Below are 60948 nucleotides of genomic sequence, written 5' to 3' on the forward strand. Positions count from 1 at the left end.
AATGGAGTTTTGAATGGAGCTTCTTCCTTTTTCTAGCTTAGCAATGGGTAACTAACTCTTTCTCTAGGGAGGTGATGAAGTCCCTCCCTTGTAAGCATGTCCTAGGATAGTCTATTTTGGGGATTTACCATGTATATTTTATGGTCTTTCCATAACCAAGAGCACCTCATTTGTTGTAATGAATGTTGATACATGTATGGATGATTCCTTTAAGTTGATTATCTTATTTTAGATGATGTCTTAGAGTAATCATATTGCTTGAGTTTTCATGGTGAGAGTGGAAGCAAGGTTATGAAATGGTTTCATGGCATGTTGATAGGTGACTTTGATAGACCATTGCTTAGGAAATCCTTTGATGGTGTAGGCTTAATCTCTTACTCCATGTGCTTTATCATTTTGTCAAGAACTTGATAGTCTCTCATTTAAGTAAATGTGTATAAGCTACACCTTAGTTAGGTAGTCGAAGCATGTTTGTCTTTTGATGGATTATACTTGTTTGAGACCTAATGTACCTCTTGATTACTTACATGGAAACCATGTATTGCTATGTAAGTCTTGACCATCATATGTTGTTTTTCCCCCAATTTAGGTCTATTCTAGCATATGTATAGGGATGGAGGCGGATTCACTGCCCTAGTCTCCTCTTCTTAATCTTTTCATCCTAAATTCCTTGCAAATTATTGTTTTATGCATTCTGAATTTGTAGTTTAGTGACAAATAAAACAAACCCTCTATGAACACCCCTTATCACTCTAAAATGACTTTAGACACTTAGGTTGCCATAGATTAGCGCAGTCCTAGTGGTTCGACTTACCCGACCAATAGCCCTATTTTACAATGATTCGTGCTATTGTGAAAGTTGATGTTTAATTGACCAACCGATCATGTACTCTTGGAATTTCTTCCTAATCGATGTTTTCCAGTTTCAGGGTTTTTGGCCCCGGTTTTTGCCAAACTTGTTTTGGGCATAACTTTCTGCTCGGGACTCAGTTTTTGATGCTGTTTCTTCTATTGTTCATATTTTATCATTTTGAATCTTTTTTGTTCACAAAGTTTTGCCATTTGAGCGCGTCTGCACAAATTTTACTTTTTCGGACCCGGCAGGGCCCGTTCGGGGTACTTTTGAGATTTCTATAAAAGGGGGTTGAGATATTTCATTTTTGATCTTCTCCCCTCTTCATGCACGACTTGGAGCTCCCATGGCAGCCCAAGGGGTGCTGCCATCTTCTCTCTCCTCTTTTGGTTCACTTTTCCTTGATGGAAAGTCTTCGGCTTTAACGTTTGTTGTTCCCCTCGCCGTGCTCTACCTTTCCCTCTTATTAGAATTCAGTTTTGACAATTTCTTGATTTTGGTTTTGAGTTCAAGTTATGATTTTGATGGGGCTTTCATGGGGGTTATGTTCACGGCGTTGTCCCCGACAAAACCTTTCGGTATCGTCGAATTCGGAGCACTTTTATTTTGGTGGGCCTTTGGGATTTTCATCTCAAATTGAGGTAGGAGATGTTTTAGGTTTAAATTCTTGTTATATAGCATGCTTGTGATGCTTATACTACTTGTTTGCATGATTAAATATAAAATCTAGAGATTTTATTATTTATTTTTCTTGTACGGGATCTAATTTTCCCGGTTGCTCATGACTTGGTTTAAACATGTAGCATGATTTCATACACATATTTATATCATGATTCTTGTTGCATAGACTCTAAGGTAGCTTAGGATGCTCCCCGAGTCTCACTTGGACATAGATGTTAGGTAGCATGAGCCCCTTTAACATGTTTCACCTTAAGGTGATAAATTTGTAAAATGCTAGGTCGATGCACGCTCATCTCCTATGAGTAACTTTATGTTACTCACCCCTACGATACTGGGGCATATTTCAGGTACGAAGACTTGGTTCGTGAAGCCTAGTATTCCTTGGATGTCGTGTAGCTTTCAAGTTTCCATTTCATGCAAATGTTAGCATGAAATGTCATTTTGTAGACTTTTATGTCAAAATATGTATATTTGATTCCATGTATGTAATGTGTACTTAAGTACACTCCTTTTAATGTATTTGATATGTATGAGATGAGGCTGGAGGCCAATGACATGTGTATTGTATTTTATACAACTTTTTAACTTCATGAAATATTAAGAAAACCTTGAAAAATCGTAAGTCATTGCTTCACCATGGTTGCATCGGGTGTGGGAATTCCATTTTCATTCTTTTATAGGGTCTTATTAATCTTGTATGAAGTGTGGCCAAGGGCCAAACGGTCATTTGGTCCCGTTTTGCATTTTTGGATTCCATGTTTTTCATTCCAAGTCCATTTTTGCCTTTTTGCCCGTTGGGAGGTCGGATTTTGCATCAGCTATATTTTTAAGCCATGGACCATTGTAGCACGTCTAAATAGGTAAGTTACGTTTGTGTGCATAGTCGTTTCTGGGCAAAACCTCATCGTTTGTGTTTTGAGCCTCTTGTGAATTCATTTCGCATTTTTTTTGCATATTTTGATCTAGGGGCATTATGGACCTTTCACCTCAGTTTTATTTTCTTCTTTCGATATGGTCGCTTAGAAAACATAATTTTAGGGGGGGTTTCTTCTTTGTGTTTTTCCAGAAAATGTCATCTTAGAACTGGAAATCTCTCGTGAAGTTTCAGCTTCCAGTTTTCATTTAGCAGCTTTATGACCCTCTTATTCAGTTCTGATCTAGGGGCATTTTTGGGATTTCACAGTGAGTTTTTTTCGATTCCGTTCACCATATCGGGTAGAAAACTCAATTTTAGGGGGGGTTTCTTCTTCGTATTTTTCCAAAAAAACTCATTTTGACCTCCGTTTCAAGCCTCAGTTCTGGGCAGATCAAAAAATATGTAGCAGCAGCCAAGGGCTGCCACCAGCCATGTCTTTGGGCGCCGGCATGCACGCCAATGGGCTCGCACATGGGCGCCGTGTGCGCCATGACCCCTTGTCGGGCCGCCGCGACGTCAATTCTTCTTTTGGGCTTTTCTCCTTCGTCCGGACTCCAATTCAAGTAAATTTTTTGTTGAACTTGACTAATTTTTCGCTGTCTTTCCAACGGTGTGCTTGGTTGCACCCAGTTCTTCTTGGATAATTACCAGTTTACCCTTTTCGCTTTAAGTGCTCGTTTTTCTTCGTCATGCCGTTTCTCCTTCATTCGGACTCCGAATCATGCGATTCTTGAGTCCATCTTGATTAGTTTTTCGTTGTCCTTCCAGCGGTGTGCTCAGTGGCACCCGAATCTATAATTTTTAAAAGTAACTATTTTGCCCCTGGGGGCTTATTTGTCATATTTTCAACCTTTTGCTTCCGCATCAGTTCTTGTTGAGTTCCATGACCTCATAGATGGTCACTTTGACTCCTTAGAGTCTTGTTTTCTATTTTTGCTTCCGTATTTGGATCCGTTATCGGATCATCCTTACGGTTCATCACAGGACACGCTGGCCTAAAAACCAGGGTCGTCACAAGTGGTATCAGAGCGTTTGGGTTCGAATACCTTGGACGACGGGTTTTGGGTGCAGATCATGCACATGTTGTTTTGCTTTGATGTGTCATTTATATCTTTATAACATGCTTTGTTTGATAACATGTCTTGTATGATAACATGTTCACATGTTTAGGTGTTTTGAGACATCTATTATTTGTTAAGCATACTTTTTGTGTATATTTACTCTTGATAACATGTTTTGATTTGATAACATGTCTGTTTCCTTATGTGGCACCTTGAGTAGATAGTCCATTGCTATGATGCATGCTAGCTATTTACTTTTATGTCTGGTTTTGACAGTGTCTCTTAGGATCTATCGTATCCCTTGGATGCATTCTTGTTTCACGAGTTTCTTCCTTGGATAGGAGGAATTCATTCCGTAGGGACCCATGTAGGGAATCTTTTTGTCTGTTTTGTCGGTTGATGCGAGTGAGGCTCATGTGAGCGTAGAATTGCAGTCATTTTCTGGTGGGGTGAGACGTGGGCCAGGGAGGTACCGTTTCATTCCCTTTTATCGTGGCTTCTAGATCTAAGGCCTTAAGCGTAATGGTGTCAGTGTCATTGTTGTCAGAGTTTTGGGATTAGCTACCCCAACTCTCGCAGATGCCTGGTTCCCGCGGTGCTTTTGGTAATGATAATTTTCGACATTGATATCATCCGTATCAATAGGTTTCTCAGAGTTGACCTGGTTTGGGGTATGTTACGGACTAGTGCCTTATACCGTCATGCTACCTTGCTGACGAGTAAGTGTGGGTGGGTTCTGGTTGCTGTTCGTACTTCGTTTATCATGTTTCAACGTTTCGTTGTCTTGGGATTCTCTCGATAGTTGACGTTGAGTTAACGTGCCGATTCGTATGAGGTGTTGCCTCAGTTCTTGGTTTCGCGTTCCTTCAATTAATCTGTAGAATTCGGGATTTGTCCTTCAGTGCGTTGTGAGCTGTCCTTTGATTTGACCTTTTGTTCGGTCATTATTCTATTCTCTCTGGTATGTTCCTAATTTCGGGGACAAAATTCTTTTAAAGATGGTAGGTTGTAACGACCCAATCATTTGTCTCCCTTTCATTTTTCTTGAAATTTTATGAATGAATTTTTTTCGTTTAATTTTCTTTTCTGAGCTTTGTTTCGTGTCGCTTAGTGTCATCTCGAGTGCTCAGAATTGGTTTCTGAGACTCTTTCATGTGAATTGACAACTTCCTTTGAGGACCGAGTCATTTTCGCATTTTTCATTTTTCAGACTCTATGCGCTATTTCGTCTTTTCCCTATTCTGTCATTTTTCCTATTTCGTCTTATCTCCGTTTGTCAGTTTTTGGCACAACCTCACTTCGCATGCTCGGAGTTAGTTTTTGACTTCATGTGCCTTCATCTTGAGTGATTTTCTTGAAATACGCGTATTTAATTTTGCAAGAAAGTACTTTGGTTGCTCCCGGTGTCCATAGGGGCATGGATGCAAAGTTCTTTGAAATTATTTTCTATTCTTGGGGTGTTTTTCATAAATATCTTTTGAAGATATTTTATTTCAGGGGTTTTTAAGAAAATATTTTTGAAAGATATTTTCATTCTGGGCCATAAGTGCAGTTTTCACTTTTTGGAGGGGCCATTATGCAATTAATGAAAGTTATTGCAAAATGTCTTGTTTTGAGCCTGGATCCTCGTACGGGATTCATTTTCACATTTCGTCGAGTTGTGTACTCTTGGAATTTCCTCCTAGTCGATATTTTCCAGTTTCAGGGTTTTTGGCCCCAGTTTTTGCCAAACTTGTTTTGGGCATAACTTTCTGCTCAGGACTCAGTTTTTGATGTCGTTTCTTCCATTGTTCATATTTTATCATTTTGAATCTTTTTTGTTCACAAAGTTTTGCCATTTGAGTGTGTATGCTCAAATTTTACTTTTTCAGACCCGGCGGGGCCCGTTCGGGGCACTTTTTGAGATTTCTATAAAAGGGGGGTGAGATATTTCATTTTTGATCTTCTACCCTCTTCATGCACGACCTGGAGCTCCCATGGCAGCCCAAGGGGTGCTGCCATCTTCTCTCTCCTCTTTTGGTTCACTTTTTCTTAATGGAAAGTCTTCGGCCTTAACGTTTGTTGTTCCCCTCGCCGTGCTCTACCTTTCCCCTTATTAGAATTCAGTTTTGACCATTTCTTGAGTTTGGTTTTGAGGTCAAGTTATGATTTTGATGGGGCTTTCATGGGGGTTATGTTCACGGCGTTGTCCCCGACAAAACCTTTCGGTATCGTCGAATTCGGAGCATTTTTATTTTGGTGGGCCTTTGGGATTTTCATCTCAAACTGAGATAGGAGATGTTTTAGGTTTAAATTCTTGTTATATAGCATGCTTGTGATGCTTATACTACTTGTTTGCAAGATTAAATATAAAATCAAGAGATTTTATTATTTATTTTTCTTATACGGGACCTAATTTTTCCGGTTGCTCATGACTTGGTTTAAACATGTAGCATGATTTTATATTGCCCCTTGATATGCTCATTGTCGTGTATTAAGATTGGAACATTTGAATAAGTATTAAAGATTTTATTTAATATTTATCGTAGGTGAAAGATTAATTCACATGGCCTTAACTAGCTTAAAATTAATATGTGTTAGCATATTATATTAGGCCTTAGCATGCTCTTCAACATAGTTGAATTTGAAAGTAATTGGAGGTGTTTTGCAAATTAGTTATTATTAATTAATTTGATTAATTAATTTGCCCCGAGTGCATTATTCACTCCATTCGAATTCCGACTTGATATTCTTGATCTACATGCCATATAGCTTCACATATATTTGATTTAGAATATTCGGTGAGGTTTTGAAACCTTTCATTTAATTAATTTCCTTGTTTAAAATTTAATCCTCATGGTGATATACAACTTGGAATTGAATTGTGGCATGCTAGAAAATTAAGCTTTGGTGTGGTTGTTCACATGTATTAAATTAGGATTAATTGCATGAAAATTGCAACCTTTATTTTATATTTAACTTTAGTGAAAGTTTAATTTACATAGGTGTAACTTGCACGAAATAAGCTTATAATGTGATATTACATTAGTCCTTGGCATATTCTCTAAGATATGTTCAATTGAGAGCATCTGGTTAAGTTTAAAAATCTAGAGATTTTAATTAAAAGAATTAATTAAAATCTATTTTGTGGTTCCATTAGCTTAATTAAGGTTTTAACTTGATATTTGTATTGGCCATGACTTGTTTACAAGTATATATTAATTTGGGACTATTAGAAGTTGTTTTAGAACCTTGGTAATTAAATTAGCATGATTTAATTAAAGTTCTACTTTGTTGTTCTAATAACCTAATTGAGTTTTAGAATGGATATAGGTAATGACCATGCCATGTTCTTTAATATGTATTAATTTGAGGTTATTTGGAATTGAATTAGAATCTAGGGAATTTAATTATTTTTATTTAATTAAATTCTATCGAATTGAGCCATGAATTTAATTGTGTTTGAAAGTCGTTTCTATATTAAAATCCTGGACATGGACTTGTTGTATATTCATTTGGTTATGTTTTGAGCATTGGATAACATAGTTCCTATGTTTATACTCATGAGAATATGTTTTCCTTATTGAATATACTGTTACCTTGTGTAATGATTTGCACATTTTGTATTTAACATCATTCTTGCATAGCGTGTAACGAATCGCACACTGAAGATTCGACATTCATCATATCATATTAGTTGTGGACTTAGAGTATGTATTGTATAGGTTTCCAAATTTGGTTGTGCTTAGTAAATAGTTGATTATCTTGCATATTCCTGTTGATATATGCGTTGTTGCACAACTTGTTGATTTTGGAAACTTGGGGATGTCGTTGTTTGACTATGGCTAGGACGTGGTTCTAGTACGGGGGATAGTCCCTCTATATATAGTCTAGTGCGCACATAGGGAGGTTACCCATGGGCTAGTAATCCTAAAGTAACTATGTTGTCGGTCTGATCCGGCGTGACGTCCGAGTATCCACTTTGTTTGATTTCACATTTCATTTTCAAGTTGATAACTAGATGATGTTGTAACTTGTTGTTTCTTATTGGTCGTTCCATTTTAAGTTACAGGATGGTAACTTTGTGAAATTGGGCTTTATGCGTTGTATTGGAAGTTCCAATGTTGGTTAAATTACATTGATATTGAAAATCGTGTTTTGACGTTCTAATAAAGCTTAGGATTGATCCTATTGATTCATTTATAACATAGACGTTAGGTGGCATGAACCACTACTGTTATTTTGTGCTTTAGATTCTAAGTTGATGGCTTTGAGAACTTAAACCTTGTTGTATTGTAAAACATGCTCTTTTGTTGTTGAATTGCATGGATAATGTGATTCTTGTTAACTTGTATTCAAATATGCTTTTGTTATGTTGTATGGATTACTCTAGACATAGTTCAATTGTATTGAAAATGCAATTCATGTTAATATATGCTCAAACATTCTTCTTGTCGTGTTATTTAGATTATTCCAACCATGATTCGTTTCATACACGTATGTATGTCATGATTCTTGTTGCTTAGACTCTAAGGTAGCTTAGGATGCTTCCCGAGTCTCACTTGGACATAGACGTTAAGTGGCATGAGACCCTTTAACATGTTTCACCTTAAGGTGACAAACTTGTAAAATGCTAGGTCGATGCATACTCATCTCCTACGAGTAGCTTTATGTTACTCACCCCTACGATACTGGGGCATATTTCAGGTACGAAGACTTGGTTCGTGAAGCCTAGCATTCCTTGGATGTCGTGTAGCTTTCAAGTTTCCATTTCATGCAAATGTTAGCATGAAATGTCATTTTGTAGACTTATATGTCAAAATATGTATATTTGATTCCATATATGTAATGTGTACTTAAGTATACTCCTTTCAATGTATTTGATATGTATGAGATGAGGCCGGAGGCCAATGACATGTGTCTTGTATTTTATACAACTTTTTAACTTCATGGAATATTATGAAAACCTTGAAAAATCGCAAGTCATTGCTTCACCATGGTTGCATCGGGTGTGGAAATTCCATTTTCATTCTTTTATAGGGTCTTATTAATCTTGTATTAAGTGTGGCCAAGGTCCAAATGGTCATTTAGTCCCGTTTTGCATTTTTGGATTCCATATTTTCCATTCCAAGTCCATTTTTGCCTTTTTGCCCGCTGGGGGGTCGAATTTTGCATCGGCTATATTTTTAAATCATGGACCATTATAGCGCGTCTAAATAGGTAAGTTACGTTTGCGTGTATAGTCGTTTCCGGGCAAAACCTCATCGTTTGTGTTTTGAGCCTCTTGTGAATTCATTTCGCATTTTTTTTGCATATTTTGATCTAGGGGCATTATGGACCTTTCACCTCAGTTTTATTTTCTTCTTTCAATATGGTCACTTAGAAAACATGATTTTAGGAGGGGTTTCTGCTTCGCGTTTTTCCAGAAAATGTCGTCTTGGTACCGGAAATCCCTCGTGAAGTTTCAGCTTCCAGTTTTCATTTAGCAGCTTTATGACCCTCTTGTTCAGTTCTGATCTAGGGGCATTTTCGGGATTTCACAGTGAGTTTTTTTCGATTCCGTTCGTGATGTCGGGTAGAAAACTCGATTTTAGGGGGGATTTCTTCTTCGTGTTTTTCCAGAAAAACTCGTCTTGACCTCCGTTTCAAGCCTCCGTTCTGGGCAGATCAAAAAAAATGTAGCAGCAGCCAAGGGCTGCCACCAGCCATGTCTTTGGGCGCCGGCATGCACGCCGGTGGGCTCGCGCATGGGCGCCGTGTGCGCCATGGCCCCTTGTCGGGCCGCCGCGACGTCAATTCTTCTTTTGGGCTTTTCTCCTTCTTCCGGACTCCGATTTAAGTGAATTTTTTTTTGAACTTGACTAATTTTTCACTGTCTTTCCAATAGTGTGCTCGGTTGCACTCGGTTCTTCCTAGATAATTACCAGTTTACCCTTTTTGCTTTAAGTGCTCTTTTTTCTTCGTCATGCCGTTTCTCCTTCGTTCGGACTCCGAATCATGCGATTCTTGAGTCCATATTGATTAGTTTTTCGTTGTCCTTCTAGCGGTGTGCTCGGTGGCGCCCAAATTTATAGTTTTCAAAAATGACTATTTTGCCCCTGGGGGCTTATTTGTCATATTTTCGACCTTTTGCTTCCGTATTAGTTCTTGTTGAGTTCCACGACCTCATGGAAGGTCACTTTGACTCCTTAGAGTCTTGTTTTCTGTTTTCGCTTCCACATTCGGATCTGTTATCGGATCATCCTTACGGTTCATCAGAGGACACGCTGGCCTGAAAACCAGGGTCGTCACATTGAGGGTGTTGGTGCTTTTATTTGATTGGTTTCGGTTAGCATAGTGTTGCGAAAAAGTGTGTGTGAGGTTTCTATGTTGATTGTGTAGGACGGTCCGTTAGTGGTGAGGTCGCTTAGATTGGTGTCCGTGATCTCGTATATGTTTTCAAGTTGGTTCTTCTCCTTATGAACAAGGAGTTCAATTCATCTCAGGAGAGACTGGGTGTCTATTGTTGGACGAATGATAAGTAGCGTGTGATAGGTTGTCCGGGTGCATTAAGGTGTGAGTCGTCGAACTCTTGTGAAGGTAGGGTTTGTTACCCTTTTCGTTTGTTCTGGTCCTTGCGAGGACGTCGTTTGTCATGTGCCTTGTCCTCCATCTGGAAGTTGTGTGCAACCACGGATTGACGGACCTATATGTGGGTTGTTAGGCTATTGGAGTTCATTGGTAAAGGTTTAGTTGTATGGGTAAACTCACTCCCACGAAGGGAGGTGTAGTCTTTGGTTTTTGTAATGCCTGTTTTGAGAGTGGTTTTGATGGCACAAGATGCCAAATAGGAATTGTGTTTCAGGTGTCTGGTACAACCGGTGATGGCTAGAGATATGCCGTGAATTTTAAGTTTAAGGATGGTTAGGTAATGTGTTGTGAATCATGTCTCGGGTGTTTTTATAGATATTTGATTTAACCACTATCTTGATGACAAGTGTTAGTATTGTTTGGGTGTTATGCAGTTAAAAAGTGATTATGGGGTTTCATTGAAGAATAATAGGAATAGTTGACTGTGGTTTTGAGATTCCAGGCATGAGACAGTCGTATTGAGTGTTCTGAAGAGATTAGAATTGAACCGAATGATGACATAGAGTCGTTTACCTGGCATGGGTGTTATGAGGAGATTAAAGATCTTTTATGCTGGTTAATGTTTGTGACGTTTGGTGCCTTATTGTTTCTAGCTTGTTAGGGGTTGTGTGATTAATGTGCGACTAGGATTTTTAGAGCTGATATGTGACTGTATAGTTGTTGAGGTTATGTAGAGCGATGGATTGTTTAGAGAGTGGATTTCGTGGTTGTTTTGAGAACTATGTGGGGTTCTGTTTGAGGTTTAGACCTGAGGATAGGAATGATGTACATGTTAAGATCGGATCGATGATGAGAATGGCCTGGCCAACCATTTCTTCTAAGTCAGTCCATCTTTAGTCTATGTCGGGTCAAAGGTCAATGATTGTTCCAACTTGTTAGTGACGGTGAGAGCACGATTTTGCGCGTTATGTCTGGCAGTATGGATTTGGATTATTTGTCTCGGGTGACGAGGTGTATTAGGGAGGATCAAGTGTCCGACAAAGGGGTTGTGATGTAACCATTAACTATTGAAAATTGTGTTTTGAGGATTTGTGACCTGGGTACAGGATAATACATTTTATTATTTTGGTGACTCATGATTATGTAGTCGTTAGGAGATTCATTGTTTAATCATCTTGAGGTTGTTGAGTGTAATGATTGCCGAATGATACGGTTGGTGGTCGCTTGTACTAATATGTGATGGTGTAGTTAAGTATTGGATAGTGAGTGTTTAGTCTGACAAGGATGTATAAGATAGGTTAAACTTGATTGAGAGATGAACGAGGTTCTTTGTCTAAAGTTTAGTGTGTCCATTGAGAATGAATTGGGTTTGGATGTTGTCATGTGTGGTGGTATGATGACTATTCTTTTTCGAGCTTGAGAGCTTTTCGTGGCAGTGTAGAGTGGATTGATGTCCATTTTGAGTCAGGTGTAAAGTCCTATTAGTCTTGTGTTTTGATGAAGAGAGAGATAGGTAACCACATTAGGTTTTGGTGGCAGTGGCGTGTGATCGACTGGTGACGTCCAGTGTCAAAGGCAATAATGCCGGTGAGTTCATAGTCTCGAGGTTTTGTGAGGTGTTCTGGGAGAGTGTGTGGTTGTGGACATCCTTCATAAGGAGGGTAGATTTCGAGGACAAAATCTCTTTAATGAGGGTAGATTGTGATCTTTCCGATTTTCACCATTTTTCTTTTTTTCAGAATTTTTGTAGTCGCAAGGGCATTTTCGTCTTTTACCGTTTTGCGTGCCGGACACTGTGAAGTGTGCCGGTTACATCCTAGAGTTGTTTGGGACATTTCATTGAGTCCAAAAAACTTTAAAATGCAAGGGGGATCATTTTGGCATTTTTCAGTTTTTCAGACCGGACAGTCCCTTATGGGACCCATTACCGGAATTTTTGTATATGGGGATTTTTATCGAGTCCATTAGCATTCCAGGTATTTTATTTAATGTATTTTATGTGATTGTAAATTATTATGTGTGTATGTGTATATATGTTTATGTGTAGTGTAAATTAAAGTAAAAGAAAAAGGGAAAATAAAAAGAAAATGGTGGGGCCCACTCTTCTTTTATTTTTAATGGCAAGAGACCATCTCTAGTCTCATTTCTCTCTTTCTCTCCTGCTGCTCTCCCTCTGTTACTCTCAGCTTTCATTTTTCTTTTCTTTTTCACTTCAAGGCTTCGATCATTGATTCCTCTCTCAATTCTTGGTGTTTTTAAGTGCCATTTGTGGCAAATTGAAGCTCGCGACGAGACCTACAAGTTGATAGGAGCAATTCCATAGTTGGTGCACCACAGGAAATTTGAAATCCTAGGGTTTGAGGTGACAAAATATTGGGGGTTTTGCATAAAATTGAGGTAAGGGTCTCTAATTTGCATTTTCTTGTTCCTTTGTAAGTCAATTCTTGTTATTTGATACCAACATACTTAATTGAAATTAATTACTTCTAGAATGATTTTGGATGTAAAGTTCATGACTATATGTGTAATTGTTGATTTGTATAAAAAGCATGCTTCATTATTAATTTCTTTATGTTATTGTATTGACAAAATTACTAAAAATGATACATAGAAGCTAATGGAAATTTTCTTAGAATTATTGTAATTTCTTTATGTTATTGTGTTGACAAAATTGCTAAAAATGATGCATGGAAGCTTATGGAAAGTTTCTTGGAATTATTGTAAAGTATGTTTAATATGTTAATTTTTCCATGCCTATAATGCTTAATAATTTATTAGAAATTTTATGTGGAAGTATATTAACTATGTGATAATAATTCTCTCTATTTCCGTAGTATTAAAAAGACATGTGATATGCATTCGTAGTATTGGCATGAAAAAGGGTACAATGATTTTATAAGAATGAAAAAGGGAATTTTTGGGGAGAATTTGATGAAACGGTTTTGAGAAAACCCGGTCGCTTTGGAGTCACCAAAGGGCGGTGTGTTAATATAGCCTAGAAGGAATTAGGGAGATTGTCCTAGCGTGGTTGAGCTATTTGGGCCCTAAATGACGCTGCGGGGGTACCAAAGGTCAGGGACAGTAGCCAATCTTTCTCTCGTGTCGCTGCGGAGTCACCAAAGGGCGGGTTATATTAACAGTTTGTGAAGTTATGGAAGTTTTCTGAAAATGGGGAGTGACATGCATGACATTGCATTCATGGCACGACATTCATTTGTTTTGAACTTGCAGATTTACATTGTATTTTCCTCGGTTTAGCATGACCCCTCTCCCTATTGTCTTATTCTTTATTTAGGTTCACGGGGTCACAAAAGGTGCGTTTTAGGCACTACTTACTGAGCTTTATGCTCACCCCATTATTTAACATTTTTCAGGGCCGGGAAAGGAAATAGTGGATGTCGATCCCTCTCAAGCATGAAGAAAACTAAAGATCTATTTTGATACCTGTTGTGTATGGTTAATTTTTTGTAAAGTCTCAAATTATGAAAAAGAGTATTAATTTATTTTATCATGGCTACGTAACATAATTAAAGTACTTGACTATTTTTGGATGTAAATTGAGACTACGTAAATGCTTAAGTTATATGGAATGACGATGATGAGCCAACTCGTGCAGGTTGTTGATGTGGTAGTATTGGGGAATGTATTATATTTTTTTTGTATTGTGTGTTGGACAGGTTGGATAAGTCTTGAAAGGCCAAGAAAGACCATTGCATTTTTTTTAATTAAGCAAGTTGTTGTAGGCCCCTTTTTTGCAGAGGTCATACCGAATTTTTTTATAAATGGTATCAGTTTAGGGTCGTTACATAAAAAAATGTTAGGATAATGGGGTGAGCATAAGCTCAGTAGGAAGTGTCTAAGACACTCTTCTTCTGACCCCGTGAATCCACGCAAAGAATAGGAAAAAGTAGACGGGATCACGCCAATTCCGGGAGAAATACAATCATAATATAAATAGCAATAATTCAAGTCACAAATAAAACATGTCATGCTATAGGATGCAATGTCATGTAATGTCTCTCCCCAATTCCCAAAATAATTTCATTTCACCGTTCCAAACTGTTAATGCAACCCAACCCATAGCACCTCTACGACGTCACGAGAAAAGGGTTGACTAGCAATCCCCGACCACATGGTACCTCCATCGCGTCGTCTGGGCTAGGTAGTTCAACCACACTAGAGTCTCTCCCTAGTTCCCTCTAGATCACATTAACACCACGGACCACTATGCGCCTCCTAGACGTTCGGGTTTTCACAAAATCATTTATCAAAACATTTCCCAAAAAAAAATTATTCTTTTTCCTTTCTTTCCAAAACATCTCTCCCATTTTCTTTGCCAATGCCATGCGTGAATGTCCATATGTTACAATGCTGTGAAATGAGAAAAAAATCATACCTTTCGATGCCATGTCAAATATACATTCTCATGTACCATATTCAAACCTTAATCACACAGCATGCTTAACAAAAAAATAAATAAATAAATTCTAATAAAAATCATATCATGCTTTCTAATAACAAGTATTCGGCACATTAGGCATATAAGACATGGAATAAATTACTTAAGCATGCTTCTTCACATCATATCAACAAAATCCAACACATACATATCACTTACAACATTGAAAATTTATTTTTCATAAAATTGCCACAAATTAAACATGCTATTTAACAAGAATTGAGATGTAATTCACAAAAATCAAAGAATTTTTGCCTTAGAAATCCCCTACCTCAAATGAGAGAAAAAGTCCCAATTTGAGCTCTAAATTCAAAATCCCTAAGCTTGGTTAAACGATGCTTGGCTCCTATCAAATTGACGCGACGAGCTCTCCGACTTTGCTTTACAAGGTTCTACCAAATTCACAAAGACAAGAATGAGATCAAAGCTTGAAGCTTTGTAGAAAAGAAAAAGAAAAAATAAAAGGAGAGGAAAAGTGAGTCTGCCGAGAGAGAGAGAGAGAGAACTGAGGCGTGAAATGGCCTCTTGGCCACTAAAGGCTGGAATGGTGGGTCCCACCACAATTGAAATATCTAACCTCTTTTTAATTTTTTTTTTCTCCACAATATATATATATATATATATATATATATATATATATATATATATATATCAAAATACAAAACATTACATTTATTGGATCTCGTTCTTTGAGAAAAATGTGTTAGCAATCACATCGTTCAAGTAAATAGATTTTTAATATTATTTTTACTCCGTATTTTTTTAAGTGGGGAATGAAAGTAGAATGATTTTGATGGAATGACCATTTTCCGAAAAAGGTGGAGAATGGGCATTTCATTTTTATAATTACTTTCCAAATAAAAGAATAGAATTAAAAGCATTCTATTCCACTTTATTTCATTCCATTCCCACCTACCAAACTAGCCCTTAAATTAACAAAGCATTTTAAAAGCTTAGGAGAAATGTTTTTTTTTTTTTTTTTTTTCCCCTGCTTGCAACATCTTCATTTGCAGGGCATCAAGGTATGTGGTTATCTTATTTATTTAAATTTTTATAAGATAATACTTGCTTACTCATCATTGAGTAGGTGATCTCTATTAATCATTGATGTGCTCCAATCACAATTGCACGCTTTGTTATTTCAAAATAAGGAAATTAATAAATAAGAAAAATAATTTTTTTTTGGAATAAATTCAATCACTCTATGTGTTTTCCTTATTTATTGTTTTCTTAATTACACATAATGTGTGCATTTGTGATTAAATCACATTAATAGTAGTAGAGATCACCTACTCACCGATGTTTAAGTAAGTAGTATTATCTTTTCCTATATTCATAATTTGTGCCATTTCATATAGAATTATTATTTCCGTTGTTCACATATAAGATGTATTCCTCTAATTCTGTGGATTTTATTGATTGGGAATGATCATATAAATATTATTTCACATACACTTCATCAACGAACGTGTTATTGCAAAGATGTATCTATCATAAGATTGTGACATAGATAACGACAAATAATTAAGGAGTTAATTGCAAAATTTGAAAGTTTTTACCTAGAATAAAATTAACCTTCTTGAACTATTAAAATTTTACAAATAAGGCCAACTTCTTAATTTTGTTCGGTGACCGTTAAGTTAAATGTGTAATAATTAAAAATTACTGGATTACTCTTGTGGTTAATTGCAAAAATCGTTTGATGAACTATCAAAAAATTGCATATTGTCCCTAGAACATATATGCAATTGTTGTATTAATTTGGGGGTTGATGCAATTGTACCAAAAGAATAATTTGATTTATAAAATAAACAAACAAACAAGCTTTTTGACTAATTGTAACTTGATGGAAGGGAGTATCTTGCAAAATTATTGGTATTTTGAGTACTTATTGCTAAAAATTTAGTATGAGGTAATATGCAAGTTCTTTGTAGATTAAGGACATTATATGCAATTAATCCTAATTTAAGATGAAAAATGAAATATGTAATCCTTTAAATGCAGTTGTTGAAAAAGTATCCATGCAATTAATACTAGACTGCATTTGACTTGGTTCTTGCATCATAACGAGTATTATTAATTCTTTTCCTGGAAATTATTAATAGAAAATTGATCCTTGCACGTTTTGTTGTAGTAAAAAGTAAGGCCTCCACTTAATTATACTGTGCATAAATAATTAATTAAAAATATTCAATTAGGTTATTCATTGTAATAAAAAGGTCTAAGGGGTTATTTGATAAAAATGAAAATTAAGTACTGAAAATTTCAAGTACTGAATTTTAAGCACTGAAATTTTAAGTGCTAAATAAATTAATTTTAAACTTGTTTGATATTGTATTAATTTTAAGCACTAAATTTATTAAGATTATTTGTTTAATGCAAAAGCTGAAATATGAATGTTGTATATACTATATTTTTGCCTTGAATATCTTCTACATATAATATTATTATAAAAGATATTATATTAAAACATAAACATGTATATAAAATAATGAATTTCACCAAAGAAATATATCAATTTAACAATGAATATTAATGTCAAAACTGATCATAAAAATTTCAAAATCAATATATAAAATGAATAATTTATGAAAATGAAATATTTATGAGAAAGATATTAAAATTCACGCACAAATCATTTGATTTTTATTTATATAGTAGATTTGCATCATAACAATGGTGGGAAGGTTTCATTTCATGATTGTTGATTATAAACTTGAGTGAACCATGCAGTGTGTGTGTGTGTATATATATATATATTTATATTTTGTTGAATATTATTTATATTTACATTATTTCTGAAGAAAAGTACAATGAGTATAGATTGATATTTGAATGAAAGTACCTCAATCAAGGTACCTTTTATGTCACTAGACCTTTTTAATGTATAAAGATTGAATCTTTGAAATCATGATCTGCTCAAAAGTTCTCTTGCGTCCCAAACAAGCAATAAATGGCCCCTTTGGGTTGTCATGTTTGGGTTGGTTTCTCTTTTTGGCTAGATTTTAGCAATATATACCATATACGAGATTATCTTGTTTTCCAACTCGGAAAGAAAATGAGAGTTTTGACTTCAATACCTCTCTCTGAAATAATATATCCTAAGCGTGTTTGTTTTGATTGTTGTGGGGACTTGTTGGACTTTGTAAGTCTAGGATGGCGTAGGTATAGACCGGAGTCATGCCAGCGCAGGGTGTTGTAAGCCAGCGAGGCTATGAGACGGTGAGGATCACCATAGTGGTTTTGGTTATTTTTTAGTCTGTATTACTTCATTACATTGAACCCTAAACATAAAAGGCACAAAATAAGAGAGGCATTTCATTATACTCCAAAGAATGGCATAACTCGCTTTCTACCCTATCTTTTAAGTTTTTAAAAAAATTGTAAAGTGTAATACCCCTAATTTTAAAAGGATAGTTTTGGCATTTATTTATTTTATTTGCGTTTTTAAATTAGTTAATTGATTAATTGATTATTTGTTTATGTGTTTAATTTAATTAAGCGTTTAAATGTAATTTCGTGGTTTGATTGGTTTGAATTTAAATGATTTAACTGCATTATTTGTTATCTGATGATGTATATTATGTGTAATTAATTGTTAGATTTAAATTGTTTAATTTTATTTTTTATTGTTTGTAAGGATGGATTTGGATAGCAGTAATGGACCACCAAATGAGTTGCATGAACTATTTGGATAAGAGTTAAATGGGTACTAATATTACCCATGAATTGTTATGCATATAAATATGGGATTATATGCATATATATAGCTATATATTTATTATTTGTTAAAAGTAGTTAATATTATTTTAAATTTAGTTGGATTTATCTATATATATATATATATATATTTGTATATATTTATACTGTTGGTATACATATTATTATATCACGGTTAGTTTAGGGTGCAGAAATATATATATTTATTTATTTTATTTTATTTTTATTTTCCTTCTCCTTAGGTAATTAGAATTAAGTTTAACCATAATAGCCTATGTATACGTGTGTATAGTTTGCCAAGGGTTTAGAACCCTATTCACATAACAGTGGAGGCACAAAAATGCATAGAGTTTTTGAGAGAAACTGAGAGAGGGAGAATTAGGGTATTGGTCAAGAACAAGGGCTGAACCAAGGAGGGGTTATTGAAGCTTGCTTATGGGTTGAACCAGGAGCAATAGATAGTCTTGACGGCAGGCCGAAGTCGCCGGAAAGTCTAGAAATAAAAGGTTAAGATTTCAATCCGAAACCTAGAGGCAAGTTCTTCTATTACTTCTTCCCTTAGACTTCGTGTTTCTATACAGGCCTAAGTTAATTCCACAAACTAATCAGACTTTAAATTGATCTATTATGCATGCTAATTATGATTTAAAACAATGTTAGATGAATTTATTTGTAATTGTTTGGTCTTGCAATCAATGCCATGAGTATTTGTTTTAATTGATGTTAATGATGCATAATTAATTTATATAAATTACTGGAATGATTCGGTACATAGTTCAGACTCTTAGAGCCATCAACAATGGAGAACAGAGGGATTGGAATTAGTCGAAGACGAGGAAGATGATGCAGAACAGGGTGAGAGCAGGCTCCCAAAAGGGAATTATTTTGACGACTCTCAGGGAGAGAGAGCCGACTCCATGGAGTTGAGAGCTTGCTCCCTGATTTAAGAGCATGCTCCATCGCTGCTACTTTAATATTTTGGGATTTTCAGCTACTATTTTGAGGTTTGGGCTATTCCAGGGTTGTGTAGATTATTATGGGTGATTTAAATAACTACAATGAGTATGCTAAATACCTAGAATGCATAGTTAATAATTATATGCTATGGAATGATGAACAATGTGAAAATTTAATTAAATTTACATGTTGTTAATGGGTGGTTTAACTGCATAGTATTATTCTAGCAATTTAAATTGATGATATATGATTTTAATCGTGCATTGATAGTATAATATGATCATGCACTATGAGAAAAACAAATTTTTACCACGCCCTTTTTACTACGGTTTTAAAATAACTGTGGTAAAATATATACTTTCTACCATGGTTATCTACCACGATTATTTTAAAGTCGTGGTAAAAGATCCTTTTTACCACGGTTAAGGAAAAATCGTAGTAATTATTATATTTTTTACCACAGTTATAAAAGAACCGTGGTAGAAAGTGAATTTATTTCACCTATAACCATGGTAGAAAGTGAATTAAGAAAGTGAATTAATTTGACTCAGATTTAGGCCCGCTCTTTCTACCACGGTTAATGAAAAACCGTGATAGTAAGTTATTCTATCATGGTTCAGGCACCGTGGTAGAGAGTGAATTTGGTTTAAGGGCTATACGCGGGTCATATTCCCACTACTTTCTTAAAATTTTAGGGCAAATCATTTCAGACCACATACATACGCCTCCATCTTTATCCTCGTTCTCAACTCTGAACTTGCCCTCTCTTTGTCTCTGCGACTGCAAACTACAAAATCTACAAGAATCAGATCAGCCTCCCAAATCGTCTCCTTCTCTATTCTCGTTCTCAACTCTGAACTTACCCTCTCTCTGTCTCTGCAACTACAAACTATAAAATCTACAAGAATTAGATCAGCCTCCCAAATCACCTCCATCTCTATTCTTGTTCTCAACACTGAACTTGCCCTCTCTCTCTCTCTGTCTCTGTAACTGCAAACTACAAAATCTACTAGAATCAGAACCCATATCGGCATATCATTTCAGATTGTTCAAAATATCAAAACCCATATCCTTCAGTTTCCATCGCCCGCTGTTCCAGTTCGGGTTCGCCGTTCGCAAGCTTCAGCCGCTAACCCTCTGTCTCTCCACTCTCAAGCCCCTCTCTCTACAACTGCTAACTTGTATGTATGGGTTTTATTTTATTTTATTTTTTCCAGTTAATTAAGGTCCGTAATTCTTGTTTTGCAAACTAAATCCTATTTAGTGAAATGTTTTGCAGGATTTGAAAGACTAATTAGTAAATTTGGGTTAAAACAAGCTTAAGGTTCTTATACAGGTAACTCATTTCTCTAATTATTCAATATAAATATTTTTAGGGCAAATCATTTCAGCCTCCCCAATCACCTCCATATCGATTCTCATTCTTGACTCTGAACTTGCCTTCTTTCTCTCTCTCAGCAACTGCAAACTACAAAATCTACAAGAATCAAAAGTTCAAAATCCATATAATTCAGTTTATCTATCTATCTACAAGAATCAAAATTTCAAAACCTATTACCTATATCAAAACCCATATCAGCATATCATTTCAGATTGTTCAAAAAATCAAAACCCATATCCTTCAATTTCCATCGCCCGCTGTTCCAGCTCAGGTTCGCCGTTCGCAAGCTTCAACCGCTGGCTCTTTGTCTCTCAACTCTCAAGCCCCTCTCCCTGCAACTACTAACTTGTATGTATGGGTTTTGTTTCAATTTTTTTTTTTTTTCCAGTTAATCAAGGTCTGTAATTCTTGTTTTGCAAACTAAATCCTATTTAGTGAAGTTTTTTATAACTTTTTTTATTTTTTTATAAATTTTAGTTATAAATATTTGTGAAGATAATGATTGAATTTATGGAATTCTGAAATTTTAGTACTGGGTAGGGGTCAATTTGATACTGCATACTTGTATCAGAATTGGGTTTTTGGTACTGGGTAGTTTCACAGTTGTAATTTATTTTTTCTTTAGTTTGTCTACTGTTCTTATGAATTAGCTAATTATTGAGGAGTTAATTGATTTTATTTTTGAATTAAAACTTGGATGATTATATGGTTTGATTTGACGTAGTGACTACACCTTCAGCCCCTTTCAATTGTGGGTATAAATTCTTAATACATTTCACAATAAAACTTTCCTTCATACTGTGTGTGTGTGTGTGTGTTTGGTTAGCATTATTTGGGTATTCTAAAAGGAAGTACAATTTTATGCTTCAGGGAAGCGGAGTTGATGTAAAAGAGATCACTCCGCAGTAATGCTAAGAAATTCGAGTTTCAAGCTGAGGTGTCTCGGCTCATGGACATCATTATCAACTCTCTTTACAGCAACAAAGATATTTTCTTGAGGGAGTTAATCTCCAATGCTTCTGATGTGAGCATATTTTACTTGTAATTTTTTTGGGATTTTCAGATTTTTTGATGATTATTTATAAGATATTATTTCAATTTCAGGCGCTCGACAAGATTAGGTTCCTTGCACTCACTGACAAGGAAGTTTTGGGTGAAGGTGATAATATTAAGCTTGAGATCCAGGTTAGTAAGGGATCGTTTTAGTATTGTACTTGTAGTCTGAACTTTCAATTAATATTAAATATGGTGCTTTTAATGGTTTGAAAGAGTATTAACATGTTAAGCGTATAATCTGGTAAATGCAGATCAAATTAGATAAAGAAAAGAAAATTATTTCCATTCGTGATAGAGAGATAGGTATAACGAAGGAGGATTTGATTAAGAACTTGGGAATCATAGCCAAATCTGGAACATCAGGTATCTTTATTTGTTTATTTATTTTTGATAAATTTAGGTATCTTTATTTTGTAAAGGATGAATGTATTCCAATTAAAACATCAACTTTTCTTCTTTCCTTTGTGGGATTGAGGAATGATGGGCATTGATTAAATTTACTTTTCTATATAGCTTTTATTAAGAAAATGTAAACAAGTGGAGACCTTAATCTCATTGGTCAGTTTGGTGTTGGGTTCTACTCAGTATATCTTGTTGTTGACTATGTTGAAGTTGTTAGCAAACATATTGATGACAAACAGTATGTCCCTTTGGGCCATTCCATTTTTAAGCAATTATTACTATCTTATGGTAGAAATATGATGTTTATTTAATTATTTCCTCAGGTATGTATGGGAATCAAAGGCTGATGGAGCATTTGCTATTTCTGAGGATGTTTGGAATGAGCCACTTGGTCGTGGAACTGAAATCAGATTGCATCTTAAAGAAGAAACTGGGGGAGTACTTGGAGGAGAGGAAATTAAAGGTGTGTAAACTAAAAATGTATGATGAATGATAATTTTCAGTTGGTTTTTAGATTAGTACCTTTGTCTTTATAATTTATAATACCTATATTGGAAGCCATGTTCATCATTGGTTTTGTGACCACTTGCTAGGACATAAAATTACTTATAACCATAAGTTCATTCTGATTCTGTACTTGCATATTTTATGTTTCACATGAGGTAAGAAAGCCTCAAAGCCTACTCAAATTTTTATTTTTCCCATTTTTCCAGTGGTATTCCTACCTGAAAAAGAGTATTTGTTTCATGAAAGATGTATGTCAATACACTTTACAGAGAGATTGAACTACTTTATACCACTATCGATGCATCATTGCACTTCCCCCATGTGGAGGGAAAAAAACTCCCTCCAATAAAAAGCGCACACGTCATCACTACACATATCTACATTCCAAGGACATATAAGGCCCATCATGCTCAAGCCCAAATTGAGGGTATTTATAGCCCAAGACCATTGTTATTTGTCCTCTAACCTCCATCAAGGCCGAATTAAGAGGTCATCAGCCCAACTTGTTAATATTTAACATCCGGTCCGTTACTCAAGCCCAGCTGGATCAGAATATGTTCAGCCCAGTTATTCAAGAATGCACAAGTCCTACCAGTTGAAGGATTTACCGTAGAAGGAAAATTCTGAGATAGGAAGTTTTGTACAAGGCAAGTTCTATGTATGGAAAATTAGACAATGGAAAGAACTCTATTAGTAAAGAATGTTTATATAGAAAGAATTGGAGGGCAAGCAATGCGAGTCCTACCATAATTTTACAATCTTTTGTATATAAATAGAGGCTAAGACCTCCAATAAAGGGATCAAGCAATTCTACGCTTCGAGATATATTGTTCTTGTTTATTTTACTATTGATTGAGTGAGTTGTTTTATTTTTCTTAATCATTATTGGTTGAGCAAAATTTTGTTGAGCGAAATTTTGCACCTACACTTTGGCGCCGTCTGTGGGAACCGTATAAAAATATACTCCCACTTGTTCTTCAAATCAAATCCTTAGTCGTATCTGGAATGTCAAACGAAGAGTCAGCAATGAATCAACAGATAGAATTGATGCAAAAGATGCGAGAGGAGTTCTTGCACCAATTTGAGACACTCCGGCAAGCAAACGATACAAGTGTCCCCCAGATAGCTGCGCTTCAGCAGCAGACTCATACGCTGCACACGGCAATGGCCAGGCTAACGCCACAACCACCACCAGGCGATGCTGCAGCACCACCTCTCACCCAGAATTTACCTCCAGTTCACGAGCCTCCGGCCAACGGGACACCACCCAATGGGGCTCGACCTAATGAGGTTCAGCAAAAGCAAGGGACGAGGTCCGAGGCAGTTGCTTCGGATAATCTCCCGTGCCGCACACAGGACGAACAGGCCGAGTCCAGCCATAGGCTTACGGTATGGTCCAATGGCGTTCCAGATGGCGCACGCGTACAAGATGTCTTCGACGAAAAGAAGCTATTAAGAGTTCAGACACCAGCCGAGATGGTTAGAGAGCACAAGAACTCCTTGGTCAAGACCCCCTTTACTGACGATGTGTACCTTGTAGAGAGACCAAAGAAGTTCACTATGCCATCCTTCACCCAGTTCGATGGGGCAGGAGACCCCTCTCGGCATCTCGATCATTATGCGCAAAAGATGGCACTGGACGATCATAACGATCCGTGGATGTGTAAGGTTTTTCCTACCAGTTTAACCGGAGCAGCTTTAGAATGGTTCAGGAATAGGCCACACAAGTCTATCCCTAATTATGAAACCTTGTGCACTATGTTCTTAGCCCAGTATTGCGGAAATAAGAAGCAGAAGAAAAGTATCGCCAGCCTTTTCACCATAAGGTAAAAGAAGGGAGAAACTCTGTAAGATTTCTTATCCAGATTTAACATGGAAGCCTCGGAGATAGTAGATTGCCACCCTGCCATGGCAATCGAAACATTTAAGTTGGCAATGATCCAGGGAACCAAGTTTCACACATCCTTGATCAAATATTCCCCCCCCCCCCCGGATATGCAGACTTTGAACGCTAGGGCACAAATCTACATTCGGTTGGAGGAAAACGTAGCCCACCGTGCACAGCACGCTACCCTCGTCACAGTGGAAAACAAGTCTCGAGAGAAAGCTGCAAGCACAAGGATGCAGAAGGTTCCTCATACCGCCACACAAGTCACCCAAGTGCCTGAGAAGAGGCGAAGGACAGAGGACAGGCTTACCCCTCTCCGTACTACCTTAACGCGCCTATTCCAAGAGAATAAGACGAGGTTCGCAACTCCTCAACCCATGAAACAACCCTTGGAGCAGAGGGACAAAAGCAAACATTGTGCCTACCATAGAGACTATGGGCATACCACCAATGACTGCAGGTCCCTTCAGCGATAGGTAGAAAGCATGATAGCGAGAGGAGAGTTGGTGGAGTATCTCGCCACGAAGGAGTACGTAAAACCTCGGGAGGTTAACCCTCGACGGGTGGAGGGCGGTCAGGTAAAGGTTATCCATGCCATACACGGAAGGTCAGAGGATGATGAAGAGTCTGAAGAATTGTACAGATCCAGGCTGAGAGAGGCTCATAAGTTACAAAGATTGTCTTCAGTAAACACGATTGCACCAGGCAGCATCAACATTGGATTCGGTAACAATGATCTGTCTAGAGTCCAGCGCCCGCATGAGGACCCCTTGGTCATCAGCCTCCTGGTAGCGAATTATATGATCAGGAGGGTGCTGATAGATCCGGGAAGTAGCGCCAACACCATTACAAAAGCAGCCTTCGATCAGCTGGGGGTCTCACCATCGTCCATCAGGCCAACTTCTAGCCCCCTAATAGGGTTTGATGGTACTATGGTGAATCCGCTTGGGGTGATCGATCTATCCGTTACTGCAGCAAAGAGAACTCTGAAGGAGAACTTTATAGTGACGGAAATTCATCCATCTTATAACCTCATTATGGGGAAAGGTTAGATCCATCGTATGAACGGAGTCCCTTCTACTCTTCATCAAGTAATGAGGTGTTTATCCCCAGATGGCAGGGAGGTCATCGACCTCTAGGGAGACCAGGTTGCTGCAAAAGAATGTTACATGCTAACGCTACATGAAGCAAAGAAGGCATCGAAATCACCTCCGTTAGAGGCGAATCCCAAAGACGCAATCAAATAGTAATTACAGTATCCTCTGCCCAAGTATCTCAAGGCAGAGGAAGAAGCCGAGGTTGAAGCACCTACCGAGGAATCCCTCAAAGCTATAGAGGTAGTCCTCGGAGACCCTCAGAAAGTCACCTACATTGGCTCATCTTGCATAGCCGAAGAGAAGGAAGCATTGATCAGGGTCATTCGGTGCAATTCGGATATCTTTGCCTGGGATCACTCGGACATGGTAGGGATCGATCCTATGGTCTTGTGCCATAGTTTGAGGGTTAACCCAGAATTCAGGCCAGTCAAGCAGAGGCACCGACGGTTTGCACCTGAACGGAATCGCATAATAGCTGAGGAAGTAAATAAACTATTACAAGCAGGATTCATTCGAGAGGTGCAATACCCACAATGGCTCTCAAATGTAGTAGTCGTTCAAAAGAAGAATGGGAAATAGAGGGTATGTGTAGATTATACCAACCTTAACAAAGCTTGCCCAAAAGATAGCTTCCCTCTGCCTAAGATTGATCAAATGGTGGATACTACGACAGGTTATGAGAGGCTCACATTCCTCGATGCATACTCCGGCTATAATCAGATTCCCATGAATCCTGAAGATGAGGAGAAAACCGCTTTCATCACAGAGACGGGCACTTACTACTACAGAGTGATACCCTTCGGTCTAAAGAATGCCGGAGCCACCTACCAGCGACTTGTCAATAAAATCTTCAATAATCTACTGGGGAATATAGTTGAAGCCTATATCGATGATATGGTGGTCAAAAGTATACGGAAAGAGGACCACCCGAAGCACCTCCAGGAGGTCTTTGATACTCTCAAGAGGTACAATATGAAGCTGAACCCCACTAAGTGCTCCTTCGCCGTCTCGTCAGGACAGTTCCTCGGACACATTGTAAATAAAAGAGGAATAGAAGTAAGCTCAGCTCAGGCAAAGGCACTCATACAGAACCAAGAGCCAAAAACCCGCAGGGAAGTGCAGGTTTTAACCGGCCGAATTGCGGCTCTCAGCCGGTTCATATCCCGATTATCTGATAAGTATAAACCTTTCTTTGATGCTATTCAATCCAAAAACAAAGATATGTGGGGACCTCAGTAGTAGGAAGCTCTCAATTAATTGAAAAGCTACATGACAAAACCCCTAATCCTTTCTGCTCCAACGCCCGGAGACATTCTCATCCTGTACTTGGCAGTATCAGCTGTAGCAACAAGCGCAGTGTTGATTAAAGAAGGAGGCAAGGTTCAGCACCCAATCTTTTACACAAGCAAAACGATGACGGATGCCGAGACACGGTACAGCAAGACGGAAAAGGTAATCCTGGCGTTAATTTATGCCAAGAGGAAACTTCGACATTACTTCGAATCTCACAGCATAGTGGTACTTACAAATCACCCTATATGGGCTATCCTAGCTAACCAGACTTATCTGGTCGAATTACAAAATGGGCTATTGAACTTAGCTCTTTTGACATCACCTATGCACCGAAGGTATCTCACAAGGGGCAGTCAGTAGCGGATTTCCCACTAGAGTATGAAGATCAACCTGAGGAACCGACACTTCAAGAGCCGTACTGGGAGTTACGGGTTGATGGCTCTTCCAACCAGAAAAGGGCAGGGGCCGGGATTGACATCACAACACCCGAGGGTACCAAGCTGCAGCAGTCAATTTTGCTAGATTTCCCAACTACTCATAACGAGGCCGAGTATGAGGCATTGCTTGCCGGACTTCGGCTAGCTAAACAGCTACAAGTACGGTGTTTAAAAGTTTTTAGTGACTCACAGCTTGTGATCAATCAAGTGACAGGGCACTATTCTCCCAAGGAGGAACGTATGAAGTCATACAAAGATACTGTAGAGAGTGCTATCCGGGAGTTCGATCAAATCGAATTCCATCAGGTACCACGAAATGAAAATGCCGAAGCAGATCGATTGGCCGCAGCCGCATCATCTTCAGACGAAGAGTTGATTCGGCTTGTTCCAATCGATGTTCTCGAAGAACCCAGCATTAATCCCCGGCAAGAGGTGATGGTGATCCCGGAAGTTCCATGCGAGCCATGCTGGATTGATCCAATCGAGGCCTACCTCAAGGAGGGAGTTCTCCCAAATCAAAAAGCTGAGGCAAGGAAGCTTAGGCTTACCGCGGCTAAGTACTCAATCATCAATAACCAATTGTACCGAAGGTCATTCTCCGGTCCTTATCTCAAGTGTTTAACCCCTACTGAGGCTCTCACAATTCTAAAACAAATTCATGAAGGAGATTGTGGAAATCACTCGGGAGGAAGATCCCTTGCACACAAAATTCTAACCCAAGGTTATTTTTGGCCATACTTGGCTCGGAATGCCGAGGAATACTCAAGAAGATGTGACAAGTGTCAGCGCTATGGTCCAATAAAGCATCAACCTGCCGAAGGTTTGCACGCCATGGCTAATCCATGGTCGTTCGCCCAATGGGGGATTGATATAATAGGACCGTTACCCAAAACCATGGAAAAAAAGGAGCATGTGCTTCTACGGATTACTTCACCAAGTGGATGGAAGCTGAAGCCTTCTCTAGCGTCACCCACGAAGAAGTAAAGCATTTCATTTGGAGCAACATTATTTGCCGGTTTGGGGTACCAAAAGTTATCGTAATGGACAATGGTAAGAACCTCGATAACAGAAGTACAAGAAAGTTCTTTAGCGAACATGGAATCCTGCAAAAATTAGCTGCAGTTAGTCATCCACAAGGCAATGGGCAAGCTGAAGTAACTAATCGCACGATATTCGAGTGCTTAATGAAAAAATTGGAGAAATTGAAGACAAAGTGGTACGAGAATCTCCCTCAAGTGCTCTGGGCCTATCGAACCACTCCAAGACGACCCACGGGAGAAAGCCCATTTGCTATGGCATATGGATCCGAAGCTGTCATTCCTACCGAGTCCATAATCCCAACCCTTCGGACATCCTTGGTACTGGAAGGGAACAATGAGCAACAACTCGAACATAGCCTTGATCTTGTGGAAGAAAGGAGAGATGCAGCAGCAATTCGGCTCGCGGCATACCAACAGCAGGTGTGTAACAGTTATAACAAACGCGTCAAATTCAGGAGCGTTGTGGTAGGCGATTGGGTTTTGAAGCAGGAGACAGCTCATGTAAAGAAACTGGAACCTAATTGGACCGGACCCTACAGGGTTACCGAAGTAGTGGGGAAAGGAGCATATCGTTTGGCCGAAGCTGGCGGAAGTCCCATTGCGCGTCCTTGGAACGCAATACACCTGAAAAGGTATTTCCATTAGTTAAGTTTGTCAATTTTGCTACAAATTCTTCACAAATAAGGCTGAGTATGTCCACAGTCAGCCAAACTTTTCTTTATTTTGCTTCTATATTCAGTACAACTCTACTCTATTTTTGTTTCTTTTTATAAAAATGGGGGGCCATACTACTCTATGATTATGCAACTTTTATGCATGCATCGCATTAAGCAATTTTTATGCATGCCAAGTCATACTATGCATTTTTTATGCAATTAGAAGCAAACTGCTAAAAAGCATTCGTCACAATGATTTTTTTTTTTTTTAAAAAAAAAAAAAAAAAACATGAGTTATGGCCTGTGCTTAAAACTTTCTATCCCACATCGACAAAAAAGTATGTGCTACATTCTGTTATATATGGGAATATTCAAATAGTTAATTACGGTGTAAGGAGGGCCCACTGGTATTTAAGGCTGTCAAGCTCGATACCAGAGGCATTCCTTACACCGGCCTTTTTGACAAAATTTAGTCTATATCCCACATCGGATAGAAATAGAAAAGAAATGCGGTTCATATATGCGTGGTTCACAACATTTGGTTGCAAAGAAGGGAGTATCAGTGGAGGAGGAAAGTCTCCAAAGTCAACAAATAGGAAACTTCACAGCCACTATTACTCGCTTTCTTGGCCTCTTATCATTTTTGAATCCTCGGCCTCATGATAAGTTGTTTGAGAAAAAATATAAACAAACTTCCCCTCAGGCTCAACGCCGGGGAGCAGTTCATTCGCTTCGGACCCTAGGTGTCCGGTTCGGCAAAACCTCCCCTCAGGCTCAGCGCCGGGGAGTAATTCATTTAACCTCCCCTCAGGCTCAGCGCCGGGGAGTAATTCATTTAACCTCCCCTCAGGCTCAGCGCCGGGGAGTAGTTCATTCGCCTCGGACCTTGAGTGTCCGGCTTGGCAAAACCTCCTCTCTGGCTCAGTGCCGGGGAATAATTCATTTAAACCTCCCCTCAGGCTCAGCGCCGGGGAATAGATCATTCGCCTCGGACCCTAGGTGTCTGGCTCGGCAAAAATCTCGCCTCGGACCCTAATTGTTCGGCTCGGCAAAAATCTCGCCTCGGACCCTAAGTGTTCGGCTCGGCAAAAATCTCACCTCGGACCCTAAGTGTTCGGCTCGGCAAAAATCTCGCTCCGGACCCTAAGTGTCCGGCTCGACAAAACCTCCCCTCCGGCTCCGCGCCAGGGAGTGTTTAATTCGCCTCGGATCCTAAGTGTCCGAGACAGCTTCAGACCCTAAGTGTCCTATTCAGCACTATTCCTCCATGACTCAGTGCCGAGGAACAATCCTCCTCGAAACCTAAGTATCCGAGACAGCTTCGGACCCTAAGTGTCCTATTCAACAATATTCCTCCACACTCAGTGCCGAGGAATAATTCACTTCAGACCTCTGGTGCCCGGATCAGAACTTTTTCCTCCGGAATCCAAGTGTTTAATACCCTGTGGATGTGGATATATCATAAGTTCATCATGATCCACCCCACATCAGCAACACACGAGAAGGAAAGAGTATGTATACGTCTACTGCAGGCAAGTAAAAGGCACAGTTAAATCATTGTCCATATGAATCATCCTGAGATATCAACTAAACTATTAAAAGGATTTCCTTCTTCCCACCATCCTTGCTTTTTCTCAGATAGCATAAATCCGAAGCATAAAGACAATGTGTTTTGTTTAAACACATTACCAGTCAGAAAAATATAAACAGTATCAAAAGCATACAGCAAAAAAAATCAGGTATTGAAAGCCTAAAACAAAAAATTATATTCATTATCCCAAACATACTGTCCATAAAAACAAAATACATGGTTCTACTTCCTCTTCGGATCGAAGGGAGTAGATTCAAAAGCATCCACTACAGTAGGACTTGGGGTAGGAGGAATTGATGCCGCAGGGGCAGAAGAGCTAGGAGTACCCTTCAGGTGCGCCTTCACCATCTCGGCAAAGCGAATTTCAGCTTCCAAAGCCTCTGGCCCTTCATCATATGGGAAGTGCACTCCCACCTGCTTGTCAAAAGTGTCCGGATCCATCGTCCTAGGGCCTGAGCCCTGATTATAGCCAGACCGGAACGCTTTAGCACTAGCCAGGTGTGCCAGATAGGAGTAGCGCCCCTGCATTTGCTTCCTCGCCTTGAAGCAAGTAGTAAGAACCTCGGTCAGGCGTTGAACTTTGGCCTGAAGAGAATCCACCTTAGCCTCAGAGGCTGCCAACTGCCTCTTATACGCATCCTTGGCTTCAGATGCTATCTTCAGATTGGTAGAGGCAGTGGTGGCTCTTTTCTTTGCATTGTCAAGATCCTTTTCCAGCTTCTTGATGGAGAGGGATTGGGCTTCAGCGGTGGCGCAGAGGGCCATGGTGTGGTATAGACTCTGTATAAAAGAGGAACAAATATGAGCATAAATGGAAACATAAGCAAGCAAGAGTAACATAATTCTAAAGGAGCAATGCGAACCTCTATGGCCCGGACCGGGGCAGAGGGGAGTAGTTGTTCCAACCCCATTTGGCTGATGGCTTCCTCATCCTTTGGGAGCCACATCCCTCGAGCTACCGCCAGTGCAGCTGAAGGGTCTGTAATCACAGAATCCCCTGAGTGCAGGACTGACTTGTCAGCCTTGGTGAAGGAAGGAGTCCAAGGAGCCCCAGTCTCAGCCAGAACAAAGGCCCTGACTTCATCTTCAGGTTCGGCCTCTCCAGCCTTTTTCCCTCTGCTTTTAGAAGGGACCTTGCCCTTGCCAGAGGATGGGGGGTTAAGGCGAGATATCTTCATTGGTGGTTCCTCAGCCTCCACCTCATCCTCAGTAAATCTAGTAACGACCAAGGGTTGGGCATCTTCAGCTTTCTTTTTTAAAGCCTCAGCCCTCCGTATATCCTCATCAGTCATGGGGAAACTGTCAAAGGATGGTAGAGACAGATCCATGAGGTCTACAGCAACAACACTGGAGGCAATATCCTTGAGGTTTGAAGAAGTTAGCAGGTCCTCGATAGGCGAGAGGTCACTCCAGACTCGTTCCTCAAGAAAATAAAATCTGTTCCTTGCTGCGGAGGATGGGAATGTAGCTGAAAAAACACCAAGAAACTCATAAGTACGGCAAAACATTAAGACTTGGCAAGAAAAACAGCCAGAACACTTGGTATGAAGGGAGGTTAAGTATTCTATACCTAATTTCCCGAACTTGCGCGGGATGGGGAGCGTAATTGATTGGGGCACGAACCATTTTCCTTTAACTATAACCATCCTTTCTTTCCACTTCTTTTCGGATGAAGGAAGGTTCATGCATATCCTCTGATGAAAGGGAGAGGTAAAAAAGAAGCGACCAGGCTCGGTCCCATGCTTAGATATATTGTAAGTAAGCAGAAGGTCGGCAAGGGTCAAATCCAGAGCCTCTAATTTCCGGCGCACCAACAATGCTGAAAGGATGCGAAAGAAATTAGGATTTACCTGAAGGGGGGCAAGACCTAATTTGTTGAAAACTAAATGATAGAAGGGATGAAGAGGGAATCGGAGGGCATTAAGATGCCCTACCGAAAGAAGCAATTCACTCTCTTCAATTCCCTCACCGGAGGTAAAATCAGCACCCTCGGGATATTCTGCAATTTCTACTCCCTCAGGAATATCAAATTCTTCCATTACTGAAGCAATAGAGAACTTGATACGGTAAATAGAGATGATTGCTTTCCTCTCTTCATGAGTAAGAACATAATCAGAGCCTGAGGTGGATGTCTCGGCTGGAAGGGGGGAAGTACCTAATGGATTCAACGAAAGACGATCTGTAGAAACCCTAGGAGGGGGAGCCCTAATGCGAACGGGGGAAGATGAAGGTGTGGATTCAGAAGTCCCAATGTCTATACGTTCGGGAGTAGATGAAGTACTCATAATGAAAGATTGAAGAGAAAGATGCGAAAAAAAACTAACCTGACAAAGCGATGGAATGAAGAACGCAGAAGTGCAGCAAGGGCGAATGTAACTCTTGCAAAATCTTGTATGACGGAGTAATAATGAAAGACCTCGAACCGTTTCTAAAGCAAAGTAAAAAACCGGTTTCAATTCCCTCTTTAATAGGAGCCGTCACTCAATTAAAAATGAAATTTGGGGCAAAGTGTGGAGGGAAAAAAACTCCCTCCAATAAAAAGCTCACACGTCATCACTACACATATCTACATTCCAAGGACATATAAGGCCCATCATGCTCAAGCCCAAATTGAGGGTATTTATAGCCCAAGACCATTGTTATTTGTCCTCTAACCTCCATCAAGGCCGAATCAAGAGGTCATCAGCCCAACTTGTTAATATTTAACATCCGGTCCGTTACTCAAGCCCAGCCGGATCAGAATATGTTCAGCCCAGTTATTCAAGAATGTACAAGTCCTACCAGTTGAAGGATTTACCGTAGAAGGAAAATTCTGAGATAGGAAGTTCTGTACAAGGCAAGTTCTATGTATGGAAAATTAGACAATGGAAAGAACTCTATTAGTAAAAAATGTTTATATAGAAAGAATTGGAGGGCAAGTAACGCGAGTCCTACCATAATTTTACAATCTTTTGTATTCCAATAAAGGGATCAAGCAATTCTACGCTTCGAGATATATTGTTCTTGTTTATTTTACTATTGATTGAGTGAGTTATTTTATTTTTCTTAATCATTATTGGTTGAGCGAAATTTTGCACCTACACCCCACACTGCCACAGCTACCCTCTTCAACACTCCTATATTAACTCTGTCATGGTTGTTGAGACCTTGCCACTTTCACTGCACTATCTATATATGTCTACTATATTGTATTCACCTATATGTGTTGGGAACATGCATGGCATGTGTCCTATCCATCTTTTAGTTTGTCATTTAGCAATGGTTATTGTATTTTCTCACGTATTTTTTAGTAACATTATAAGCAATGCGAATGGTCATTGGTCTTCAATCTGAGCATTCATATTCTGCTTTTCCACGAGGTATGAATGGTGGTGCACTTATGTAGACATTTAGTGGTGCTTTTTCTTTTTCTGATTCATTGATGAATTCTTAGCACTCGTTTTGCTTAAACAGTCATCTTGGCACGCGTGAGAGAACTTGGATATTATATTCATATTAGGTGTGGGAAAACTTAAAAAAGGTAGTCCACTATGTGTCTTACAATCCATCTGCCTCTCTTTCCTACCCATGAAGAAAAAAATTAATTGGTGCACTAATATGGGGAAGGATTTCATTTGTTAGATAATGGAAATCAATTCTTCCCTGACTATATTTTTTTCCCAGTATGGAAAGTTGTATTGGTCTATGATTTTGTTTAGGCTGGTTTGGTTATGTATAGAAGAGTTTATAGTTGATCAACTAGCTGTGGGGTGCGGACATAGAGGTGAGTCAGTTGACCTCAAAGAGATACATTGTACCATGAATGAGAAGAAAATCAAAGGACAGATTTTTGCTGCCCCTATGCAAACAGAGGCAGTAGATCAAATATTATATGATTATTTTTCACTACGATATCTTTGATACGTAATTCTTTGAAATTGAATTCTTGAGTTGCCATTTTTTAGTAGTAGAAATATGGTCCTGATTTATGCTACTGAACTTAAGTGTCTCATTTTTTGGTAGTAATTTCACTGATATAGTGAATTATGCTTTATGTGCGTGATTTATATGCTTGCTTTTATTATGAAAATGTTAAGGATTAAAGAATCTTATACCCCTCTATTCTCTGGATGGATTTCCTCAAGATTTATTATTTCCACATGTGCTTGCTTTATTATAGTATGAAGAGTAGATCTTTCAATGTACCTTTATTATAATACTTGCTTTGCTTGGTTTAATTTTGGCAACTTTACAACTTGATTTACATTAATTCTCTTACTTCAACTATTACATCTTTGTAGGTCAAAGCTAGGATTGCGGGTTGCGATTGCCGTTACTTCTTTTGTTGCAGCTATATTTTTTGTATGGCTCATGAAAAAGTTGCAAGAAGATATGAAGAATTTTTGTTTTATTTGGTTAAGTAAATATATAAGGTGTGGATTATGTACTTATTTGAAATTTGTATATGGCTAATTTTTGTATAAAACAATGATTTGGAATTGGTTATATATATATATGATGTTACTGGTCACTTGTAAATTATTTTGGTTATAATGCTATTTTTTATTTATTTAGGGTTTGCTTATGGGGTCCTTCCAAGGCTAGTAGTAGGGGGGGGGGGAAGGCTTCAAATGGGCTACACTATTTTTTTTTTTTAAAAATTATATAATACTTTCTACCACGGTTATGTACTGTGGTAGAAATTCTATTACTCTCTAAGAAAATAGACTTTTTACCACGGTGCAAATAGACTTTCTACCACGGTGCAAAACCATGGTAGAAAGTCTCTACTTTACGACCACGGCTGTTTCTACCACGGTTCAAAACCGTGGTAGAAAGTCTTTTCCACCGTGGTAAAAAGTCATTTTTCTTGCAGTGATGCTATTATCTGATTCTTATTATGCATGTTTCTAGAATAAATTGATGTGTTATTTTAATTATTATATCAATTATTGGACTATATGGATGTAATGCACCGGTATGGGACGGTGGCATTTTGGGGACGGATTAATCATAGATCTTAAATCCTACCTATTTATTTATAAGGGAATGGATTAACCAAAGAGGTTAAGTCCTCCTTATTTATGCCAGGCCATTGTATCAAGTGGATGACATTTTTATCCTATGCTTATACGGACTTTATATATATGATTATGGTGCCATGATATGAGCTTGAGTCTCAGGATCATGGTTAGGGTGCGTATATTGCCTAGGATGGATAATTGGATATAGAAGACATTTGTGTGCCCTAGTAGGTCTAGGTACTCATGCTCACTTTATATGCGATTTGCATGTTGCCTTATATTTAGGTTAAGGCAGACCTATAGTCCAGTGAGCGTCCTATAGTGTGTATATATATGTATGGACTATTTAGCTATTGTTGAGTTGACTAGGATGTATACGTATATCGGGTCTCTGTTTGAATTGTAATAGAGTAGAACTTGTTCGTGGGCCTGACCCACTAGTATTTTTTTAGGTGTTCGATAGTTCCAGTCTTAGAGATTGTTCATGCCGAGCAGAGACAGTTTTTCACTCTTCCAACTACGTAGGACTCTTCTTTATGTTTTAGTTTTGGATTTGATTACAGTTTCATAATTTTTCCAGTTGGGATATTATTAGGGGTCCACTAAATGGATTCCCGAGTTGTAATGATATCGGAAGTTTTGAATTATTATATTTAGAGGATGATTTATTTATTAAGTTATGGATTTATTATTTAGTTTTCTTTTAGCTTAATTATTATTTATTATTTAATTCTTCTTGTATTCTATGCTTATTTATATACTTAATTGTTTGGTATCCCTCACATCTGTGCTCGGACTTGATCACCCGTGGCTCTAAAATCGAGGGGTATCACAGTTGGTATTAGAGCACTCTAGGTTTAAGTGTCTCTAGGATTCTTTCCTATAAGAATTCCGTATAGCGTATTCTTTTATTTAGAGCTTAAGTTTAGGATTCGTTGTACTCCTCTAGGGTCCGCTTAGTTATACTGATGTCTATCTTTCGGTGTTAACAGAATGGTTAACGCTAGAAGAAGACGGGTCAATCAAAGAAACAAGTAGCGAATGGGAGCAGCACGTAGGCAACGGGATTTCCTACGGCGTCAGCAGATTGAGGAAGAAGAACAACAACTGCCTAGGTTTCAGGAGGAGGAGCAAGAGGAAGATGGTCAGTTGCACATCGAGTAGGATGAAGTACAGCAGACTCAAGAGTCTCAGGATCGGGGCTATAATCAGGGCAGGAATCCAGAGTATTCTCCTTAGTTAATTTACATCATTGCTCAGGCTATAGCAGCAGGCGTAGCAACCGTATTTCAGAATTAGCCACACGTTCAGTAAACACTAGAAGCAGTACTAGTGGTGCAGAATATGTTTAAAGATTATTGTTTTGCCTACGGAGATTATGGGTATACAGCTAAACAATGTCCTTAGTTAGCTTAAAGGTAGTAGAATGGGGGACTACAGGCAGGATAGGTTCAGCCACAGGCTAACCAATAGAGGTGGAAATTTGGTACTTTCCAGGGTAGTTACTATACTTGTGGAGAGTTTGGTCACACTTCCAAGCAGTGTCCTAAACGAGGAGATATCGAATCACAAGGAGGAAGGCTCTTTTAAGAGTGATTTTTATTACTAGTAGTAATGGAAGTATTATTAGAAGTGTAGTCCTGTTTAAATCACGTACACTAGTATTATTTTAAAGAATGTATGACGATTATTCTTTTGGAAGTTTATGATTTAAAGAAGTTCTTAATAAAGTGAACTGGTGGTTTTGGTATTTCTACTGTGTTTCATGATAGTATTTTTAGTGACATTTACATAAATAGTTTTATTAAACTATATTGGAAAGTGTATGATACCATAATAAAAGAATATCACAGTGGAACGATTGATATTTGGGCAGGTAAACAAATTTTTTTTTACTTACAACTACGTTGTGTGGGTACCAGACGATTACCAATGAGTTTATAAAAGTACTTGTGTAAATCAATACTGTAAGTTTGATTTCAAAGGAAGAATTCCCAAGAAAGAGCAATATTCTAAATGTGAGTAGATTTCGGAGTATTTTGTATACTTTATGTGTTTTGCTCTACGGAGTATTCAGAAATTTTGATTTTTATAGTTTAGTTGGTGATACAAGTATGTGGTTGACCACATGGTATTTCTACAGTGATAGGTGATACTACCATTTTACATGAGGGTGATGGGCCTGTGACACTAGATATATATTGGTGGACTTAGATTTCTAGCCAATCTATTGATCTTGGACATGCATTCTTATGATGTGTTACCCGGGATAGACTGGTTATCTCACTACCATGCCGAAGTTAATTGTTATGATAGGTCTATTGTATTTACTATACTTGGTCAGGATATGTACGTTGTCGCTATGCCACGTTCTAACGGGTTTCTAGCACCTATTTGTTCTATGTGGAGGAGGAGACCGAGGAGGAGATTTCTATGGCACTGGATAGCATACCAATTATACAGGAATTTTTGGATGTGTTTCAAGAAATTCCAGGGTTGCCACCAAGTCGAGAGATATACTTTGTGATTAACTTAGCTCCAGGCACTACGCCTATTACTAAAGCACTATACAGGATGGCACCAGTGCAGATGCGAGAGCTTAGGGATCAGATTTAGGAATTGCTCACTCAGGGTTTTATTTGTAGGAGTACTTTACCTTGGGGAACACCAGTTTTGTTTGTGAAGAAAAAGGATGGTTCACTTCACCTGTGTATAAATTAGAGGGAGTTGAACAAGGTTACTATTCGTAACATGTACCCTTTGCCCAAGATCGATGATCTTTTTGATCAGTTGAAGGGAGCTACATACTTCTCTAAAATTGATCTGCATTCTGGATATTATCAACTTCAGGTTAGGGAGCAAGATGTTCCTAAGATAGTGTTTCTTACTAGATATGGTTCTTTTGAGTTTCGTGTCATACCTTTCGGATTGACTAACACATCAGCAGTCTTCATAAATTTAATGAACAGAGTCTCCAGGGCTTACTTAGATCAGTTTATCATTGTCTCCATTGATGATATTTTAATCTATTCAAAGACAGAGGATGATCATGCTAGACATCTTCGCATAGTGTTGTAGACGCTTCGTGACCACAAGTTATATGCCAAGTTTTAGAAGTGTGAATTTTGGCAGCAGGAAATGAAGTTTCTGGGTCACGTAGTGTTAGAAAGGGGAATAACGGTAGATCCAGCTAAGGTTTCAGCAGTGGTAAAGTTGGGACAACCTACTTCACCTACCGAGATTCAGAGTTTCCTTGAATTAGCAGCATATTATCATAGGTTCATTCAGGGGTTCTCAAAGATAGTAGGACTACTCACTCATTTAACTAAGAAGGGTATACGGTTTGTGTGGGATGAACACTGTCAAAAAGCTTTTGATGAGCTAAAGAATAAGTTGACTTCTGCATCAGTTTTGTCTACTTTACAGAGCGGGATAGAATATCTGGTTTACATAGATGCTTCTTTGCAAGGTCTTGGGTGTGTTTTGATGTAGGAGGAATAACCAATTTTGTATGAATCTCGTAAACTTAAGCCTCATGAGCTTAATTATCTAACACATAATTTGGAGTTGGCAGATGTGGTCTTTGCCTTACGCATTTGGAGGCATTATCTGTTAGGAGAGTCATTCAGATTATTTAGTGATCACAAAAGTTTGCAGTATTTGTTCACTCAGCAGGAGCTGAATATGAGACAATACTAATGGTTAGAGTTTGTGAAAGACTATCATTTATCTATACAGTACCATCCAGGGAAAGCGAATGTGGTGGTAGATGCACTTAGTCACCGATCCTATGTGAGTCTTTATACTTTATTCACCACTGAGTGGAATGCTTTAAAGACCGTTAATGAGTTGTCTAATGTTTTTATGGATTGCATGTTAGTTACACCTTCTATTATTCATAAGGTCCTGAAGGCATAACTCACGGATCAGCAGTGCATTGACAAAGTTACAGAAATAGCTTCTAGGGAGGTTTCATTTTACTATGTTGGGACTGATGGAGGTTTTAGGTATAAAGGGCATTTAGTAGTACCTTCTGCTGACGATTTGAGAAAGGATGTGATTATTGAGACTCATTATTCTGAGTTTCAGTTCATCCAGGAGGAGACAAAATATATCAGGATATGAAGTGGCAGTTTTTGGTGGGCAAGTATGAAGAAGGACATTGCTATTTTTATCTATCAGTGTAGTACTTGTTAGATGGTCAAGATCGATCATCAGAGGCCGCCAGGATTTTTACAGTTTACCTATACTAGAGTGAAAATGGGAGAGTATTTCTATGGATTTTGTGGAGGAATTGCCTAATTCGTTTAAAGATCACAATTTCATCTGGGTCATCATTGATAGGTTGACTAAATCAGCTCATTTCTTGTCTATTCGCACTGATTTCACTTCGGAACAGCTGGCGAGACTTTACATTACAGAGATTGTGAAGTTGCATGGCATTCCATTATCTATTATATCGGATAGGGATTTGAGTTTTGTATCAGGGTTTTGGAAGAGTTTTCAGCAGACTTTGGGTACAGAGTTACATCTTAGCATTGCTTATCATCCTCAGACAAATGGACAGACCGAGAGGGTTAATCAGATTATGGAGGATATGCTTCATTCTTTGTGTCCTTCGCTTTAAGGGTCATTGGGAGGACTATTTGCCACTTGTGAAGTTTGCATATAACAATAGTTTTCAGAAGACTATTGGTATGACACCGTTTGAAGCATTATATAGCCGACCGTTTCGATCTCCTGATTGTTGGATGGAGGTGGGAGAGAGTAGACTTCTAGGTCCTGAATTCATTAAGGATACCTCGGAAAAGATTGTTTTTATTAGGGATCGCATGCGCACTGCCTAGAGTACTTTGGAGTTTCAGGTGGGAGATCAAGTTTTACTCAAAGCGTCTCCTATGAAAGGAGTAATGCGCTTTGGGAAAAAAAGGAAGTTGTCACCACGTTTTGTCGGTCCTTTTATGATTACGGATTGAATTGGAGTAGTAGCTTATCGCTTAGCATTTCCGAATAATTTGGATCGTGTCCATAATGTGTTTCATGTTTCCATGTTACGAAAAATTTTGCGCGATGCGAATCGTTATCAACATATTGATGTTGGTGAAATTGAGTTAAAGCCAGATGCAACATATGTGGAGCCACCGTATCGTATTATAGACCGTAAAGATCAAATTTTTCGTAACAAAGTCTTACCATTAGTACGTGTCCAGTGGAGTCACCACAATGAGGCTAAGTCCACGTAGGAATGAGAGGATGTCATTCGCTCACACTTTCCAGAAATAATTGTGATACCCCTGAATTTCAGAATGCGGGTTGGCCAGGCCCACGCCCGAATACCCAAAGATATCAAAACAAATCGGCAATAATCGAACACAGATTACAAATATGAAAATAAAAATAACTAAAATGCTGATCAGAAACTAAAATGATAAATAAATCCCAAGAATAATTTTCCATTAATAAATTCTTCTGATACAAGTAAACCTCCAATTTATACAACTCGGGAACCTATAATATGTGGACCCCTGGAAAACCAAAACTGAAAAATCAATAATCTACAACTAGATACTGAAATCATAAAGGGAACTCCTATGTAGACAATCCGGAAGAATGAAGTAGATGATCTCTGCTCAGCACGAACAATCCTTACTCCTAACGAATACCTGAAAAATATAATGATGGGTCAGGCCCACAAACAAGTTCTACTCTACTACAGTCCAAGCAGAGACCCGATACACGTATACATCCAAGTAAATCCAATAATAACTAATAGTCCATAGATATACACACACACACACACACACACACACACATTATAGGATGCTCGTTGGACTATAGGTCTGTCTCAACCTGAATAGAAAACAACATGCAAATCACACATAAAGTGGGTATGTGTACCTAGACCTACCAGGGCACCCAGATGTCTACTATATCCAGTTATTCATCCTAGACAATATACGCACCCTAACCATGATCTTAAGACTCAAGCTCATATCATGGCTCATAACTATATACATATATATACATCTTAATCCAGAACATAAAATAAACATCCAATATGTCTTTCAACTGTTTTTGTTAACTTGACATGAATATAAGTAGGAATTAACATTGTAGTTAATCCATTCCCTTATAAATAAATTCTTTGGTTAATCCGTCCTTAGAATGCCAACATCCCATACCAGTGCATTACATCTATACAGTCCAATAATCGATGAAATAAATAATAAATTAAAACATCAATTAATCCAGAATAAGCATAATAAAAATCTGTAAAATAACACAATCATATTATATCACTGATACATGATTAAAAATTGTATAATCATGCATAGAAAAATTGCTAGAGTAAAAGTAAGCAATTCAAATCATCCATACAATCCAATAATTGATAGAACAAAATAGAGCAACTCATCAATTAAAATCCAGAGAATAATATAATGAAAATCAGATAAATAACTGAGCACATTATATTAAAGTATTCAAGAGTAAATTCATTTTAACCTATTTAACTTGCTAAAACAACGACAAACAATTAAATCTTTCAAAACCATTAACAGCATGAAAATTAATTTTAATTCTCAAAAAGTTCAAGTTTATAGCATAGATTAATCATTCTGGAATTTTAACATGCTCATTTAAAACAATTAAATCCCCCACAACAATTCAGATATACATTGGAGCCTCTGAAAAACCCAAAAAGAATGTCAAAATACACCAAAATACACCTATTGGTGTAATTACAACAAGGGAGCCGGCTCAACTAGAGATGGAGCCGCCTCCATTCCAATGGAGCCACCTCTATTAAAGATGGAGCCGCTTTTGTTCCAATGGAGCCGCCTCCACTCCCACTAATCTCCATCTTTTCGTCTCCGGCAGGTTCCAAATCCCTCTATCCTCCATTACTAAGGTTCCTAGGTGTTTGAACTACGTCCCAAAACATTCTCATCATATATATAAATCCAGTATGCTTTATTAACACAAATTAAAACAAGTTTTCATGCAATACAATTCAAGATCAAGAAAAATATAATTATACACATACTCTCTGTGTTAAACTGATTAAGCATATATTCATGATCAGTTTTGTATCCAATTAATCCTGGAATTAACCTAGGCCTATATAGAACACGAAGCCTAAGGGAAAGAGTTAGAAGAAGAACTTGCCTCTAAGTTTCAGGTTGAAACCTTAACTTCTTCTTCCTAACTTTTCCGGCAATCGTGGCTACCGTCAAGGACTCCTCTACTGCTCCTTGTTCTACCCACGAGCAAGCCCTCTTCCTTCCTTCTTGGTCCGGCCTTCAACCTTCGACCAAACCCTAGCATTTTCTCTCTCAGTTCCTTTCTTTCTTTCTGCCTCCAATAACTAACGTGAATAGGGTTTTTAACCCTATGGCAGACAAATCTTATATATATAGTCTTATATAAAATATAACCTATTCCTAATCCTATGTATACTATAAGTCTAATAATAAGGAAAATAAATAATAAAAATAAAATAAATAATATATATATATATATATATGTAAATCACGTTGGTTCTGTAATTTATATATATATATATATATATATATATATATATATATATATAAATATATTTACTGACTATTAAAATTTTATCATTAATATTAATTATTTAACAATAATGATAATACTAATAAGTTATCCTCCTATACATATATACTCATATATATGTACAACCACCGTTGGGCAATATCCGTACCCACTACACCTTCTATCCAAGTAGCCTATGCGACCTAATTGTTTGGTCTAGTGTTACTATCCATCTCCATACTCCTTTTTAAATTAAAATTAAAATAAACAATTAATCATTTAAAGCTAACAAATAACTTATAAGTAATTTCTCACAATTAGCAAATAATTAAAACACACAATTAAATCACGTATTTCAAATAAACAGTTAATCAAATAAACTCATAACCACATAAACACATAGCCACATAAACACACAGCCACATTACCAATTAAAAATGCACATGAAAAAATAATTAATTTCAATTATATCTCTTTTTAAAATTAGGGATATTACAATAATGGATGAAGTTAGGGGGGAAAAATGTAATACCCCTAATTTTAAAAGGATAGTATCAGCATTTATTTATTTGTTTTATTTGCATTTTTAATTTAGTTAATTGATTAATTGATTATTTCTTTATCTGTTTAATTTAATTAAGTGTTTAAACATAATTTTGTGGGCTTATTTAATTGGTTTGAATTTAAATGATTTAACTACATTATTTGTTATCTAATGATGTGTATTATGTGCAATTAATTGTTAGATTTAAATTGTTTTATTTTAATTTTTATTGTTTATAAGGATGGACTTGGATAGTAGTAATGGACCACCAAATGGGTTGCATGGATTACTTGGATAGGAGTTAAATAGGTACTAATATTACCATTGAATTGTTATGCATATAAATATGGGTTTATGTGCATATATATAGTTGTATATTTATTATTTGTTAAAAGTAGTTAATATTATTTTAACTTTAGTTGGATTTATCTATATATATATATATATATATATATATATATATATATATATATATATATATATATTTATACTGTTGGTATACATATTATTATATCACGGTTAGTTTAGGGTGCAGATATATATATATATATATATATATTTATTTATTTTTCTTTTCTTTCTCCTTAGGTAATTAGAATTAGGTTAAACTATAATAGCATATATACGTGTGTATAGTCTGCCAAGGGTTTAAAACCCTATTCACATAACAGTGGAGGTAGAAAAATATAGAGAGTTTTAGAGAGAAACTAAGAGAGGGAGAATTAGGGTTTTGGCCAAGAACAAGGGCTAAACCAAGGAGGGGGTTATTGAAGCTTGTTCGTGGGCTAAACCAGGAGCAACAGAGAGTCTTGACGGCAGGTGAAAGTCACCAGAAAGTCTAGGAAGAAGAAGTTAAGGTTTCAATCCGAAACCTAGAGGCAAGTTCTTCTCTTACTTCTTCCTTTAGACTTCATGTTTCTATACAGGCCTAAGTTAATTCTAGGAACTAATCAGACTTTAAATTAATCTATTATACATGCTAATTATGATTTAAAACAATGTTAGATGAATTTATTTGTAATTGATTGATCTTGCAATTTATGCTATGAGTATTTGTTTTAATAGATGTTAATGATGCATAATTGGTTTATATAAATTACTGGAATGATTCGGGACATAGTTTAGACTCTTAGAGCCATCAACAATGGAGAACAGAGGGATTGGAATTAGTCAGAGACGAGGAAGATGATGTAGAATAAGGTGAGAACCGGCTCCCAAGGGTGAGAGTCGGCTCTTAAAAAGGAATTATTTTGACGACTTTGAGGGAGAAAGAGCTGGCTCCATGGAGTTGAGAGCCTACTCCCTCAAGACGAGAGCTTGCTCCCACGAGGACAGAGCTTGCTCTTAAGAGGACAGAGCTTGCTCCCTGATTTTAGAGCATGCTCCATCACTGCTACTTTAATATTTTGGGATTTTCAGCTACTATTTTGGGGTTTGGGATGTTCCAAGGCTGTGTAGGTTATTATGGGTGATTTAAATGATTACAATGATCATGTTAAATACCTAGAATGCATAATTAATAATTATATGCTATGGAACGATGAACAATATGAAATTTTAATTAAATTTATATGTTGTTAATGGATAGTTTAATTGCCTAGTATTATTCTAGCAATCTAAATTGATGATATATGATTTTAATCATGCATTGACAGTATAATATGATCATGCTATTATCTAATTCTTATTATGCTTGTTTCTAGAATAAATTGACTTGCTATTTTAATTATTTCATCAATTATTGGACTGTATGGATGTAATGCACCGGTATGAGACAGTGGCATTTTGGAGATGGATTAACCAAAGAATTTAAATCCTACCTATTTATTTATAAGGGAATGGATTAACTAAAGAAGTTAAGTCCTCCATATTTATGCCAGGCCATTGTATCAGATGGATGACATTTTTATCTTATGCTTATACGGACTTTATATATATGATTATGGTGTCATGATATGAGCTTGAGTCTCAGGATCATGGTTAGGATGCGTATATTGCCTAGGATGGATAATTGGATATAGTAGACATCTGTGTGAACATGTAGGTCTAGGTACTCATGCCCACTTTATATGCGATTTGCATGTTACCTTCTATTCAGGTTGAGGCAGACCTATAGTCCATTGAGCGTCCTATAGTATGTATATATATGTATGGACTATTTAGCTATTGCTGAGTTGATTAGGATGTATACGTGTATCGGGTCTCTGTTTGGATTGTAATAGAGTAGAACTTGTTCGTGGGCCTGACCCAATATTATTTTTTCAAGTATTCAACAGTTCCAGTCTTAGAGATTGTTCGTGCCGAGCAGAGACAGTTATTCACACTTCTGACTACGTAGGACTCTTCTTTATGTTTTAGTTTTGGATTTGATTACAGGTTAGTTATTTTTCCTATTAGGATATCATTAGAGGTCCACTAGATGGATTCCCGAGTTGTAATGATATCGGAGGCTTTGAATTATTCTATTTAGAGGATGATTTATTTATTAAGTTATGGATTTATTATTTAGTTTTCTTTTAGCTTATTTATTATTTATTCTTTAATTCTTCTTGTATTTTATGCTTGTTTATATGCTTAATTGTTTGGTATCCTTCGGATCTGTGCTTGGACTTGATCACAATTGACTCTAGAATCGAGGGGTATCACAAAAAGTAATTAACTTTTCAGTAATGCTTCCAGGTTACCAACAGGCACTATGAGCGGAGGGTTAGAGCCAGGGTTGTTCCTCCCTAAGATCCAGTTCAGGATCCTCCCGAGGCTGCAGCTTCATCCTCTTCAGCCATGGTTTCTTCGAAAACATTTTCGGTTTTTAAGGTGCTTTATGTAATTATTTTTCATCTTAGGGAACTGTTCGGTCCGGATTGGTCTGGTTTGGCTTAGAACAAAATAAAAAAAAAAAAAATAAGAATTTTCTTTTTTTTATTTATTTTTATTTTTATTTTTTGTAAATTCCACTCTGAGACGGATTTGGTTTTTCCATTTTTTTTTTCTTTTCGTAAATCCCACTCTGAGAAGATTTGGTTTGAAACCTGATTCATGTTGGAATTTGAAAGGTATTTTAGGAAGGACGTTTCCGAATTGTCAATCAAGATTTCAATGACATACAACGTAAGCTCCTAGGTAGATGGAGCCCATCTACTTGGGAACTTACCTGGTTGTATGTCATTGAAATCGAAACATTTGAGAAATTATAGTAAATTATATATATATATATATATATATATATATATATATATATATATATATCGGAAGGGAATAGAAATGTAAAGTGGAAATAAAAAGTATATCAATACATTTAATAGAGTAGCATCAATACGTTTAATTTCAAGAGTTGAAAAATTGATGGAGAACCTAAAAATATAATATTTAAGGGTTACATTGTTATTAACAAGACATACTCCCTTAAACATGCCATACCAACCAATCCCACAAGACATACTCCCTTAAACATACACTTCTTGCCATTACCCAACCAATCCCACCTACCCACTGGCATAAGCTCACCTGGTTTAAACATGCCATACCAAAACACTCCTTCTACCAGTGGTTAGCAATTCAAGAAAAACTACTTACTCAAGATAAACCTGCACTCCTTTACACAATGCATCCTAATGTGTGTATCCTTTGTCTAAGAGCTGCTGAGAACCATGAGCATCTGTTGCACTCCTCTACACAATGCGACCTAATGTGTGTATTCTTTGTCTAAGAGCTGCTAAGAACTATGAGTATCTATTCCACCACTATGATTATTCAAAAATTGTATAGGCTGGTCTATAACATAAATGTGGGTTTTACACAAATCCTAACTCTTGGAAGGACTCCCTAATTTGGGCATCCTCTAATTGGAAGCAAAAACTTAAGAGAAGCAGAGTCATGGTATGAAAGCTAGCATTGGCTAGCTATGTCTATCACATTTGGAAGGAGCGAAACAATAAAATGTTCAGAAATATTTCATTACCTCCAGTCCAAACAATGAACTCAGTGATCAATGCAATCAGACTAAAGTTATTCTCTGTCAAGAAATTTGAATGCCCATTTGCAGAAGAAATTGCAGCAGATTGGAATCTCACATCATCATTTTATGAGCTTGCCCAATCAAATCCATTCTTCCATTTCACAACCACCCAACACACACAACCTCCAACACCTCCACCTCCACCTCCACCACCACCACCACCTCCACCATCGATCCCATCAACTCAACACACCCAACAATAACCTAGTCATGTTGATACTTTATGGTTTGTTGTTTCATCCCACCCGAGGATATGATTGAAGGTAGTTACATACCTGTGTGCAGAATGATGTATTTGTTAGGACCATTGGTTTAGTCAGGTTTTGGACTTCTTTGTTGGGTTCTTTGGGCCACTATAATGGACATTTTGTTCTTTGTGTCCTTGCCAGTTATGTTTGGGTTGAGGGAAATGACTTCCTCTTTTGTAATTACTCTTTTTATTTATATGAATTACTTAATTACTGAAAAAAACATTGTCATTAACAAAATATTTTAAAATCAAAAATCACTTACCATCTTCTGCGATAAGCGTTAATCAAGGTCCGGGACGCTTAATATTTTAAGTGGTAACCTAAATGTTGTCAAACACGCTAATTTTAAAAATTCGCTTACCGTGTTCTGTGTTAAGCGTTAAATATTGATATCAAATAGGCCCTAAGTATCACTATTCAATAACCTCTCCAGAGGAAATCATTTCTCATAATTAAGAAGCTAAATAAAAAAGCCGAATCACTGGTCCAAATTTCTTAGACCATGAGAACAATACATGAAATCCACTGCAGTGCAGCTTATAATTCAAATTGTTCGAAGTGATTTCTCTCCGAATTTGATGATAGAATCATTGGAGCTAATGTGGTCAGTCCCACCAGGGACAGAGCCAATTAAGGACCAGGAGGGGCACATGCCCCCCCGTGAATTTTCTCCCTCTTTTATATTCTATATATATTTTATAATAATATATATGTTTTTTAATGAAAATATGGAAAGTGCCCCCTTGAATTTTCTCATTCTCCATAGAATTCTATATATGTTTCATATTTTTTTATCCTAAATTGTTTCTTTAATCCTTATATTCTATATCTATAAATTAATTTCATTCCAAAAATATCATTATCTCTTTCTACGTACATATATATATATATATTGACTTATATATATGTACATTATATTATAAATATATTGTATGGTATATAGTACTATAACGTGCGCCCTTGAAATTTTTTTCTGGCTTCGTCCCTAAGTCCCACTTTGAAAAGACAAAAGTTGAGCAGCCATTGTGGACTTCATGTATTATGACTGAAAAAAACTAACACCCTCTGGCAGTTTTAACTGGTAGAACATATGAAGAATATACAAAATTGCTTGGATATTAGGGACCGCTATGGACCTCATACACACTATAACTACGAGTAATCTACATAATTGTCAATTGAGGACCATCCACTCTCTTACTAGAGTATTGCACATGGATCAATAATACAGGTGAAAAGCAGCGTAGACAGTTACTAATTTCAATTGCAAAAATTAGGGGGAAAAAACATTATTTACAATAATAATAAAAAAAATAAATAAATAAAGGATACGCTGTACAGGATTCTAATCTTTTTCAATGAATTTGGGAGGATTGACAATTAACAAGAAAAAAGGGGAAAAAATAAAAAAGTGAAAAAAAGAATTTCCTTGAATTACTCTTTCCCTTTATATGGTTCTGTTTTAGCTTCCTTTCCTTTTGCAAAAGAGACCCTTTGGGGGTGTCCAATTTTCTTTTTTGACTCTTTCTCATAATGGAATGGACCCCTTAATTTAGACATGGTAGATTGGTTCTACCATTCAAATTCTATCTCTGATTTGGGAACTCATGGACTTATGTGAAGACCCAAGTCGTCTCAGAATTGTTCACGGAGTTAGGTCTTCAGTCGTCTCAGAATTGTTCTTGGAGTTATGGGAAGACCCAAAGTCGTCCCAATATTGTGACTCAAACTTTTGCATTTCTTTGTGTATATATGTGTGTGTAGGATATGTATATATATATATATATGTATGTATACATATAGGAATTCACTTGAAGCATTTCCAAAGGTGTAGGAGAAATGGAATTGATTTGGTTCCTGGCTTCTTTTCTTCTGCTTGCAACATCTTCATTTGCAGGGCATCAAGGCATGTGATGTGATTATCTCATTTGGTTCAATCTATTGTCTGCAACATTTCATATTATACAACATTTAATTTCTTTGTTCACATGTAAGATGTATTAATTCCTCCGATTCCATGGATTTTATTGGTTGGGAATATGACCATATAAGTATTGTATGTTGTGCATAATATTCATAGCTGAAAAGGGTCATTAGTTAACTGTCTTCTATTTCTCTTCTTTGGGCAGAAACTGAGCAAGGACTCAACCATTCAACTTTGCACTTGAAGTTATACCATGTGCGTGGTGGACATGACGCACGCAAATCACATCTTTTTGGACCGAATTTCTTCAGCACACCCGTGAAAGCTGCTTCTCTGAATACGTACAATTACTATGTCGACATTGGCCTTGGCACTCCACCAAAATACTATTCCGTGGTCATCGACACTGGCAGCTCCTTCACCTGGGTGCAATGCCACGAACACGGCGTTGGCGTTTTCAATCCCTCTGCATCCAGAACCTACAAAAAGTTACCGTGCTCAAATACCCAGTGCAATTCACTCGAGGGAGCCACTCAGAATCACGGAACTTGCACTTCTCTGAACGAGTGCAAGTACAAAGCTAGCTATGCGGATGATTCTTTCTCCGTTGGCTACTTGAGTCAGGATACACTGACCCTAACACAATCAGAGACACTGCCGGGTTTTGTGTATGGATGTGGGCTGAACATTGAAAGTCAGATTGTGTTGTTTGGTCGAACCACTGGTTTGGTTGGCCTGGCTCGTAACAATCTCTCCATGATCTCTCAGCTGTCAGCCAGATATGGACATGACTTCTCCTACTGCCTCCCAACACAGAGGGGAGGCAGTGGAGGCTCATTGTCCATAGGAAAGGATTCATTGACGGGACCATCCTACAACTTCACTCCAATGCTTCCTAATTGCCCGGATATGGATAGTAACCTTTACTATTTGCGTTTGTCTGCAATTGTAGTGGCAGGCAAGACAGTAATGGTGGCACAGTCCCAGTACTGCAACACACCAACAGTTATAGATTCTGGGACGGAGGTCACGCGTCTGCCTACATTAGTATATGCAGATCTCCGTGATGAGTTCAAAAGGATCATGTCCTCGAAAAACAAGACTATCCGAACTTTCTCGGATCATCATTTTCTCGATACATGTTATGAAGGTAGTTTGAAGGAGATGTCATCATATGTGCCTGAGATTCGGATGGTGTTTCAAGGAGAGGCCGAACTCACTCTTGCACCTCAAAACATTCTTGTAGAAGGGAATGAGGAGGGCACTTTGTGCTTGGCCTTTGCAGACAACTCGCACAGTCATGGATACGTCATTATTGGAAGCGTTCAGCAGCAGACGTATAGTGTGGCGTATGATGTCTCCAATTCGAGAATTGGGTTTGCTGCTGGGGGCTGCACCTAAATATTAAAATGATTGTACCTTCATCTCATGCATCAAACATTATGGCATCTCATAAAAAAGGAGTCCTGAGGATGCTCTGCAACCACCTTTTCTGTATGATAGATGAAGATCCCATGACTGCTGAATTGTTCTCATTTGTGATTGTGAATACCAAGTTTGTGCATGAAAAGTAGATCATATATATGTTGTTATTGTGCAAGAAAGAACATGTTAGAATGGATTAAGATAATAATAATATCTTCAAATTGTTGGAACAAATTATCACATTATAAATATAGATGGGCAATAAATAATAATATCCTGAAATAAAATTAGTAAAAAAATTAGAAATAATTTCGAATCATAGCTTTACAGCGTGTAATGACTTTTTAAGATAATAATTGAGATCTCTCGTAAGTGCAATCGAAACTTCAAAACTAGATTTAACTTGTATATTCATAGAGTAAGAACCTTTATGAACCATTGTATAGTCACCGAAGAAGAAATTGGAATTCCTAAAATTTTCAAAATTTGGTTACCGGAAGTTGGTTGGAATTCTAGTTCCATTGTTAGGTATGCTAACAAGGACACAGTCTGATTGGACTTACCAACATATAAGCCAATTAAACATATGTTTTTGCATCTCCTCATCCTCTCTACAAATACTAGTGTAATTCACAATTTGGTTTAGTCTAGCCTATCTAACTTGGTTAATCTTAGTTAGTCCATGATTATTACTATGTTCTCAATCCATTGATTCTTCTTCGTAGAAGTCCCAAGACCTTATCTTTTGTAATTGTAAATCAACTCTTGTATTTGGCATCTTTGTTTGTATCTTGTAATCAATACTATTTGAAGTTCATTCAGGTACCATATTGCAGTCTAGTATTAATCCACAATGGCACAATGGCTGCTCAACTTTTTTTTTTTTTTTTTCGGAAAGTAATGGCTGCTCAACTTAATTCTGTAATTTATTTGGTCATAATACATGAAGTCCACAATGGCTGCTCAACTTTTGTCTTTTCAAAGTGATACTGACCCCATTAGCTCCAATGATTCTCTCATCAAATTCGGAGAGAAATCACTTCGAACAGTTTGAATTATAAGATGCACTGCAGTTAGCTATGAGATAAATTTTATTTAGAGAGGGAATGTCATGACCCTAAAATGATATCAATTCTAAAAAAAATTCGGCATGACCTCTACTAAAAAGGGACCTGTAACGATCCCAAAACTAATGCCAAGAATTTTTTTTTAAAAAAAATTCAGCATAACCTCCCCTAAAAATGGACATACCGCAACCTGTTTAAATGCATAATTAACCTATCATGCAACTAATTTCTGAATTCACGGCAACAAAAGATAATGATACAACCTACTAATCTAGACAATGCTTCAAGTTAGGATTATCCTTCCATTCATCAACAAGTTACATATCATCAAGTTCGCATCCCATATGTCATCAAGTATCATAAGTGTATTACATGATCATGGTTCTTCAAAGGAAATTTACATCATTACACCTTTGGAATTTTACAAAAAATGAGGGATGAACAAAGGAGTAGTCTATTACAAAATAACAAGGAAAATGCTCCTCTAGCAACTTTCAAAGTTGGGGTGGATTGTCGTCTACCGATTCTTTTCCAAGACCTGAAAAAAAAATATATAGATATAGGGGTGAGCATATAGCTCAGCAGAGACACTTAAGACACAATTCTTGTGTCCTAGTGAATCCAATCAAAGCATAGGCCAATGGGAGATAGGGATCATACAACGTAGGGTATCAAATACAACATACATTTCAATTCCAATTATAAACAATGTAATGCAATGCAATGAAATGCAATGCATGTCAATGACACTCCCCATTTTCATTCTCAAAACCATCACTTTCAAACGTTAATACAGCCCGCCCTTTGGTAACCCCACCGCGACACGAGAGGAGGATTGGCTAGTGTCCCTGACCCTTGGTAACCCAGCGGCGTCATTATGGGGCCCAGCTAGCTCAACCACACTAGGGCGACTCCCTAGTCCCCTCTAGGCTATATTAACTTCCGGCCCGTTGGTAACCCCGCAACGACCGGGTTTATCAAAACCAATTTTTCCAAACACATCACCCAAAATTCCCATTTTTCTTTTCAAACACCAACATCCCTTCCTTTGCAACCCAATAAAATGTATGTATCTTACATGATGTCAATACAATGATAAATGGGAATTTAACACTCTACAACAAGTACCATTTCATATAACATTATAGCATGCTTGTAAAATAATAATCATGATAGAAACTCACTACATAAACATGCTGTCCATTCAATCAAGTAACGCATAAACATAACATGGCATATTCTCAAATATATCAGTTTAAACAAGAATCAAAGCAATCAAACATGCTGTAACACAATTAGAAGAGCATGATTCAATATGGAACAAGATTCCATGGCTTAAGATGTCCCTACCTCAAGATTGCACCAAAACCCTAGAAAATGGGTCCTCAAATTCGAGCTCCCAAAGAGGACCAAAAGCTGGAATTTCTGATACCGGCACGTAGGGCTCGTCGTGCTCGTCGTTTTCCCTCAAACGACACCTAAATTCGGCAAGGATTGAGAGAGTAATCAAGGGTTAAAGCTTGAAGTGAAAAAAAGAAAAAAGAAAAAAGAGAAGGAGCCGAGAGACAAATAGAGAGATGGACGCGAGAGAGAGAAGATGAGGTTACAGTGAAAAAAAACATGGTCTTAACATTTGTGGGTCCCACTTTTTTTTTTTTAATATTTCTTTTCTCTTTTTCTTTTTTCTTTTTTTCTTAATACACACCGCACACACAGACATATATATATATAAAGGCACAAACATTACAGGACCTACCACAATCTGTTGAAATGCATAAAAAAAAAAAAATTGTAACGTTACCGATTTTTTTTTTTCTATTTTCTAAATTCTAGAATTTATTTGATTTCTTTGGATTATTTTAATCCTTGCCTCGTTTTGCGTGCCACGTAGGTCCCGAGGGGCATTTTGGTCAATTGTTAAGCCAAGGGTTTTAGAAGTGTATTTTTAATCATTTTAAGTCAATTAGAAGCGACGATGTCATTTTTAGAATTTTGGAGGTTGGCACGATTTCCGGACTCGAGAACTTCTTGATAAGCGCCGAATATTGTATATTCAAACGCCCTAAATTGCATTAGTAAAGTCCGTTGTATGTTAATTTATGTAGATTATCTTCATCTCTATGTTTTTATGTATTTTCAGGTCCTTTTGCCAAAAAGGAGTAAAAATAAGACTTTGTGGATTTTAGACCATCAAAAGGGCACAAGGCTGAATTTCTGGCAGCAGTGGATCCTGGACTTTGCTCACCATTTTGACCTAGAAAACTCAAGAACTGGACTTCTATCATAACATGACATATTTATAGCTCTGAATCAGCTTTCCAAATCTTCAAGCTCTTCGTCATTCGGAGTTCGGAGCAGAGAGTAATGATCTTCTTAACAGAGGTGCGCAGAACTGCCTGGCAGCACTGAAGTACTGCCTTTCTCCCCATTTTCGACCAACCAGACTTGAGAATTGGGTCTTCATCAAAACATGAAGTTTTTAAAACACTGAATCAGCTCTCCAAATATTCAAACAGATCATCATTCGGATTTTGGGGCACAAAGTTATAGCAGTTTTACCAAAGTAGGTCAGTGCTGAGCAAGAAGAGCATGTTACACATTACACTAATTTAGAGTGCTCGAGACCACTCTTCGAGTGTTCGAAAATCAGGCAGATTGCACTCGGAAATGGCTTAATTTTAGCCACTTGCACATTGGTTTCCTCAATGCCATCTTCCTTCTTTATGAAGTGGTTGGAGGTGTTCCTTGGAGGAGAGAGAGCCTTGACTTGAGCTTGATAAGAGAGAGGAAGGAGCACACAAAACATTATCCTATATTCTAGCAAGATAGAGGAGAGAGAAGAGAGCAAGGAGGAGGGTGTTCTTGAGTGCTACAGTAGGAGCACGAAAATGGAGTCTTGGATGGAGCTTCTTCCTTCTTTTAGCTTAGCAATGGGTAACTAACTCTTTCTCTAGGTAGGTGATGAAGTCCCTCCCTTGTAAGCATGTCCTAGGATAGTCTATTTTGGGGATTTGCCATGTATATTTTATGGTTTTTTTTTATAACCAAGAGCACCTCATTTGTTGTAATGAATGTTGATACATGTATGGATGATTTCTTTAGGTTGATTATCTTGTCTTAGATGATGTCTTAGAGTAATCATATTGCTTGAGTTTTCCATGGTGAGAGTGGAAGCAAGGTTATGAAATGGTTTCATGGCATGTTGATAGGTGACTTTGATAGACCATTGCTTAGGAAATCCTTTGATGGTGTATGCTTAATATCTAACTCCATGTGCTTTATCATTTTGTCAAGAACTTGATAGTCTCTCATTTAAGTAAATGTGTATAAGCTACACCTTAGTTAGGTAGTCTAAGCATGTTTATCTTTTGATGGATTATACTTGTTTGAGACCTAATGTACCTCTTGATTACTTATATGGCAACCATGTGTTGCTATGTAAGTCTTGACCATCATATGTTGTTTTTCCCCCAATTTAGGTCTAATCTAGCATATGTATAGGGATGGAGGCGGATTCACTTCCCTAGTCTCCTCTTCTTAATCTTTTCATCCTAAATTCCTTGCAAATTAGTGTTTTATGCACTTTGAATTCCTAATTTAAGTGACAACAAACAAAACCTCTATGAACACCCCTTCATCATCCTAAGAATGACTTTAAACACTTAGGTTGCCTTAGACTAGCGCAGTCCCAGTGGTTTGACTTACCCGACCAATAGCCCTATTTTACAATGATTCGTGCTATTGCGAAGGTTGATGTATAGTTGATCAACCGATCAAATTTTTGGCGCCGTTGCCGGGGATTTGCAAACGGTTTAGCAACCAAAGTTTAGGGTTAAATTTAGTTTGATTGTGCATATTGTATCTTGTGAATATTCCTTGTGTGTTTTGATCATCTTCGTGTTGTAAGATTCTAGGGACTCGAAGCTCGCCGTGGGATTGCTAGCAAATTGTAAGTCTAGAGGACCCCAGGTAAGTCTCGTGACTTCTAGTTTCGAATTGTGAATATCGTGCATGTGTTAAGCTTAGAAGTAGATAAATTGCAAGCCCTTGTCGAGGCTATTTCAATTGTGTATTTTCAATTCCAAGCATCGGTCCTTGTCGTGGCCATTTATTTTCTGTCTTGATAATTGAGGAGAAAGGGAACATCGTATGTGGAGTTGATGATAAAGATTTGTTGTGATGATGTTGTTGTGAATTGTTGATGTTCGGCCGTAGGTCACTCTCTCTACCCACACTTGACTCGCCTATTGATATAAATTCACTTAAAAGAACTCTTAGACGGAACCTTAGGGAACCCACTCTTACAAGGGATCTTGAAACTGAATTCAATATAATGGGGGATAACGTAGGAAATCCGGGGAATGACAGGGCTGAAATTCCTAATGTAGAACCAATGACTCTTAGAGATCATTTCATTCCTACCACCTATGCTTCTCCTTCTTGTATAGTGATGCCAAACATCGATGCAGCTCAATATGAGATCAAGTCTAGTACCATTCAAATGCTTCCATCATTTCATGGCTTTGATAATGAAGATCCATACAAGCATCTTGATGAGTTCCTTGAAATCTGCTCGACCATCCGGTTGAGAGGTTTTCCGGACAATGCATTTCATTTCCATCTTTTCCCATTCTCCATCAAGGATAGGGCAAAATATTGGTTGAACTCCCTCGCTCCCAACTCTATTACTTCTTGGGCTCAATTGCAACAAGAATTTCTTAAGAAGTAATATCCGGTGAGTAAAACCAACCAAATGAGGCGTTCCGTTCTAAGCTTTTCTCAAGTTGATGGAGAACAACTCCACGAGACTTGGGAAAGGCTACAAGATCTTCTTCGAAAATGTCCTCATCATTTGATCCCAAAATGGCAATTAGTGCAAGCTTTCTATGCTGGCTTGACCGAAACCCATAGATTCATGGTTGACTCTTCGTGTGGTGGGATGTTCATGTCCAAGAATGCGGATTAGGCTTAGACCTTACTTGAGAATTTGAGTGAAAATTCACTTCAACACAATTCTCGTAGGGCTCCGACCTCAACCACTCCAAACAACACCAACCCTTGTCAACCAAAATCAATAAGGGAGGAATCATCTCAAGTGGATGCCATCGCTCATAAATTCTACCAATTGATGGCACCATATCTTCCTCCTTCATTGTCTCAAAATTCGGCAAGTTTAGTTTATGCTTCATGTACTAGTCCATTCCATCTCTCGGAAGATTACCCCACACTGGAGCAATTTCCCAATCCCAACCAAGAGCAAGCTAATGCCATGTTCTCGCGGCCCGGGAACAATCCATATTCCAACACCTACAATCCAGGTTGGCGAGATCATCCGAATTTCTCGTGGCGGCAACAAACCCCACAAAATTCCCAATTCCAAAACCAAGGGCGGCAAAATCAGCCCTCTTCTCAATATCAAGGTAGACCTTTCCAAGCCTCTTCAAGCTACCGTCCTCCCTACAATCCAAATGTCTCCAATTAACCTCCTGTGTGTCCAATTGACGAGATAGTAGCTGCAAACAAGCAAATGATGGAATCATTAAATAAGCAAATAATGGATGCCAACAAGCAACTCTTGACATCCTTGCAGCCTACTCTCCAGATAGTTCACTCTCATAATCAATCCATAGCTAATCTCGAAAATCAAGTGGGCCAAATAGCTAACTTGGTGAATCAATTGCTTCAAAAGGACAAGGGCAAGCTTCCCTCTCAACCTTTTGAAAATCCTAGAGGAATGTATGTGATTGACGAAATCCCTCCTCCGAGTGGGCCGACTCATGAACAAGTTCAAGCTATCACCACCCTTCGGAGTGGTAGAGTGGTTGACAACAAGGTCGATGGAGACAAAAGTGAGGAATTTTCTCCTTTGAAAAATCCGAATCCAAGCTCTTCTAATCCAAATTCAAGCTCTTCTAATCCAAATTCTTGTCTAAATACCATTCACGGAAATCCCACACATGTCACCCCAAATGTGGAAACTATTTATGAGACAAAAGCTCCGTTTCCTCAACGTCTTCAAGAGTCGACACATTTTGGGAACAAGAATTGTAAAATTCAAGACATGTGGGAAGTTTTCAAGCAAGTGAAGATTAACTTGCCCCTCTTGGATGCTATCAAGCAAATCCCTCCCTATGCAAAATTTCTCAAAGATTTGTGCACTCAAAAGCGCACTTCTAAAAATCATTTGCCAAAAAAGGTGAGGTTGACTGAAAATGTTAGTGCTATCATTTAGCATAGCACTCCTCCGAAGTATAAGGATCCGGGCGCCCCCACAATCTCTTGCGTCATTGGTGACAGCAAAATCGAGAGGGCCCTCCTTGACTTAGGAGCTAGTGTGAATTTAATTCCATACTCAGTCTACCTACAACTTGGTTTGGGAGATCTTAAGCCGACTTCCGTGGTTTTGCAACTTGCCGATAGATCGGTCAACCATCCACGAGGTATTCTCGAGGACGTTATCATCAAAGTGGACAAATTCTACTTCCCGGTAGATTTTGTGGTTCTTGATACGGAACCGGTCCATGACCCAAAAAAACACATTTCCGTGATCCTTGGTAGGCCATTTTTAGCCACTGCTAATGCATCAATTAATTGCCGAGTCAAACTCCACATCTTTCATGCAACTCAACATCCCTCCAATGAGGATGATTGTTTTCTTGTGGATGTCATTGATGAAGTGGTCGAAGAATCTCTCCCCTTCATTCTAAGCAAAGATCCTCTTGAAACTTGCATGTCCCATTTTGACTTCTCAAACTTTGATGTTGATCAAGCCATTCAAGAAGTCAATTCCTTGCTTGATATTAGTGCTATCATGGATGTACCTCCTTGGAAAATTCCAAAAGAACCACTTCCCCAACTTTCCACCACTCCTCCGGTCCCATCATTGTTATCTCCGCCACAACTTGAGCTTAAGCCGCTCCCGGCCCATCTCAAGTATGTGTTCCTTGGTCCAAAGCAAACCCTTCCGGTCATTATTGCCTCGGACCTTTAAAAAGACCAAGAGACCAACCTTTTAGCGGTGCTCCAAGAGCATAAAGAAGCTATTGGTTGGACAGTGGCAGATTTGAAAGGAATTGACCCCTCCATTTGTATGCACCGCATTCATATGGAGGATGACGCAAAGCCTACTAGAGAGGTCCAGCGCCGGTTAAATCCAAATATGAAGGAAGTGGTCATGAAAGAGGTGATCAAATTGCTAGATGCGGGAATCATCTACCCTATCTCTGATAGCAAGTGGGTGAGCCCCACACAAGTTGTCCTCAAGAAATCCGGTCTCACCGTTGTTGAAAATTCAGCGGGTGAGCTCGTGCCACAACGAACCACCATCGGGTGGCGTGTGTGCATTGACTACCGGAAGCTCAATTCATCAACTAGGAAGGATTATTTCCCACTCCCATTTATTGATCAAATCCTAGAAAGGTTAGCTGGCCAAAGCTTCTATTGTTTTCTTGATGGTTATTCCGGCTATAACCAAGTGGCAATCGCCCCCCAAGATCAAGAGAAAACAACATTCACATGTCCCTTTGGTACTTTTGCCTATCGACGCATGCCTTTTGGTCTATGTAATGCACCGGCAACGTTCCAAAGGTGCATGATGTCCATATTCTCCGATATGGTTGAAAAGTTCTTGGAAGTTTTCATGGACGATTTTTCCGTATTTGGCTCCTCCTTTGACTTGTGTCTCAAAAATTTATCTCTTGTGCTCCAAAGATGCAAAGAGACGAATCTCATTCTAAGTTGGGAGAAACTTCATGGTCCAAGAAGGCATTGTTTTAGGACATGTCATTTCTAAGTGGGGAATCGAGGTAGACAAGGCAAAACTTGAGTTAATCTCTAATCTTCCTCCTCCGAATTCCGTCCGTCAAATCCGTTTTTTTCTTGGCCATGCCGGATTCTATCGTCGCTTCATCAAAGATTTTAGCAAAATCTCACAGCCCTTGTGTAATCTCTTAGCCAAGGATGTTCCGTTCAATTTTGATGACGCTTACATGGAAGCTTTCATCAAACTTCGCATTCTCCTCTCATCCGCCCCAATCATGAAACCCCCTAATTGGTCTCTTCCCTTTAAGAGCATGTGTGATGCATCCGACTATGCATTAGGGGCGGTTTTGGGCTAACGTATGGATAAACTTCCGCATGTCATTTATTATGCTAGCAAAACTCTCTGCGATGCCCAATTGAACTACACCACCACTGAAAAAGAATTGCTAGCTATGGTGTACGCCTTGGATAAATTTTGCTCTTATCTTCTTGGCTCCAAGGTCATCGTCTTTTCAGATCATGCCGCTCTTAGGCATTTGTTAGCGAAAAAAGAGACAAAACCCTGTTTAATTCGATGGTTCCTCTTACTTCAAGAGTTTGACATTGACATCTGGGACAAAAAAGGGACCGACAATGTTGTCGCCGACCATCTCTCTCGCTTACTTGTTGAGAAATCTTCAGAATTCGCAGCCATCCGTGATTCCTTTCCGGATGAGCAACTTCTTCAAGTTTCACATTCTACTCTTCCATGGTTTGCGGATATTGTCAATTATCTTGCGGTTGGCAAAATTCCAGCCCATTGGTCCAAACAAGAGAGGGACCGGCTTTTCTCCCAAGTGAAGCATTTCTTTTGGGAAGAT

The 60948-nt window shown here is 37.9% G+C and overlaps 2 protein-coding genes across 2 annotated transcripts; both read left to right on the forward strand.

The window, feature by feature from the left end:
- The first annotated feature begins 20174 nt into the window (after positions 1 to 20174).
- LOC132305988 (endoplasmin homolog) lies at positions 20175 to 35072 on the forward strand. The gene is made up of 6 exons (XM_059803234.1): positions 20175 to 20925; positions 21448 to 21601; positions 21682 to 21762; positions 21885 to 21996; positions 22359 to 22498; positions 34825 to 35072. Exons 2-6 carry the CDS (start codon positions 21527 to 21529, stop codon positions 34945 to 34947), a joined length of 531 nt encoding a protein of 176 aa, XP_059659217.1. The 5' UTR covers positions 20175 to 20925; positions 21448 to 21526; the 3' UTR covers positions 34948 to 35072.
- A 14461-nt stretch (positions 35073 to 49533) lies between these two features.
- Positions 49534 to 51415, forward strand: LOC132304838 (aspartyl protease family protein At5g10770-like). The gene is made up of 2 exons (XM_059802548.1): positions 49534 to 49817; positions 50041 to 51415. Exons 1-2 carry the CDS (start codon positions 49751 to 49753, stop codon positions 51234 to 51236), a joined length of 1263 nt encoding a protein of 420 aa, XP_059658531.1. The 5' UTR covers positions 49534 to 49750; the 3' UTR covers positions 51237 to 51415.
- Positions 51416 to 60948: the final 9533 nt, after the last annotated feature.

This window comes from Cornus florida, unplaced genomic scaffold (assembly GCF_030987335.1).
Source record: "Cornus florida cultivar Cherokee Brave unplaced genomic scaffold, ASM3098733v1 CherokeeBrave_3.0.0_Hap2_Chr01, whole genome shotgun sequence".
Lineage (NCBI taxonomy): Eukaryota > Viridiplantae > Streptophyta > Magnoliopsida > Cornales > Cornaceae > Cornus > Cornus florida.

What these genes read in the sequence shown, in the direction of transcription:
- LOC132305988 (XM_059803234.1), top strand. Translation starts at nt 21,527, where the DNA reads ATGGACATCATTATCAACTCTCTTTACAGCAACAAAGATATTTTCTTG. An exon ending in TAATCTCCAATGCTTCTGAT is followed by an intron (nt 21,602 to 21,681) that starts GTGAGCATATTT and finishes TTTCAATTTCAG; the next exon opens with GCGCTCGACAAGATTAGGTT. An exon ending in ATATTAAGCTTGAGATCCAG is followed by an intron (nt 21,763 to 21,884) that starts GTTAGTAAGGGA and finishes TGGTAAATGCAG; the next exon opens with ATCAAATTAGATAAAGAAAA.
- LOC132304838 (XM_059802548.1), top strand. Translation starts at nt 49,751, where the DNA reads ATGGAATTGATTTGGTTCCTGGCTTCTTTTCTTCTGCTTGCAACATCT. An exon ending in TTCATTTGCAGGGCATCAAG is followed by an intron (nt 49,818 to 50,040) that starts GCATGTGATGTG and finishes TTCTTTGGGCAG; the next exon opens with AAACTGAGCAAGGACTCAAC.